The sequence below is a fragment of the Cyprinus carpio genome, chromosome A20 (assembly GCF_018340385.1).
Source record: "Cyprinus carpio isolate SPL01 chromosome A20, ASM1834038v1, whole genome shotgun sequence".
Lineage (NCBI taxonomy): Eukaryota > Metazoa > Chordata > Actinopteri > Cypriniformes > Cyprinidae > Cyprinus > Cyprinus carpio.
In genome coordinates, this window is record NC_056591.1 from 27,323,568 (window position 1) to 27,377,816 (window position 54,249).

General features: G+C 34.8%; 5 protein-coding genes across 5 annotated transcripts in view; 2 read left to right on the forward strand and 3 right to left on the reverse strand.

The window, feature by feature from the left end:
- The first annotated feature begins 1,659 nt into the window (after window positions 1-1,659).
- On the forward strand, window positions 1,660-11,839 carry LOC109113177 (estrogen-related receptor gamma-like). Its single transcript, XM_042778298.1, has 7 exons — window positions 1,660-1,917; window positions 4,187-4,566; window positions 5,628-5,744; window positions 6,337-6,441; window positions 7,516-7,698; window positions 10,536-10,805; window positions 11,317-11,839. Exons 1-7 carry the CDS (start codon window positions 1,859-1,861, stop codon window positions 11,559-11,561), a joined length of 1,359 nt encoding a protein of 452 aa, XP_042634232.1. The 5' UTR covers window positions 1,660-1,858; the 3' UTR covers window positions 11,562-11,839.
- A 5,367-nt stretch (window positions 11,840-17,206) lies between these two features.
- On the forward strand, window positions 17,207-24,962 carry si:ch211-57i17.5 (usherin). The gene is made up of 5 exons (XM_042778299.1): window positions 17,207-17,569; window positions 20,795-21,045; window positions 22,529-22,600; window positions 23,607-23,780; window positions 23,870-24,962. The coding sequence occupies exons 1-5, from the start codon at window positions 17,542-17,544 to the stop codon at window positions 23,954-23,956; spliced, it is 612 nt and encodes a 203-aa protein (XP_042634233.1). The 5' UTR covers window positions 17,207-17,541; the 3' UTR covers window positions 23,957-24,962.
- Window positions 24,963-26,194: 1,232 nt separating this feature from the next.
- LOC109112879 (fasciculation and elongation protein zeta-2-like) lies at window positions 26,195-33,223 on the reverse strand. The gene is made up of 7 exons (XM_042778300.1): window positions 32,928-33,223; window positions 31,905-32,013; window positions 31,703-31,819; window positions 31,381-31,522; window positions 29,421-29,686; window positions 28,980-29,055; window positions 26,195-27,401 (listed from the first exon to the last, which is right to left on the reverse strand). Exons 1-7 carry the CDS (start codon window positions 33,152-33,154, stop codon window positions 27,385-27,387), a joined length of 954 nt encoding a protein of 317 aa, XP_042634234.1. The 5' UTR covers window positions 33,155-33,223; the 3' UTR covers window positions 26,195-27,384.
- A 2,231-nt stretch (window positions 33,224-35,454) lies between these two features.
- Window positions 35,455-48,295, reverse strand: LOC109112878 (WD repeat-containing protein 26-like). The gene is made up of 14 exons (XM_042778301.1): window positions 47,643-48,295; window positions 46,541-46,640; window positions 42,803-42,859; window positions 41,683-41,819; window positions 41,339-41,436; window positions 40,770-40,926; window positions 40,552-40,690; window positions 40,240-40,380; window positions 39,233-39,352; window positions 39,000-39,145; window positions 38,832-38,910; window positions 38,226-38,355; window positions 37,953-38,147; window positions 35,455-36,276 (listed from the first exon to the last, which is right to left on the reverse strand). Exons 1-14 carry the CDS (start codon window positions 48,278-48,280, stop codon window positions 36,251-36,253), a joined length of 2,163 nt encoding a protein of 720 aa, XP_042634235.1. The 5' UTR covers window positions 48,281-48,295; the 3' UTR covers window positions 35,455-36,250.
- A 688-nt stretch (window positions 48,296-48,983) lies between these two features.
- Window positions 48,984-54,249, reverse strand: part of LOC109113124 (adenylate cyclase type 3-like) — a 16,984-nt gene continuing 11,718 nt past the window's right edge. Inside the window, exons 12-20 of the mRNA XM_042778303.1 lie at window positions 53,369-53,485; window positions 52,951-53,222; window positions 52,438-52,519; window positions 52,190-52,348; window positions 50,893-51,039; window positions 50,678-50,794; window positions 50,471-50,597; window positions 50,220-50,344; window positions 48,984-49,745 (exon numbers count right to left, since the gene is read on the reverse strand). Coding sequence (XP_042634237.1) covers window positions 49,569-49,745; window positions 50,220-50,344; window positions 50,471-50,597; window positions 50,678-50,794; window positions 50,893-51,039; window positions 52,190-52,348; window positions 52,438-52,519; window positions 52,951-53,222; window positions 53,369-53,485 — 1,323 coding nt within the window. The 3' untranslated portion in view covers window positions 48,984-49,568. The remainder of the gene's footprint in view (window positions 49,746-50,219; window positions 50,345-50,470; window positions 50,598-50,677; window positions 50,795-50,892; window positions 51,040-52,189; window positions 52,349-52,437; window positions 52,520-52,950; window positions 53,223-53,368; window positions 53,486-54,249) is intronic.

Consider the following 54,249-nt stretch of genomic DNA (forward strand, 5'->3'; position numbering starts at 1 on the left):
AACTAACCACATGATGACTGTCACACAAAACCGGAAAGCACTTCTTGATCTCTTGCATTGTAGTCTGATTTTATACAGAGTAAGTGAGTAAAGTCATACAGGTGATTTCAGTCAGTTCGTCTTAAACCAGGGTGATGCACTGAATGCTTTTGATTAAGAGCAAATCACAGGATTTGCCAGGTTAGTGTCATCGAAATTTTTGAAAGATACTCAGTTTTGTTTGAGGCACTTCATAGCAGTTAGTAGCGGAATTGTACTTTATTTAGAATCTCTACACATTTTCTGCTAGTTATATGCAAGTAAAGCTTTATTTACACTTCTTTGTTTCTTACAAACACGCAGCTTTTCGGTTCACAAGATATTAAGTGATGGACTGGAGTGGTGTGGGTTGCTTGTGGATTATTGTGATGTCTTTATCAGCTGTTTGGACTCTCATTCTGACGGCACCCATTCAGATCCATTGGTGAGCAAGTGATGTGATGCTAAATTTCTCCAAATCCGTTCTGATGAAGAAACAAACTCATCTACATCTTGGATGGCCTGAGGGTGAGTAAATTTTCAGCAAATATTCATTTTCGTGTGAACTGTTCCTTTAAGACAACAGAAATCGATACCAGAACTGATGTTGCTCACCTGGTAAAGTTGCCCTAAATAAACAGTTGTGATCTAATGCAGCGTCCAGGACTGCGATACGGCTTTTTAAAAGACACCAGCAGTGAATGCCACGGAGTTATTTGCTCTTTGTGAAATATTTCACCTGATGTTGTGAACTGAGATGTGTAATGCAGTGGTCAGACCTGTCTGTCTGATCTGGGTGTAGTTGAGATCAGGAGGGATGAGGAGGATGTTTAATGAGGAGCGTTTCCTGCTGTGATGTCTGCAGTGACAATGAGGATGGTGAGAGAGTTGCAGGATCGAGTAAACGCCAGACTTAGACACAGAAAGCGTTGAGATCTCCCTTTGTTTTTCAGCTCAGTGTATGTTTGCTCTCGGCACATGAGTGGACAGAGGCTTTTCCGGCTAATACCACTGAAAACACTGTCTGTTTACCTCCTGCATAATGGAGGCTTTCTCATTTCAAACACAAAGTTACACTTGATCTCACATAAACACCTTATTGTTTCTTAAAAGTTTGCTGAGCATTAATTACCTGTGCAGGAGACGATCAGAAATGCCTTGCTTTAAATGCAATTTTGAAAACAAGAATTGCAATAATGTTTATAGTGGAAATCTTTATGTACCCTTCAGAACTGTGTGTTCATACTTTTATGGAAGTCCTATCACTTACCATGGTTTTATTGGAAGTGCAATGTAAGTACAATGTATACCATGTCATATTAATATACAAGATGCGTAGTGCTTATCAAAGTACTATGCATGGTATTACCATCTAATACCGTCATTGCACTTCTAAGCCTATATAACGGGTTTGGAAGCTGGTTAGAAAATAAAACACTGTCTACACTGAGAGAGACGCGTTACAAATTTCAGTACTGCCCTTAAAATATCACATGTGCTATAGATAGTTTTTTTCTCATTTCATTCTCAAACTGGAGCGCCGTCTTCGTCTGTCACTCTCACCTGCGCGAGGTTTATCAATATTCAGTAGAGCGCGCTCCCATTGGTCGATTTTCTGCTGACCTCATCATTAAGGCGGGGACAACGTGAAACGTCTATTTAATATTCATAAGCAGCACTGCTGGGTTTTTTAGTGGTTGTGCTGCAGTAGCAGAAACGCAGTGAGGAGAAACAGACGGAGGTTATTACAATAAAACATTACCGACGAAAAGAAGTGAGAGGTTTTGTGTTTTATTTTACAAGAGTTTCCTCAGGTTATGGTTTCATTCTCAGCTGTCTAATGGATCTAATGCAGTTTTATCACCCGGAATCTTTTTCCTTTCCTTCTGAAGAGAACAAGTAAGTAACTTTGTTAATTTATATGAGCATAATTAGGCTTTTACTGTTTTATTGTACTTAATTTGGTTTGCTAGAACTTTGTTTTATATATATATATATATATATATATATATATATATATGTATATGTATATATATATATATATATAAAACAGTATATATAGTTATGTATAGGATGTACAGGATCATATAGAAAAAAATTTAACAAAAAGGCTATAATGTTCTTGCACTGATTAAAGGAGATCCCATATTCATTCGCATTATGTAGTAACAATTATTTGGTGGAAACTATGCTTATTGTTAAATTTTTTGTGGCGCACGTGACATACTGTACATGAGTAACTTATATACATGATATATATTTGATTTATTCTATTGAGATAATCAGAGGATGTGATAGAGAGTACACTTTTATGTACATGTGCTCATGAAGACAATTTTAAATTGATCTCTAGATGGATAGATGTTCAGTTCAAGATTGTTCAGTTAGAATTTGATTATAAAAGATAAAATAGTAAATGTGTTTTTCCATAAATCAGCAACTTATCAATAATAAATATTTTAGATGCGCATTCAACTTGCAAACTGTCCATCACCAGACTAAGATAACTTAAAGTTTCCAATCAGAACTACAATAATACAATAAGAGAACCTGTTTAAGTTCCACAAAGACTTTTTATGCTATAGCCTGCGATTTCTGAGTTTTTTTAAAGCAACACATAACAGTTTTTTTTTTTTTTAAACATCATGCTTTAAAGGACCCAGAAACCAATATGGTGTTCAGAAGAACATGTAATGTACCATCAACTATTGACCAACCTTCATTTTGAACATAGAAAATGATTACTGTGTACTTTAAGAAAGAATTGAAGTGATCACTTTGTAAGAATTGAGAAACTATGGAATTGAGGCAGAGTTCGCCGAACATTTCACAGCAATAGGATTTGAGATGTGTGATGGAGTCACAGGTAATTCCTCTGGATCCCAGACAAAAACCCTGATGGGCTTTAGGATCACGTTACTGGCCGCTGTGTGTGTGTGTGAGAGAGAGATGGAGTGATAAAACAGGTGTGTTCAGGTGCTGTGTGTGCTGTAAACATTTTGTCTGACTTGGTGGGAAATATAGTTGTGCTGATAAAAAAGAAAACCACTAATTTGCTGTTCTGTCAGATTGGAGATCATTTCAGGGTTTCATGCACTGTAAAACAAATCCTGGTAAATTTACAGTAAAAATAGTCTTTCTGTGAACCATGGCTAATAAAAAAATACAAACATTATAAACATAAACAACCTGTAGAACATGTGCAGCGTGACCTGCACAAGGACAAACACCATCAGGGTGACACACGTGATGTTACAATAATGCTTTTACGGCTATTAGTTTTAACATTAAACAAACCTACACTACCGTTCAGAAGCTTGGGGTCGGTAAGATATTTTTAATGATTTTCTCTTCTGCTCACCACGGCTGTATTTATTTGATCAAGAGTACAGTAAAAAAAAAGTGAAATATTAGAATTTAAAGTAACTGTTTTCTGTTGTAATTAGGCCACGAATTACTTATGTTTGATTAATGTATTTTTTAATTTATTATTTTATATTGTGTATTTTTTGATTTAATTTATCCTTCAGAAATCATTCTAATATGCTGAATTGCATTACATATTAATATCAATGATGAGAACAGTTGTGCTGCTTCTTATTCTTGTGGAAACCTTGATACATTCTTTCAGGATTCTTTGATGAATAGAAAGTTTAAAAGAACAGTATTTGAAATAAAAATCTTTTGTAACATTTTAAAATAAGTTTAATTTGAAAAAAATAAAAATAAACCCCCTTTTGTGTAGTGTAAAATGCCCCATAAAAGACTTAAAATGTGCATATAAATAAAATGACTTATGATTATATGTATATAGTTGTACTAATTATGAGATGACACATAATTTACTTAAAAAAATAACAATTTAAAAAATATTCTGTGTTTGAAATAAAATAATAATTTGCTATAAAATGTGTGTATTTTCTTTAATATGGATTTGACTATAAATTAATGCACTTGGTACGATCATTTTTTTATATAATTTATATGGATAGAAATTTTAATTCAAGTTTATATATTTTTATCATTTAATTTACTTAGTTAACATGTTTTTAATGTAGCAGCTAACATTTACAGTGTGTGTAATAGTAATCAAATTTAATGTAATAAAGATAATGCAGGCATGTATTTGTCTGTTTCTTAATTCTCATTATTCTCTTCATTTGCAAAGCTTTCTGGACATGATGTCAGTTGACGGTCACTGTCCTGCCATCATCAAGACCGAACCATCGAGCCCTTCTTCCCTGTCGGACAGTCTGACCCAGCACAGTCCCGGGGCATCGTCAGACGCCGGGAGCAGCTACAGTTCAATAACTAAAGGGCACCCAACCGGTCTGGACTCTCCAGCTTCATACCCTGCGGCTGAGACGGATCTTAGGCCTCTCGGCGCCTCCTGCAGGGTGCTGGAGGAAACACAGGTGAAGGGTGGATACGGGCTGAGCTCGGGCCCCAAACGCTTGTGTCTGGTGTGTGGAGACGTTGCGTCTGGTTTTCACTATGGAGTGGCTTCATGCGAGGCCTGCAAAGCGTTCTTCAAACGTACCATTCAAGGTCAGGATCCCATCCTGATGTCTGTTTCTGTGTCCATCCTTCAATTTTATTTAGTAGCATTGATATACTATTATAGTTTTTGCTAATATTTTGAATTAGATTCTACGTTTTCTGTTTTTATTTTTGGTTAAAGTTTCAGATTTTGTGTGTGTGTGTGTGTGTGTGTGTGTGTGTGTGTGTGTTTGTCATTTTTAATAGTGTTTATTTAGTTTGAATAATTTTAGTACCTCAACTTAAACTACTCGAAAACAATGCTGTCTTGGCATCTAGCTGAAATAAAATTAGTTTGAATTCTTTTATATTTTTTTATTTCAATTATTGATTATTTTATTTCATGTAATGAAATGTTTTATGGTTTTAGTTTTAGTGAACGATGATAACGCTGTATTATATTTAATATTAGTATTTATTTTTTAATATTAATATTATTTAATATATTTAACATAGTATGTGAAACTTTCTTTTGGTTCATTTCCATTTTGAACACGTAAACACATTGCTCCGTATCCATTGTGATGTGCTTTGCTTATATTATACACATTTTGACAAATATAGTGGGTGATTCAGGTGTTTAAAATTCGATTCGAAAGTGACAGTAAAGACTTATGTTTCAAATAAATGCTGTTCCTTTGAACTTTCTATTCATCAGAGAACCCAGAAAAATGCATCATGGTTTCCACAAAAATATGAATAAAATTAAGCAACACAACTAAAATATTCAAAAACATGCTGCAGCACAACTATTTTCAACATTGATAATAATCAGAAATGTGTCTTCAGCAGCAATTCAGCATATTAGAATGATTTCTGAAGGATCATGTGACACTGAAAACTGGAGTAATGATGCTGAAAATACAGCTTTGATCACAGGAATAAATTACATTTTAAAATACATTGTAATAATATTCCACAGTATTACTGTTTTTACTGTATTGTTGATAAAATAAGTGCAGCTCGTCTAGTTAGTTGCACAGTGGGAAGGTGTGTCTGTGCGTGTTTAGTACACAGTTGTTGCTAGATGAATATTTTGCTGATGTTGATGGTCTATTTGTCTCTGTCAGGAAATATCGAGTACAGTTGTTCGGTCAGCAGAGACTGTGAGATCACTAAAAGGAGGAGAAAGTCCTGTCAGGCCTGCCGCTTCACTAAGTGTCTGTCTGTGGGAATGCTGCGAGAAGGTTAGAATCTCATAAAAACAGTCACATTTCACTACAGAATCCAAAGAAAATGAAGCCTGTTTTACTTGATTCTTTTTATAATGTTGTTTATATGTTTAATGTGCTAATGTAATGAGCTTAATCGTCATAAAATCTTTTTGCATTTTATTTTTGCCATGTTCTTGACAGGTTTTGTGAGATTCACACATGCAGTGCAATAAATAACATGAATGGCACTCTGTGCAGCTTCTTTTGCTTTGTTTTGCTATGAAAGTGTCTTAGATAAAACACACATATATCATGTGCTTCTGGAATATGCAGCTGTACTCAAGTGCTTTCATAAACACAACCATAAAAATAATAATTATATGCAGTCAGCAAATAGGCAAAGAGTGTTATATTAGTGCAGGTGTGGAGTCGCATTATTGCTGGCCTGATTTTATTTCAGTGCACCTGCTTTTTTAAAGTACTGCCAAAAGTGTAGAAAAGACTGTCTCCTGTTTCATGCAGCTGTTTATTTCAGTCAAACTCTTTATTTCTAGGTAATGAGCAAGTTGTTTTTCTCATCCCAGAATCTATTTGATGTTTTTCATTGTGTGTGTGTGTGACTCAGGTGTGCGGTTGGACAGGGTGCGAGGAGGACGGCAGAAATATAAGAGGAGAATCGACTCTGATTCCAGCATCTACTTCAGTGTCCAGGAGCCTCACAGAAAACAAGGTAAGAAGCACACTGCAGCTCAGCCATAAACATCTGCATCTCAGTGCATGCCTTTACCATACGTCCTGTTTTTCCTGGACATGTCCTGGCCAGCATTTCTAAATTGCCTAAAATGTCTGGGTTTTGGCTTGGTTTTACTATAGAGTGCAACAGTCGGGATTCCGGAAGTTTACATGCAATTAATTTTCTCTTAACAATAACTTATAAACATTTAAAGACATACCTGCTATGAGCTCAGAGCTTGTTAATCAATGCTAAATGCTTTTGTTGAAGCCATCAAGCCATCTTTTTGCATTGTTTCAACTTGCAGTATGTTTTAAATAATTGTGTTTAACAGCAGAATCCCTGGTAAAAAAAAAAAAAAAAACTACATTACCCATGATGCTGTAAAGAAAATTGCAACTCCGCACACTCCCATGATGCACTGCAAATGACATAATCAAATGCACATTTTGCAATAAACTTAAAATATATTGTTTCCATATATACAATCAGCAACTTTAAGTATATAGTTTTAATTTCTTCATCATTTTTAATTCGATTTTGTCATTTGCAGTGGTTCATGGGATTGTAGTTCTTTCCCTTATTAAACCCGTTAAGCACACAGTCTTGTACCTTTGCCTTTTGTCCAATTTTTAAATACTTTTTTGCTTCAAATAAAGGTTTGTAACATCGTGATTCTCCTCATAGATTGTTAGTTTGGTTCAAAGCTTACAGCGCTTTAACAAAGACTTTTTTTAAGTCCCTATGGGGAAAATGAATGGGGAAAAAAATTCTGGAACCAGAGCCGCTGAAAAAGTGGCCGGGCATCAATGCACTCTATTCATTCTTGCTGAAGGTAATGATTGAAAAGGAGTTTGACCAATAGTGTGCAGGCAGTGTTCATAATCAACCAGTTAGGCGGGATCAGCATAGAATGGTCAAAGTAATACAACTAGATAATGTATGCAAGCATGTCATCAGGAAAACAAAGCCAACACCTGGATATTTTAGGCAATGTAGAAATCCCATAGGGGAAAAAGAGGATGTATGATCACCCTGTCTGTGCTAATATTCTGTGTTTCTTTCCGTTAGCATCCTGCAGCACTCAGGGGGAGAATAAGGTGGTGACCCTGCTGTTGGGGGCGGAGCCAGAGAAGGTGTGTGCCATGCCTGACCCCGCCCTCCCCGACAGTGACATCAAATCCCTGACGACCCTGTGTGACCTCGCCGACAGAGAGCTTGTGCTGAACATCAGCTGGGCCAAACACATACCAGGTACTAACAGACCAAAGAGACTTTAATTACATACACACACACATACACACATATTATCTACCATTTGTTTTGGATACACAGAGATAAAGTGCTGTTAGTTCGGATGTGCTTCTGTGTAACCTAACAACACACACATTCTGTGACACTGGAATGTCAAATGCATTAGATGCTTTCAGAGGAATTTGATTATGAAATGTCTTCCTGTACATAAGTCATCAGCCCTTTTAGCAGCTCTAAACACATTCACACACACATTTATGTATCTTTTAGGCTTTTGTTGGTATTAAAGGTATAAATATATACTCTTCAGACCAACTGTAACATTTGTTTTATTAATGAATTATTTTTGCGAGGATGTCCTCTGTCCTCATTATTGGAGGTTTTGTCAGATTTTGCTCACTCTTACAACTATATCTCAGTATCTTAGTACACACACACACACACACAGAACTGGCCAGCACCTGTTTTTGTGTTGATACTGACCTCTGTAGTAATGCTTACAAAACAAACCACAAAACCAGGTGTGTGTGTGTGTGTGTGTGAGTCTCTTTAACACGTGACTGTTTGTATGCCATAGTTTAGTGCACTGGATTACAGTATTTAGTAAATAAGTTCACATTTGAACAGAGAGACTGTGAGTGAATTAAGTATGAGGTCATACAACAGACTTCTGTTGTTTTTATAAAAGATTAATAATACTGGCTACACAAATTATGACATGAAATGCAATGTATTTTTGTTTTGTTTTCAAGTAAATATATCTAGACATTCTTAAAGATTTATTCTTTAAGATTTTAAGATTAATTAACTTGTGAAATACAATTGTACAACACATTAAAACTTGTTTTCAGAGAATACGTCTTTATACATTTATATGTACAGTATGTTGTACAAAAAACACACATTATAATATTAAAAAAATACATTTAATTTCAGAAAAGGATTATTCAGCACTTTTACATAAAAATGTTTGCAATTCAAGATATAAAACTAATTTCTATATATTTGTATATAATTATTTTATATTATTTTATATAATTAATTAAAAAACTTTATATATGTGTGTGTGTATACACATACACATTTTAGATTATATATTATTATATCTTAAAATTATAAATAACTATTATAATTGTTAGGTATTTTTTTAAATAATTTGATATTTATATTTTAAAATTGTATATTTTTATTTTATATTCATCTTGATTTTTTTTTTTTACTGAACAACACTTTATTTTAAAAACATACTTTTTTTTTAGTTTAGCTCACTTCTGCGAACAGTTTTGTCCCCAAAGTATAACTAAAGTGTGTGTGTGTCCAGATCAGCCCTGTGTTATGATGACCAAATGTCCTCACAATGAGAGAAAACCTGAAATTTTTAACCTTGTGGGGATTATTTTAATCCCTATGAGGAAAACATCTTATAAATCATACTAAATGTAGTTTTTTTTAAAAAGGTTTGGCTTTTTTTTATATCTTTGAATATACAGTTTGTACAGTATAAAAATCATTATGTCTATGGAACGTCCACTCAAAACATAAAAACCCCACATGTGTGTGTGTTTGTGTATGTGTGTTTTACATACACAGGAGCAGTTGTGTGTGTTCATGTCAACAGTGTGTGACAGCAGCATTGTCTTTTCCCCGGCGTCTGAAGCGGGACGTACAATAGAAGAGGACATTGCTGATTTAAATGGCTCTGGGGTTGTTTTATTTGTGTTGTTTGAGTGTCACGAGGGCCCTTTGATTCCGTTAACACATTTCACAGACGTCGATACGGCCGTGTCCCCGGAGCTCAGCGTGAACGGCAGCGCTGCCTCATTCAGCCCACGATCGATCAGCGCTGAGATCCAATCAGCTAATGAACGTCTCTCAGGAGGAGAGCGAGCGAGAGATACAAGTCATTACAGCCCCTGATAAACATCAGTGATGGGTGAAAAATCAAATCAAAGCTCCTCTCCTCCTTCACCACACCAAACTAATCACTGGCTTTTTAATTAAGTGTGAGAGAACGTGAATGAGAGAGATTCGTCCGTCATTGACGCTGTTCTTCAGGGACAAACCTCTGTCACACACACACACACACACACACACACACACACAGAGAAGCTTTCTTTCCTAACAGAGGTCACAGTCCAGTGTGAAATTAGCTTTAAAATTAGTTGGGTTTTTAATGTCAGATTAAAGGTCATTTCCATTCGTCTGATTGAATACCTCAGTGGCAGTTTTTTAGCTGATCAGTTGTATTTATTTAGACATTTGAAAGATTTTTTTAAATAAAGTTATTTAAGTGATTAATTAGATTATTTTTACTTAGCTGGTTAGTATTTAAATTATTTGGTTATTTAGCTATTGAGTTACTACTCTGACAGCTTGCTTTAGTTATATTATGTACTTATTTAGGTGATTAGCTAGTTATTTAGTTTGTTTATCAGATTAGTTGTTTTGGAAATTAGTTGTTTATTTTAAATATTTAGGTGGTTGTTTTTTATTTAACTATTTTTTTTTTTACTTATACGATTATTTACTTATATGATGATTTGTTTATTTAGTTGTTTGGGAAAATAGTTGTTTATTTAGTTGTTTGGGAAAATAGTTGTTTATATACTTGTTTAGTAGATTAATTCATTATTTAGGTGATTGGTTGTTTTAGTTATTTAGCTGAATATTAACTTATTTAGGTGGTGATTATTGATGATTTATTTATCAGAGTTGTTTAGATATTTAGGTGCTTTTATTATTTCGTTACCCAGTTATTTAGATAAGTTGCTTATTTAGTTATGTGTTGTTATTTTAAACATACAGTTATCTGATCAGTCGCTCCATCACTCCTGCAGGTTTCTCCAGCCTCTGTCTCTCCGATCAGATGAGTCTCCTGCAGAGCGCTTGGATGGAGATCCTCATCCTGCGTGTGGCTTTCCGCTCGCTGCTCTGCGAGGACAAGCTGGTGTTTGCAGAGGATTACATCATGGATGCTGAACAGGCCAAATCAGCAGGTCTTCTGGAGCTCCACAAAGCCATATTACAGCTGGTGCGCAGGTACAGATCCATGAGGCTGGAGAGAGAAGAGTTTGTCACTCTGAAAGCCATCGCTCTCGCCAACTCAGGTAAAGATACTGCAAGGACTATTTAAAGGAATAGCTCACTTAAAAAGGAAAATTTGCTTAAAATCCACTCACCCTCAGGGTATCCAAGATGTAGACAAGTTTCTTTCTTCATAATTTAGCATTGCATCACTTGCTCACCAGTGGATCCTTTGCAGTGAATGGGTGCCGTCAGAATGAGAGTACAAACACAACTCCCATCCATTAATTAATGTCTTATAAAGTGAAAAGCTGGCAGTTTGTAAGAAAACAAATCCACCACTGGACTCTCATTCTGACGGCACCCATTCACTGCAAAGGAGCCACTGGTGAGCAAGTGATGCAATGCTAAATTTCTCCAAATCTGTTCCAATGAAGAAACAAACTCATCTACATCTTGGAAAGTCTGAGGGTGAGGAAATTTTCAGCAAATTTTTATTTTTGGGCGGAAAAATGGCTAATAGCAACCTTAACACATTACTTACAGTCAATATTTTTGACCTGAATGACCTGATGTTTTGATTCCCTTTCTCAGATTCCATGCATATAGAGGACGTGGAGGCCGTTCAGGGTCTGCAGGACTCTCTCCACGAAGCTCTTCTGGATTATGAGTGTGTCCATCACAGGGAAGACCCTCGACGGACGGGGAAACTCATCATGACTCTTCCACTCCTCCGTCAGACCTCCGCCAAAGCCGTACGGCACTTCTGCAGCATCAAGCAGGACGGACGCGTCCCCATGCACAAACTCTTCCTGGAACTTCTGGAGGCCAATGTCTGATCCTTAACCTGATTGGACCGTCAAACAGAGGTGATGCCCCTCGTGCACACGATTGGATCAAGGATTATTCACAAATCCAGGGGAAACAACAGGCACTTGCCAGAAGATATAACAATAATACAGGATATACTCAGACAAATACAGTTCCATATAGTTAATAAGATAACTGTAAAAAAAAAAAAAATTAAGTATCAAATATACACTGCTGTTCAAAGGTTTGGGTTTTTTAATTAAATTAATTAGTTTATTCAGCAAGGATGGATTAAACTGATCAAAAGTGCCAGTAAAGATATTTATAATGCTGAGATTTTTATTTCAAATAAATGCTGTTCTTTTAAATTTTCTATTCATCAAAGAATCCACAACTCATGTATTATCCTTTCCACACAAATATTGCCTGTTTTCAGCATCGATAATAAGAAATGTTCCTTGAGCAGAAAAATTCATTATATTAGAATGATTTCTGAAGGATCATGTGGAGTAATGATACTGAAAATTCAGCTTTGCATCACAGGAATAAATTGCATTTTAAAATATATTCAAATAGAACACAGTTCTTTTAAATTGTAATAGTATTTCACAATATTACTGATTTTACTGTATTTTTGATCAAATAAATGCAGCCTCGGTGAGCATAAAAGAGTTTTTTCAAAAACAAATCATACCTAGCCCAAACGTTTAAATGGTGGTGTATCAGTGAGTGCTGGATGTGGATATCATTCAATTATTGGAGAATTGAAGGCATTCACTCTTTGCATTTTTATTTATCTAAGTTATTCAAGTTATTTTTATTCAGTTTTCAAAAGAGCTTTATCACATTAGAGAGCGTCATCCTTGCCAAATAATAGTAGTCAATTAATGCTCTCCTGACACAGATATGTTGTTAAGGTGTTAAACAACATCTACTACAGAATTGAAGGTAAAGGGCTCAAAGATGCAGTCTAGACAGAAATAGAAAGTGTGCAAACATCAAATAGAGATGTACCAAAGCACTTTTCTTGAGTGACCTGATTAGCATAATACATACTGTACTATTGCTCATAAATAGATCTGCACACACCTGCACAACCAAAGCTGATTGCAACTTTTATTTATTCAATTTTTTACCATGTTTTACTTCATGACCACATTTCAGCACATCAAATTGGAAGGTTCTTGCTCAGTCAGTGACAGAAAAAAAAAGCCATAGCAATATCTGTTTCCAGCCGTTCACAGAGATCTTCTGAAGCAATAACCCAATGTTTCTGAATTGCTGAAACACTGTTTTACCGAATTTGTCTTTGAATGAAATCCACCTCAAAGAAATAGTTCACCCAAAAAGAAAAATTCAGTCATTTACTCATTCAATACTGTGGCATTTCATACATGTTGTGATGGTCAAATATAAATATGTTTACCATAATAAAACTACAAGATATGAGTATTTAAATGAGTTAGTAGAGATACAGAGAAATGTGTTCTCTGGTGATGTTCCTTCAGTCTCTGTGAGGAATTCTGACTGTTATCTGCAGTTCAGTGTGTTTTTCTGCTTGTGAAGGTTTGTGGATGTTGTACAACACTCTCAATTTTGTCTCCTCATTTGTCTCCTCATTATATGTTTGATTATATGCAATAACTTTTTTTTTTAATAAATGTCAAAAATGCCAAAAAACGGTCAACAATAATGCATTAAAACTGGACTTCACTTACATTCTGCCATCTGTTTTTCTTCTGTGATTTGAAGAATTGAGATCTTTTGTTTTGTTTCCCAGCAGGAATTAAAACACTTCTGTTTGGAGAGCAAACACAGGTCAGGGTTATATTCACAAAAAAAACAAACTGATTATTCTGCTTATGATCTGCATGCTTCACATTCATTTGTGTTCAAACACAAAAATGTCAAATGATTTATTTCTGGATTATGGTAGTCTGATTGTTTGCATGACAAATATAAATAAGCACAGAATTGTCCATTTGACTTCAAACACTGAGATTAGTAAATATTCATGTATCATAACATGAATTAATGTAAATAATTACTTTGTGTTAGAAAGTACAGTCATTAGTGCTGATGATTTAGTGACAGTGATTTAGCTGTGGTTGCTAGGGTGTTTTGACTGGTTGCCAGGGTATTCTGGGTAGTTACTTACTGGTCTGTAGATCCCTCTCAAGTTCCTCTTTCAGTGTTTGTCTGCAGGATTTTTTTTTCTCTGAGAAAGAGAGATCCTTGTCATGGCTGTTGTAGCTTTATGTATGAATAATCAAGCTAATCGATGGAGATAAATTAGCAGGCTGTCAGACGCTCCACCTGCATCATTTCACAGGCCGCCAGGAACCATCAACACATTAGTGTCTCTGCACTGAGAGATGCCACATGAGTCATTAATGAGGCAAGGATAAAAGTTGCTTACATTGGAAGAACCCTGTACGGCTCTGCTAACAGAATGAAAATCTGAAAATCCGAGTGTGTGTGTGTGTGTGTGTGTGTGTGTGTGTGTGTGTACTGGTATATATGGACACAAATGTGTACAATGACATGGGTACTGCAACAGTAAACATGGTTCATGAGGACACTTTCTGTGTCCCCGTAAAACAAAAGGCTTAAAAACATACAAAACTGTGTTTTATGAAATTCAAAAATTGCCAGTAGTTTTCTGAAAGGGGTAGGGTTAGTTGGGCGATAGAAAATACAGTTTGTACAGTATAAAAACCATTATGTCTATTACGCCACAAATGCATGTGTGTGTGTGTGTGTGTTTTGAGCTTGCAGGACACACAGAAAAAAATGTTTCATTCATCCAATTAAAAAAATGCAGGTTAATGATTCACATCTATATTTTTTAACCTGAGCCAATGAAAAATAAATAACTTGCTTTTAGGGCAAATTTATTTTTATTTTTATTTTTTTTCATTGGCTCAAGTTAAAAAATATAGATGTGAACCATGACCCTAAAATTTTTAAATTGGATGAATGAAACATTTTTTTCAGTGCAGATCCCGCTCTGAATTTCTGTGACTATCATAATCTTATGGGAAGTACCATATTTTATACTATTTTCTGAAAAATATTTGTGCTTGTCTGTCCAAAACTCTAGGGACCCCGCTGTATTAACAAATGTTACACAGTTTTAAAGAATTTATAATATTTTGACACTTACATTGTAATAATAAATTGAGGTGGACATTGAAATATTTTGTAATTGTTATCTTAAACGTTTTCAACTTCAAAACTGACGTTTATAAGGTCTGTGTGAATAAGACCACAGTTGCCAAGTTTTTTTTTTTTTTTTTTTTTTTTTTTTTTTTTAGTTGCTCTGTTAATAGCCAATCAGTGCAATAATAAAAGTGCTGTAGAGTAATTCGTCAAACTTTCCTCCCCCTCACTGGAGAAACATCACCTTCACCATGAAGGCGTGTGATGCTGTAATCCAAGCGATGATAGTAGTAGATGTAACACAAGGGTGGGATCAATTTCTTTTACATTTTTAATTTTTTCAATTAAAAGTTTTTGTAGTGTATTAATTATCACAAACTATAATATATGTTTTTGTTTTTCAAATAAAAGAGAGATTGCAGCAGGGTTTCCGTGGGTCCTTCAAAAGTCTTACATTTAGCTGTCAAATTTAAGGCCTTGAAAAGTCTTAAATGGTTCAGGAAAATTAAGCTAATTATGATTTCAAGAGGTCTAAAATTTGGGGACGGAAAGAACAGAATTGTGATATGGCTTAATGTGACGATTAAACTTCAGAAGGCTATTGATTGCATTAAATAAAAATGAGCGCTTCACTTTTCAAAGTCAAGAGAATGAATGTGCATTTTCACTAATCCTGTCTGCTGTTTTTGTTCAGACCAAAGCTAAAATCAATGTTATTTCATTAATATATTAATTGACTTATATTAATTAAGTTAATATAATAATTGATACTTTTGACTCATACATTTTCTTATAAGTAGTTTAAAGGCTGAAATGTGACGTTTGTCATTTTATAAAACTTTTTGTTTTTGTGAAAACGTGTATCTGAACTGTTATTCACAGTCATTTTACAGTTTTATGTTATCATAGACATACTGTACCCTGCTCATATGATATTAATTTTATTTGTGCAGGTCTTAAAAAGTCTTAAATTTGAGCTTGCAGATAGTAGCCTACCCTGGTATTTTGGTAATAAATAATTGATAAATAATATTGATGATAATAAATAATGGAATAAGGCTTGTTTTTGAAGCTTTGGTTGCTTATTTGTCTCGCGAGAGTTGGCAACAGTGTAGACAAAACGTGCACGTTTTGACAGCAAGAGACCATAAAATCACAGTGAAATCAAAATGGACTATTCTTATTTTTTATGTAATATTTCAGTAAATGATTTATGCGTGCACGTCATTATTTTCACTCATAAATCGAAAACCTCTATTTAGCAAACAGCACCGCTGAGAGGATATGCACTGCTTTCTCTCAGGCTGTAAGTGAGTTAGTGTGATTAATTACATCTGCAGATGATTTTATCCCGGAGTGCATTAATTCACTAATAAAGCCTCGATGTCTCAAAGGCGACCAGGCGAAACATGAATGCTGAGCAGGGAATTAATGGATTAGCATTTCAGCGTCATGATAAATTAAATCCGCTCGGTTTGATATAGTAAGCATTTTACATCAGGACCTGACTCATCCGGAGGCCTCATATATCTGATTATATTTCAGCAGATTGATTATGTCTCATGAATATTTCAGTTTAATAGTCTACTTGTTGAAATTACTAGTAAACGTGATTTGTAAATGTTGTCAAAATTGTAAATAGTAATAATAATTAATAATATTAATACGTTAAAACGACGATTATTTCTTTATTTCTCTCATTTCGTGATCATCACATAGACTGCAGATCTGCGCGGTGGTCTGCAGTGGCCTCTAGTGGTCAATATACGCCATTACATTAAAGCGCAATATCCACACACTGCTTGAACGCGAGTAACTACATAAATAACCCTGCTGTGCATACTGTGCATCATCTAACATATTGGACTCCTAGGAACCGTGAATTTATTTGAATCTCTATACTAACATGTTCAATTTAAAAAATTATAAATACTGTCCTCAAAGTAGCCTATTGTTTTATATACTTTTTTTTATTTTAACTCTTTTGTTATTTATTTTATTTTTTTATATTAGTTTTTTTTTTATATTTTGTTATTTTAATTTGTTTTTTTTTTTTATTTTTTGCTTTTTTTAAATTTTATGTCTATATCATTTTAGCCTATTATACTTTTTACTATTATAGTTTTTGTTGATATTTTGAATTATAATTAATTTTAAAAAAAATAATAATTTTACTTTTGCTTGAAGTTTGGTAAGATCTAAAATCTAGCATTGAATTCAAGTCTGTTTACACCAGTTCAGATCAAATGTGGTAATAGATTTCTATGCTCGACTTGGTTTTATATCCTTTTTCAAAGCAATCAGTTTCATATTTTATACTTTTTAAGTTCATTTATTTGAGAAATAACTGTTACGTAACTTCAGTTAATTTAGAATTACAAAGCAAATTCTACTCATGATGAATGTGATTAAAAGATGTCAGCTCAATAAAAAAAATATATATACTCCACACATTAATCTCTGATATTCTGAAATGTCATAAGGTCAGTAACAGGGTTAAACTAGAGGTCCCGTCTGAGGATGAAAAGAGTGAGTGAGACTGGAAGTGTGTAGCAGGTAAAAAGAGTTTGTGTTCACTGGGTCATAATGACATGGAAACTGATCTCTCTGTCACCTCCTGTTACCATAGAGCCCTGGAGTACAATTACAGCTGCAGAGACACCTTACACACACACACAGAGTTTCTGTCCCTTCCACACTCACCTTGAAGCGACTACACAGACCAAATAGCTTCATTGAAGGGTTTTCTGAATGTACAGCTATAAAATGTTTGAGGTCAGTGCTCACGGTTGATGTTTGAGGGCCGCATCTGATGTCAACACACAGTCCTGGGGTCCCTGAATCCTCATGAGAGGAACCACGGACACAGACACCGGTGAGTAAAACTCCTCCTGTCTCTCTGTGACGTTCATTCTGCCATCATTTTTGTTTTATGACATGGTGTTCTTTTGTCCTCTGAGAGATGAGATGCGTGCAGCTTTATCGTACGCTTTAAAGATGTTTCTGTTTACATCAATGAATAAACCATTTATGCATGTGCATTGCGTCATTTGGACTAAAATGAAAAGAAAACGTCAGTCCATCACATTAATATTTCATTTGTTCAGTGCTTAAATATTCAACCTTATTTCTGCTAGGGGATTAAAAAATAAAAATATCTGCAACTTTATATCTCAAAATTCAGACTTTTTATAGACTGTATATAACTTACAATTCTTTTTTTTTTCTGACTTTTTCACTTGCAATTCTGAATATCATACAATACTGAGTTTGTATCTCAATTTTTTTCTTTCAATTCTGAGTTTATATCTCAGACTTTTTTTTCCTTATTCAGTTTAATTTTTTTTTCTGAGTTTATCTCACAAATCTGAAGTTTATATCTCGTAAATCCGAGTTTATATCTCACACTTCTGACTATTTTTCTAAGAATTCTGAGCTTATATCTCGCAATTCTGAGTTTAAATCTTGCAATTCTGGCTTTTCCCCCTTGCAATTCTGATTTATATCTATAACTCTTTTTTTCTTGCAATTCCAAATTTATAACTTACAATTCTGAGTTTATATCTCACATGTTTTTACAGAATTACGAGTTTACATATTTGCAATTCTGAGTGTATAGCTCTTATGATATTAAATCTCCCAATTCTGAATTTTTTTTTAATCTGAGATATAAACTTGCAATTGTTAGAAAAAAATAATAATTGTGAGATAAAAAGTTGCAATTATCTGTATTCATTTATTTTTATTCCATAGTGAAAATAGTCTTTCATATTTAAATGCTAAAAATCAGGATGATGGACAACTAACATCCTCACCTGGAAGAGAGAGATAAGAGAGCAAACGTGTCTCATTACACTGCTAAGAAAGATCAGGACGGATCCTCTGTGAAACTAGAGAGATGTGACATTCAGCCTCTTATCAGCATTGAGCACTACAGTACTGCATACTGCGTAGTATGAACACACTATACTTGTGTTAAGTGCGTTCAAGTCCTGGGAAGTTGTAATTAGGACATCAAGTCATTCTGGTCAGAGCAAGATTGTGATGTACAATTTCTACAAAACAAAAAAACAAAACAAAAAAATCAGCTATATATATTTAGCTTCTAGATAATGGTGAATAAAGAATGTGAGACATTATCTTAAGGATAGAAATAGTGCAGACACAAGGCTGAACAGCTCTAGTGCAACCGAACTCTAAGCCTTTCGACACATGCGCTAAGCCTCATAACTGAAAGGGTTAGTTCAGTGGTTCTCAACTCCAGGCCTCGGGACCCACTGCTCTGCACATTTTGAATGTTTCTGAATCTGACACACTCAGTTCAGTTCATGGATCTCTCTCCTAATGAGCTGATGATCTGAATCAGGTGCGATAAATAAGGGAGACAAACAAAATGTGCAGAGCAGTGGGTCCCGAGGCCTGGAGTTGAGAACCACTGGGTTAGTTCACCCAAAAATGAAAATTAGCCCATAAATTACTCACCCTCAAGTCATCCTAGGGAAATATATGACTTGCAGACGAATCCAGTCGGAGTTATATTAAAAATTGTCTTTGATCTTTCAAGCTGTTTAATGTCACTCAGCGGGTGTTGCAGTGCATCAGTCCAAAAGAAGTGAAATAAAAAGCACCTCACACGGCTCCGGGGGGTGAACAAAGGCCCCCTGTAGTGAATCGATGTGTTTTGTAAGAAAAATATCCATATTTAAAACGTAATAATCAATTTAATCTATCTTGTGCTAACCGCTCAGAAGTGACACACGCGGAAGCACAGGGGAGAGATCAAAACAAAACAACGGTCACTAATTAGAAGTACAAAACGAGGATTTGTAAAGAAGAATGTTGGAGGGTTTCGATATAAGCCAAGAGGAGACTGGTTTTCCTTTGCTAAAGTAAGGAAACTTTGCTTTCTTTGCTCCTCTTAAAGGGATACTCCATCCCAAAATGAAAATTTTGTCATTAATCACTTACCCCCATGTCGTTCCAAACCCGTAAAAGCTCCGTTCGTCTTCGGAACACAATTTAAGATATTTTGGATGAAAACCTGGAGGCTTGAGACTGTCCCATAGACTGCCAAATAAAAAACAGTGTCAAGTCCATAAAAAGGTATGAAAGTCGTCATCAGAATACTCCATCTGCCATCAGACGTGCAATCTGTCCATATCACCGTATGCTGTGTATGCTCTTCTGTGTCATCCGCGCCACAAGGATGCACTGTTTCTACGTGTATTTAGCTTTGATTTGAAATAAAACAGCGCATCCTTGTGGGGCGTACGCAGCATACGGTGATATGGACAGACACAGAGGAGACCGTTGACAAAGGAATTGTTGAATAAAGTCGTTATTTTTGTTTTCTTCGCTTAAGTGTCCCGACGCTTCATATAACCCAGATTGCACATCTGATGGCAGATGGAGTATTCTGACGATGACTTTCATACCTTTTCTGGACCTTGACACTGTTATTTATTTGGCAGTCCATGGAACAGTCACAGACCTCCCGGTTTTCTTCCAAAATATCTTAAACTGAGTTCCAAAGACGAACGGCGCTTTTACGGGTTTGGAACGACATGGGGGTAAGTGATGTATGACAAAATTTTCATTTTGGGATGGAGTATCCCTTTAACAAACATTGGTTTTCACGAGATGCGCAACGCTGACCCTCATAATCATCCTCCCGGAGCTGCTTCCATGTACAACTGTTGGCGCAAACTACATTAAAGTGATTATTATTATGTTTTGTATATGGATATTTTTCTTACAAAAACACATCGATTCGCTACAGGAGGAGTTTGTTCACCCCCTGGAACCATGTGAGACACTTTTTTTATTATGGATGGGTGGTTTTATTTCACTTCTTTTGGACTGATGCACTGCAACACCAGCTGAGTGGCATTAAACAGCTTGAAAGATCAAAGACAATTTTTTTATTTAACTCCGGCTTGATTCGTCTGATTCATATACACTTAGGATGCCTTGAGGGTGAGTAATTTATGGGCTAATTTTCATTTTTGGGTGAACTAACCCTTTATTTAATACTTAGGGCTTTCGAATCGAATCTAAACCAGACAGTGTTGTTTTTTGTCTCTCCTGTCTGTGATCTCAGGTGTTGAGCCTCCCACTCCTGCCGGCGGTCGGCTCGGCTCAGGTGCGGGGGGTTCGCCGTTCTACCGTGAGCTGTGGTTCATTGTGCTGATGGCTGGAGTCGCGCTATTGCTGTTGGCTCTCATTCTGGCTGTAGTTTTACACAAGGCTCTCAATAAACCGCCGTTCACCCGGGAACGGCCACCCCTCGTACCACTGCCGCTCCAGCGCCGCAGCCCGCGGGCTGTTTACCCGCCCAGCAACTCCTACCTGGTGAGGCCAAAACGTCCTTATTTTACATTTTGCAGGTTTTAATAGGCATGTGGACAGTGTGCAGATAAATGAACAGGAAATATTCAAACTGTCCCATATGGTGAAAGTCTAAGAAATGGGGAGCGTTCACACAGAACGAGATTTTGCATTCCATTTCTTTTCTATGTAAACATGTGGCAGAAGGACGTTATATCGCCTGTATAAAAACATGGACATAGTGTCCGTGACGTCACCCATAGATTCCTGAAGAGCGTTTTTGAAATGCAAAGTGGGCGGGGCGGGGCGGGGCGGAGCCATCTTGGCATCGCGCGTCTTTCCTGGATAATCGAAAATGGGCAAAAAGGCGGGAGCTGGTTGCTGAAGCCACGCCCACCTAGCACGACTGCAGTGTCAGCAGCGGCAATCCACCTGTCACTCAAGTGGCCACTCCCTTAATTATGCAGAATTTTAAGGCTTAATATAATTCAAACGGATTAGTTATAAAAAAAATTCACCCCCTCACAGTTGTCATGAAGGGCAAAATTAGCTTTATAGAACAAAATAATTTTTTGAACCAGGCTGTAAACATGTTTTTTTTCTGCTGTACAGTTGGGCATTTTAACATGGGGAGTCTATGGGATTGACTCTCTTTTGGAGCCAGCCTCAAGCGGCCAGTCGATGAATTGCAGTTTTAGTCACTTCCTTGTTGGCTTCACGAGAGAGAGCGGGAGGTTGCCGTTTGGTTATCGCTTGTGTATTTTGCAGCGTCTTGTCGCATGCAAATTTGGAAAACACCGTGTCAGCTAGGCTAACTAAACAAGAATGTTCTAAGAACGTTTTGCTAACGTTCCAATTATGAAAATTTACATTTTTGGATGTTCTTTCTGACGTTCAAAACGTTTCCGTTTTATAAATGTTGCCTTACTAAATTAAATATTTAATAAAGTTTAAACCCATTTTTATTTTAATTTATTTATTTATTTTTGTAGAGAAATATTAAGGGAATGTTTTATTATCTATCATTTTGCAGACATGAGAACATTTTGAACGTTTTCTCAACATTCTGAAACAAGTTATAACAAGTAATAACATACATTAGATTAGATGAATGCCCTTTACAATGTATAAACAACATTTTGAGAACTTGACTGGAAGAATGTTTGTTCTTAATATTGAAAGAACCTTGTCGAAGTTCTGAGAAAGTTCTCCATTGTTTTTCTATTTAAACATGCGATAAATGGAGGTTGTCGGAGTGGGGTTAGTTAGTTAGTTAGTTTGGTGAACTTGCATTGTGCATGTCTCAGGTTTATTTAAAAAAAAAAAAGTGTCCGTGTGAAAGGCCCATGATTTATCTATCCTTAGGGAATTCTGTTCAATGTCCTGGAATAATTCTTCAACATTTATCTATTTTGTCCTAAACCGATGAGGCTGTAAGTCACCTGTGATCCTCCTGAGGGTGAGGGGTTTGTCTGTGAAATGTTAATGACACGTTTACTGCTCACAGTTTGACACAGTTCCAGAAACGGTGGGCTCTCCGAACAGCGTCACACTGAAAGCCTTCACCATGCACATGGAGGTCAGACATTTATTTGATTTACATGCACATGTTACAAAAAGTCATATTTGTTAGCTTTAACAATAAAATTTTGCAAAATGTTATTTTTATATTCATAAAAAAAATTCTGCAGCACTAGCGCCACCAAGTGGAATAAAAAATAATGACCCCAAACATAAGTTGTCTCTGCATATACAGTAATACGGTAACAGGAGGTGCAATTTTGATATACAAAAAGAAAAGAAATACAAACTTGAGCTTTAAATCAGCGTTTAAATACCATAGACATGGTATTGTAGTTTTTGTTAATGTTTTATTAGATTTTATTTTAATATTTTGTTTTCATTTTAGTTTATAAAGTTTTCATAATTTTGTTGTGCTTTTTGTATTTCCTTTTCAAATATGTTTATAGTTTTTCTAAAGTTTAATTATATGCGGTAATTAATTATTATTATTATTTTTTAATGGTTGTAGTCAACAGCAGCTCTGCTTTAAACATAAATATAGATCTAAATTAATGTAAATCTAAACTTTAAGCAAATTTTTGGTTTAAAAAAATATAGTTGTAAATTTGTGTAAAATGATACATTTCAAATTCCACTTTTTTAAAAGGAAAAATGAAATGATTTAAAGTTTCTTTTATTTCAGTTAATGTTTATTTTATTTCAGGTAATGGAAAAGTATTTTTATGAATTTAATTTTAGTTAAGGATTAGTTTAGGATTATAACTATTATTATATAATCATTATTATAGATTATATAATTTCTAAAATAAATACTAGATCTAAATTAACAGAAATCTAAAACTTAAGCTAATTTCATCTTGAACTTTTTTTTTAAATTTTGAAATATAGTTGTAAATGCATTATGATACATTTGAAACTCCACTTTTTAAAGGCAAAAATGGAATAAAATGAACTAAAATGCTTTAGTCAAAAATGATTTAATTTACTAGCTTTATTTTTTAAAGCTTTATTTTAGTGCATTCAGAAGATGTTGCTCTAAAAGCCTCTTCTCACGTGTTCAGGAGGTGATTGAGAGTAAAGTGATGGAGGACCGTTCTGCTGAAGGTGAAGATGGTTTGGTGACGGTCTCAGGTCTGTACACACAAAACCCTTTACAGCGCAGCGTCAGTCAGCTCATCGTCAAGAAAGACGAGGAATCATGGGAGCCGCACTTCAGACGCCTTGACAGCGGCCTGGTGAGAACATCACTTACTGCTGCTGGACAAAATTTTTTTTTTTTTTTTTGCTGAAATATAATTTTGATGATGTGTTGTATGTTTGTCAGTTCGAAGGTGAGGAGTTTGTGGACACCATCAAAGGCTTCAGCACAGTCAGGAAGGAACACACCATGTTCACCGACACCAACCTTTGAACTTCATCATGACCTTTGACCTTCATCATCAAACATCATCTCAGAACTGAGCGGAAAATGAACTGAACTGTTTTGGTGAATTCAGAACTGCTCTGGGACTTTATGGACCCGTGACACCAACAGGAGGAAACTAGATTATACAGCAGACAAAAAAAAAAGTTCACATTAATGTGAAACCATTGAATTGAAAACAATATTTCTAGCAAATAAGCATTGTTTAAAGTTGGCTTAGAAATTTGCAAATTCTTTGCTGAAACGCACCACTTTTGCTTTTTTATTTGAAGAAAACAGTGTTGTACTGTTATGACAAATGTAATATTTAAGCATTAAGCACAAGAGGCCGATGTTCCCTCTAAGCTGTGCTTCTTACATCATAACCATGCAGAAGAAATAATATGCTGTGCACAGGACAGATGTAAAAATGAGCTGGGAAATCCATTTGATTTAATTTAGGGAACGTGAAATAATTGCAATGCTTGGGCAAACTGCTATAGAGTTGATGTGGCTATAGAACCGGTGAATGCGGTTTACAGGTTTCATAGAAAGAGAATAATGTGCACCAAATCAGTCACTGTAGAGATTGAATACTTTAATGTTTGTGGGCGAAATAACATGAGAGCCAACGTAAATGCAATAACGTGAAATAGAAATTTCATTATGTTTTAAAGAAGAGTTGCTTAATTAAGTGGTGGAAATGATGGGCACACAAAACTGTAACAAAACATTTACAGTCACACACAGGTGTAGCAGTGTGCAAACTCTGCTACATGGGGATGCTTAGTTAACTGTAAAAGAATTAAGAAAATATTTGTTTTATTATATTACATTTTATTACATTATATGCGCTGTACAGGTCTTCCCCAAAAAAAAGAAAAAAAAAAATTAAGAGGGAACATTACAAGAGGCTACGTCATAATAAAGATATTAAATATACAACTTTTCATTAAAATATTGTGTTATGTTAAAAGTCACAATTGAACTGAAGCTAATATTTGGTGTTTGCTTAGTGAAGGACTTGAGCAGTGTTTTATAGTAGTAAATAAAATAATAAATAGTTATATATATATATATATATATATATAATAGTATATATATATATAATCTATAAGCAATCCTATTGTTTTTCATGCACTAGTCAATGTTGAGATTTTGGATAATACATGTTTCAGACTAATGGTAAGACAATATCCCCAAGTGTTTATTACTTTTTTGAATTTTTCTTTTTGTAAATTATTTTATCTATTAGATTTCCATTACAATACATAGCTTTAAAGGCTGTGAGTTTTATTCTAGTGAAAATGCATATATATTATTTTTTTTATTATTATTATTGATTTTCGTATTTAAAAAGAGATCCAAAATGCCCTCTGTAAAAGCCTTTCATGCGTCAACAAAATCAACCTGGCTTTATTCAATATTCAGATTTCTCATCTAGAAAAGTGTGTAAATGAGTGCATTTTTAAATTAGATAGTGCCTCATTTGTATATTTAAAAAATGTCTATGTACTTTAATCAACTTGAGAAATATGGTGATATCCATTTGTTACAATTTTTAAAATGGTGTTGCCTTAAGAAAAAAGATGATTCTTAAGAAAATTAATGGACAAATTTATAAAGAGTTACCAGTGTAAAGCTAAATTTGTATTTGACCACATGATAAGGTTTTTATACATAAACATTTTAATATAAAATATCTCATTTTTTAAGAATATATATACATATATATATTTTGTTTTAACTTAAAGACAAATGCACAGCAGGTTTGATGAACAGATGTTTTTATTTGAAAACGGTCCTGCTACAATACATTGCTTAAATTTCTAACTCAAAAGGACCATTAATGTTAAAAATTAGGTTAGAATTAAAAAATAATGTCAGTTTCAATGTAAAAAAATTCATGCATTCAAAAAGGCAGCATTTCATTATTGCTTGTATAAATATATAATCTCTAGTTATTATAGTATGTGTACCCTGATTTACTGTGCACTGCTAATGTTTCTCAGAATCAGGCCAGGACCGGCTGACGACACCAACAGAAGCTGTAGCTCAATGCTTCACGCAAATGTCAGGCTCTACAAAACAGTTCCCTTTTAGACCAACTGAAAGTGCATGCAGCCACTTCTACTTTCTGAATGCTTCACAAACATAAAAACAATTACTACCCTTCAGCCCACAGAACAGAGACAAGCCAGATGTTTTAGTCCTCACATGCAGAAACTACTGAGTTTAAAGGAGTAGTTTAGTAGAAATTTAATTCATGGTCCATGATTTTATTTCATGGAACACAAATAAAAATAAAAAAAAGCGACTGAACACCTTCAGATGATTTTAAATATGGCACATGATCCATATGGACCTCTTTTATGCACAAAAGAAATAAAAACAGAGTGAAATAATGCTTTAAAGGGAGTTCATCCAAAAATTGTCACCCAACACACCCTGCAAATGTTCATTTTTGGGTCAACTATTTCTTTAAGGTCGTGCATCTGCAGGACTCAACACAATGTAATCTCAATCTCTCCATCAAGAAACAACAATCAGATTTTAGTCACACGTACAAAAATATCATCTCCAATCTGTTTCAACAAAAACTAATTAACCTGAGACAATCATTCAATCTTACAGGACCGTAGTGAGAACAGACAGACGTGTCTATCTCTTTATGAGTGTTTTAGCTCCTCATACCTTAAAACAGAAAACAAAGTCCTTCCTCCACTGCTGAGATCTCACAGATTCCACTGTTCACTCCTCATCAACTCAATATTAATACTGTTATAAAAAGAAGTTAGAAAGCTGATCGAATAGAACAAAAACAGAGTATGACTATCTATTAACTGGCAATAAAATAAATTTAATGCATATCAGGTTAAGTACCACTTAATCTGTTCAGCATGACTGAACTATTTCATTCCAATATGATAAATGTTTAGATTTTACAGCTACATAAATAACCTTTTCCCAAACAAATATTTGTACCTGCCTTTGCTGGAGAGATTGCTTTTAAATCACTGAAATCATTTAATTTCTTGGATTTTCAGCCATCAGCAACTCGAGACGTCCTGAAATCTCCTTTCATTTGATGAAAAGATCAAAAGAGGGAAATCTTGCATCTAGATCCACTCTAAGACAAACCGAATATGATGCAAACGTGCATGAGTTACAACAGCTGCACTGTGATATTAGAGTAAACTAGTGGAATCTGATAGTAAGTGAAATGTGAACTGCATTAGGAAATAAACTAAATACTGCACTCATGCTCAATCACACAATAACATCTACACATAACAAAACATACAATAGGACTGAGAAATAAATGCCACTGGCAGGTCAATTCTGTGCATGATTAGAGAAGAACATCATCTGGAGAGATGCAGATGATCAGACGTCCGACGAACCGATGAGATCAGCTGGGTTCAGCTCCAGAAACACTACGTGGGACACAACACTGAAACAACAGACATCAAAGAATAGATCAGTAAAAGCCTAAAGAAAAAGTCCAAAGTTTGGGGTCAGAAAGGGGTCAGGAAAAATACTTTAATTTAGCAAGTATGCATTAAACTGATCAAAAGTGATAGTGAAGACATTTCAAACAGATGCTGCTTTTTGATTTATCAAAGAAGCTGAAAAAAACGAATAATATTTCAGAATATTACTGGTTTTACTGTATTTTTGATCAAATAAATGCAGCCTTTGTGAGCATAAGAGACTTTTCAGAACAACAGTTGTTTTGATGTATATTGTATATTATTACCTCCACACCTTCTTCCTTATGTGACAAATAATGTTTACTAACATACATCACAGAGAAGACAACAATTACTACACACAACAAAAAACTGAAGGGTGTCTGAAGGGTTTACTTAGCTATGGTTTGAAGACAAAATTATCCCCAGACATGAAGTTAAAAAAAATTCCCTTTGGGGACATCTTCATTTGAAATATCTTATAAATACTACACATTTTTAAATGTTTTGTCATTTAGACTGTAGTCATTATAATTAGCAATATGTATAAAAACAACACACCTCCTTCCCCTGTTCTCTCACACCAGCGCTAGAGGTCAAATGCAGCGAGAGCAAAAATAAAACACACAGAAGATCAATGAGGCTCAGACTGACAGTGATGGAGACTGACGAGTGATGCGGGTGTCTGATACCTTTGAGGATGTTTTTGGTTGTAGTTGGTGGAACTGTGTCACTGTAATAGCGGGTGGTGTGTAGATGTACTCACGCATGGCATGAAGACATTTATACATGTCCAACATTTTTTTTTTCTGATTTATGGAGCAGTAACATTATTAAACTATTAATTTAGATTTCATCAAATTCAAAATACGCACTACCACTCAAAAGTCTGGGGTCAGAAAGATTTAGAAATAAATTATTTGATCAAAATTACAGTTGAGACAGTACTACTGCAAAATATCATTATTCATTTTAAATAACTGATTTCTATCTGAATATATATTAAAATGTAATTTATTTCTGTGATCAAAGCTGAATTTTCAGCATCATTACTCCAGTCTTCAGTGTCACATGATCCTTCAGAAATCATTCTAATATGCTGATTTGCTGCTCAATAAATATTTATCTATGTTAAAAACAGTTGTGCTGCTTAACCATGGTACATTTTTTTCAGGATCATTTGATAAATAGAACTCTTTTAGAGTTAAAAAGAACAGCATTTATTTAAAATTTTATTTTAAATTTATTTTAAAACTTTTGTAACATTATAAATGTCTTTGCTGTGACTTTTAATCAATTTAATTTATACATTTCTTCAAAAAAAAAAAAACTTTTTAACTCCAAACAGCAGTGTACATTATATAATTTAAATAACATTTAAATTACAAATTAATATTTAATGACAATCATTTATACTAATCCAAGTTACAGTTTAAAAGATCACAAAAAAAAGTTCACAAAAATGGCCTGACCAAAGTCTCATTTTTGTACATGTGTAACTGGATCACCCTGAAGAGATGTTAATGAACAGAGACACACAAGCGTTCACTTTGACTCACTCTTGGTCAGGATCTGCAGGTCTTCTACAGACAGCGCGCCGCTGCTCCTGTCGTACGGGATCACCGTCGTCAAATACTGAAAAACAGACAAAGACGCTCAAAAATATACCACTTTTATAGATTATTTATTCTTCGTTTTATTCTTCGTTTAAATTCTTATTTATTAAGAATTCTTCGAGAACAGATATCTTTAAGATCTTAGAGACAGACGTTTTCACTTTCTCTGTGCTGATTTGGAGAAAATGGATTTAAACATGGCAAAATGTGTAAAAAGTAGCTGCATTAGTATTAATATTTAAAAGCATTATGAATTCAGCCAAATTATTTGGTAAATGAACAGACGAAGGGTTTGTGCAGAGCTTTGAAAATGTTCCAGTTCTACAGAAATCTATGGAGATGTATTTGTGTGTGGGCTTGATAATGAGTGATTAGCATCCTTACGGTTCCTGGCACATGCGAGCGGTTGGATATCTGATCGCCGCCTGTGGCCTTTATCTTCCTCTTTTTCTTCAGCAGCTCTCGATGTTCTTTCTGTCTGTTCTGCACGTCGATGAGCGCCGAGATGAACGTGTTCTTCACCTCCTTCTCATAGTCCAGCTCCTCCCTCACCGCCAGCTGATCGATCAGCTCCTCAGAGAAACCACGGATCTGTCGCTCCACCTCCTCCAGACGCTCCAGCAGCTCAGACACGCACAGACCACGCAACCCTGAGACAGAGAGGCGTAAAAAAACACAAGCTTATCTTCATTTCTACAGCACCGTTATTTCATAACACACTCATTTGAACACTAATCTTTGAAAGAGATATAAAAGATCCATGTCAACTTCCAACATAACATTCCTCAAAAGTACTTTTCAGCAAAATACATTACAATAACATGCCAGTGCATGGGTTCCCAATCTTTTTTAATCAGCCAAACTCCTCAAGACATAAAATACTTGAGAATTTCAGTTACTATTTTAATAACTTTTGCATGTTCACTTTTCTCTGATGTTGGTCAATGGTCAGATGGCACGCAAGTAAATAGGAAAAACATAAGCGTTTTATTTTGATCGTTTTAGTTGATCTACATATAGGGCTGCACTGCAATTATTTTGTCATATTGTGACTGCGATTTCAACTGCAATGTGACATTTAATCTCATATGAAAACTATATATCTAGAACTATATTTATAAATTATATAACACAATTTTATATAAGATTTCAATTAATTGTGCATCCTCTTAATATAAATAACTAAACGTAATATAATATAATATAATTTAATTTGAAGCCATTTGGGAAACCCTGTGCTAATGTACAAACTCTCTTATGCAAAGTTAAAATTATACATAAAATATTAACAGGCAGTTAAGTACAACAGTCTCACATAAGTTAGTATTTCATACAATTATTTCAGAAAACTGGCAGGGATAAAGAACTAAAACATTAAGAGCAGTAAGGGGTTTTCTATTGTTTTGATGTTTGATAATTTAGAAAGACTAGTATCATTACATTATATTTTAATTTCAACTTGGCTTTGAGGTATCTGTACTTATAAAATCCATACTTTATATTTATACAGTAATCATTATTTAACACTTAATTATGTAAAGCAGGGTTTCCCATACTGGGGTACATGAGGGAACTTACAGGGTAAGTTGAGGAAAAAAAAATATATATATATATGAATTAATGAATAAATAAATAAAAAATATAAAATATAATTTAATAAAAATACAAAAATATTAAATAATAATTATAAAATTATTATTTAACATTTGTGTATGTTTATTAAAATAGGGTTCATGAGGGAACTTCTGAGGGAACATGAGGGGATTCTGAGTAGAGAAAAAATTATAAAATAAAATAAAATAAAATAAAATAAATAAAATAAATATATATATATATATATATATATATATATATATATATATATATATATATATATATAATTTTACAAATGAATAAATAATTAATAAATATAACAAAATATAATTTAAAAATACAAAAATATTAAATAATAATTATAAAATATTTATGTATTTTTTTTAAAATAGGGTTATATATAATATATATATATAAAAGGTATATATATAAAATTATAAATGAATAATGTACAAATATATAAAAATATAATTTTATAAAAATACAAAAATATGAAATAATAATTATAAAATGAAAATAAATTACTTACAAATAAAAACAAATTAAAATAAAACAACAAAAAGATTCAATATTGTACTTGTTTACCTACATGACACATGACCATTAACACAGACCATTAACATCAGAGAACCATGCAAAAATGTTGTTAAATTATTGAAATATTAACTTAAAAACTACTTCAAGTAAATATTTTAAGTCAAAGGGGTTCGGCTGACAAAAAAAGCCATGAATATACACATGCAGCACTTACGCTCCTCGTAGCTGCTGCTAGATGTGGAATGTGTGAGCACGTGTAACTCATCCGACATCAAGGAGAGGTCAAACTGAGATGGACTCTCGTATTCCTCGTCATCTGGAGACTGTTGCATGATCTCTTCAATCTCTTCTATGACCTGATTAACACACAGGTTATAAACACCCAAATCGTGTTCGGCTTTAAATCTACTGCTGTGAACAGGTTTCTATGACGGTCAAAGAAAAGGTATAGAACATATCATTATGAAAGTTATTATTGCATCTATAGCTGGCCTTCACTAATATAGTCTCAGAGGTATGAAGGGTATATACAGTACCTGTTCCGCAGTAAACAGCGGCTCCTCGTTCACACACGAGATGATGATGGTGTGCATGTCCATCTGATCTCTAAGCTCCTCGTCATCAGACAGATCAAGATCATTGATCTCCTCCCTCTGAAATACACACATGCACAGTGTGAGCTCTGTCTGTAGTGACTGAAAGGAGAGCTGGATGAATGGATGGACAGACGGATCTCACCTCCTGAGGGCCGAGGTTCAGCGTGGGCAGGTGTAGTGAACGAGCGTGAGAGGTTTTCCAGTTCACTGGCATCACATTGCCGTAGTTCTCCGTCAAAGTGTTCCATATCCTGCGAAAAATAAAATAAAAAATAATAAAAACAGAAGAATAAATTAGAAAGACAGTATCTACAAAATTTCATAAGGTTCATTTATGCAAGTTACGGCTTCATACTCTTAACCCTGAAAAAATTACATGAAATAAAAGTCAGAATATTTTTTTTTTTCAAATGGAACAGTTTATTGTACCTTTAGACAAAATCCAAAAATAAAATAAAAAAGTAAAAATTTGCATACGTTTTTTGTTTGATACTTCATGCTTCTGATATGCAAAAATATGCAATTTGATGCAGCTGCTCATATTTATATGGCCAAAAAGTAATTTGAAATTTTATTAGCTTGTAATGTAAATCAATAACATTTAGATAACAGTACAGCAGACATAAATATCAACTGATACTCTATATCTCTCAGTAATGCCTTAGTAAGATGATATTAATATTTAGTTTTATGATCCAAGCCCTATAGTTTCAAAACATAATGCAATGCAATGCAATACAATACAATAATGATTGAAAGATAAACAAATAAACGTTCATCAGAACCCCGCTTTAAGTAAATCTAATTGCTTCAGTCCAGTAAATGTTCATTTTGAAATATTAATAACACTATAAAAGTTATTCTCCCGTTTACTTTATAAAAATAATTAAATGACATTTACAAAATACTCTTACAAAAATGTAACTCCAATGTATTTCCCAGAATACCATGGTACTAGCACAATAAATCATGGTACTTTACTGTTGTGTAAATAAAGAATCACAGCAAAATATGAAACCTGACCATTAATTCTCTTCTCATTTCAGGAATTAAAACTGGAGCGAGTATATTTACACAAATGTATTGACTGTATAAAACTGACATGAAATACTACATGACATATTTCACGGTGTTATAATATTTGGAGTATGTTTTTGTTGCTCACTCGTCGTCGCGCAGCAGCTCGGACTCACTCACTGCACTCACTGAGACGCTCGCGCGCGCGCTGCTAGAGGAAGGGAAGCTCGCGCTCAGCGTCTCGTCGAAAGATGCGGAGCTTTGGATCTGCGGCGAACTCTCTGGTGCCGCGGACCAGCTGGTGTGCAAATCGGCTGCTTTGAATTCGTTAAAATCCTCCCAGTCTTCATCGAGAGGAGCGACCGGGGCCGCCATGACTCTGGCGGACGACGGGACGCAGCGTACGCACGCGCGCTCGTGCGATAGAGGACGTAGGGGGCGGGGCGACGCTGCACAAACACGCCTTATCAAAGCCGCTTTCACAAATTTACTAATTTACGTTTTTTTAAATAACAAAAATAATAATATTTATTTATTTATTTTATAATTTGAGATTATTTTGATAATGTAATTTTTTTCCCCGTTTTCCTTTTCGATTTGGTTTATGTGTATTTGGTTTTATCTTTGCTTTATAAATAAATCCATTTATTGTGGTCTGCAATCCATATTCTGTATTCAATTCTTGTTTATAAATAAATCCATTTATTGTGGTCTGCAATCCATATTCTGTATTCAATTCTTGTATTTACTTTTGATCATTACTGTAATTATAAGTTTTATCTATGCATTTTTTATTATTTTATTTTGTTTTTACTTTTTCTTTCTATATTGATTTTAATTGTAATAATATCTGATTTAGTGTTTGTATTATGTACAACTGATGTATTATGTAAATGTTATATATTTTTTTTTTACTAATTAAAATAATAGAACACCAACCTATGGCCATAATTAAACCTAACAATAATACAAAATTCAAATAGTGTCTTAACAGCAATATAAAAGTAATATTCTTTGAAGTTGTCTATGTTCTAATTTTATGTAGAAATGATTGTACATGATGGTAATTTTTCAGTACTTATACTGCCTTTTGCAGCAGGGTTATTTTTGTTACCAAGTAACCGAAAGTAACCAAATATTCTGTAAAGGTAAAGCGGCACAGTTTAACCCATGCAGGCCAGGTGAAATGCTTCATTGTGTTTCAAAACCCTGAATGCTTTATTGAAAATATGCATACATAACACATCTCCTACACAACAATACAAAACAGTACAATCACTTTTGAAATAACACATTTAATGCAAATGGATGCCCTTCATACAGGAGCAGTCATCATGAGGAAAACCTCTCACACGTCTGATTCAGCAACACACCTGCAGTTAGTTGGAGAAGAGAGACACTCTTGCGTATGGTTAGTGGAGTACACAAACCCCACAGTACAAGAGTAACAATACTACCCCGTAGTAGTAATCATATGCATTACTAATATGTCCACTGCTCTAACAAGCAGGCTTGTATTTAATTCTTTAAAACAATGATTTGGTTTTTTAAAAGAATCTGGTATGAGTTGAGCTAAATGAACAGCAGAGATGTGTCACAGTGCACAAGCATCAGCCTGGTCCGAGCAGCGACCAATTATTGTTGAGATTTTATTTGATTTTTTTTGCTTATGACACAAAATGGTCCTCAAGTAAACAGGCAAAATTCAATGAAAACCAAAACCAATTCAAAGCCATTCGATATCAAAAATCCATTTACAAATCTTTAATAACTGGAAAATCACCCATGAATTGTTCTCAAATAATTGCTTATAATCAATTCCACAAGCTGTCAGGTTGGCAAGGATAAACCGCTAAAAATGTCTCCGTATTAAAGTGACGTAACTTTAGAAAAGATTTTCTGGATAATTTGGATTTCCGATTGAACTTTCACCTGTGAGGCGAAGGCCGGGGAGTTTAGCACCATTTTATGTTATGACTGTGGAAAGCATATGTGGATGTCAGTAAAATTATGGTTAATGTAACTATTTTTTGAAATCGAAAAAAAAATAAAATGCTAATAATGCTTAAATAAAAGATAAAAAAAAAAAGAGGAGACAATTTATCTGGTTATAGTTTAATATAATGATACAGAGATAAAGTCAACCAAAAAAAAACAAAAAACAATATTGTAAACTGAAAAAAGTAACAAAACTTCCATAAAAACAGACAGAAAAGCATTTCTTTTCAAACATTTAATATCAGTCCATAGCAAATATTTCTCTCCAAAAAGGGGACTCAAAAGCTGGATATTTGGTGTAAACAGCTCAGATCAGGGAACGTGACTGTGTGGATATAACTGAACTAGCGTACAGGCAGAGCTTTCGTGTGGATGAAATCATTGTGGATTTGTAGTGCGCTTGAAGACTGTTTAATGCTGGTATGGCCGCTGCGAGAAACTTTATATGGGGGCCCTCAGCTCAAACGTTGCTGCATAGGTCATTTAAACACCACACACTCCTCATCAGGAGCGGAATATCGGATTGACATTTTGAGTGTCACAGTATCTTTCTGTTTAAAGCTGTGCGTTTCGCTCTCAAAGTCAATTTATTTTTGTACTAATATTACAGTCTCTCTCCCAAATCCCACCTCTAAGGTAAGTGGTGAAAACGAGGAACTTCGCTAATAGCTTTCTTTAAAAAAAAAAAAAAAAAAAATACAAAATGGTTCTCAAGTTTTTGTTCCACAGATGAAGGTCTCTGGGGCTTCGATCAGATTCTGTTAAAATGATTCGTATGGCTAAACAAAGGACACACACACGCTGATGTGAGAACAGTGCCACATGCGAACATACACCAACTTTAGGCACATTTGAACACACACACACACACACACACACAGACACACTCACATACAAACACACACACACACACACACACACACACAGCTGTGCTACAACAGGGAGGCCGAAGCAGAATTTACTCTCAAAGATCGAAAAGGCGACCTCTGACCCCTGCTGATGCATGACTTGGGAGTCCGGTTGAAACCAATGCATTTGTGTTCTGAACGATTTAAAAAAAAAACAGAAAAACTACAGCACTCCATCATCAACACTAAAGCCCAAGCTGATCAACTGCTAAAGGAACAAAAGAGAGAATTGCTAGGACTAGTATTTCTTTAAAAAAAAAAGTGTTTCGTCCTCTGCCGCTGGAGGATTGAGAGCGAGAGAGAAAAACACCCGCCCGGGCGCTCCAGCTCTCGTCTTCGGGCCTAATGAAAGGGTAATAATGTGGGAACCCCGTGGAGGGAAAGAGATCAGATCCGTCGTTATGGAAGCGGCTCGAATCAGCGTCAGGTCTCTGCTGCCTCCGGACACCTGAAAACGAGGCTCTGGATCTCTTTCGCTTTTGGACTCGTGCGTCGTTGTGGAGGAGGACAATGCTGTAATCGGGTTTTTCTCGGTTGCGACAAGTCATCTGTTCCAGGGCTGCCATCAACTGTCCATACTGCTGCAACTCTCTACGAAAATGAGAGAAAAATCGACTTTTATTCAGCAAGTGTGATCGTCAAGACATTTCTAATGTTACAAAAGATTTGTTTCAAATAATGCTGTTCTTTTGAACTTTTTTACTCATCCAAGAAGTTTCCACGAAAATATGAAGCAGAACAACTGTTTTCAACATTGATAATATTCAGAAATGTGTCTTGAGCAGCAATTCGGCATATTAGAATGATTTCTGAAGATCATGTGACACTGAAGACTAGAGTAATGATGCTGAAAATTCAGCTTTGATCACAGGAATAAATTACATTTTATTTTTATTTTAATATTTAGCAGTTTTAAAGTTTTTTTACTGTATTTTTTGCTCAAATAAATACATCCTTGGTGAGGATAAGAGACTTATAAAAAAACCTCTGAAAAAATCTGAACAATAAAATAAGAGTGATTTAGACTGCCAAAAAAAAAAAAAATAAATCATTCACGACTGAAACAAATTAAGAAAAGGTTTTTATTTTCTTCTGTTTTTTTAGAAGAGTGTTGTATTAAAAAGTCTACCCTTGATAAATTATGACTACAGTACTCAACATTTGAAGTGGATCAAAACCTTTCATCAAAGTTGTCCTAAAACCTAAATGCGTTCTTGTCTTAGGACAACTTTGATGAACTTTTTTGATCCACTTTAAATGTTGACTACTGTTATCAGAGCAAATATTCATTGGTGCAAAAACGTCAGTCACATCAGTACAGTAAAGAAGCTGTTTAAAAACAATTGGGCTTTTGTAAGTCTCATTCTCTAGAAATATTGCTAAGTGACAAAATAGTCTCTGTTCCTTATAAAAAAAAAAAGAAAAAAAAAAGAGAGGCTAGTTTATGTATTCATGACACAACTACACATAACGCACGACTGGCTGAGTGTCTGACGGCCTCAAAAGAGATTAAGCTGTAGCAAAGTAGTTACATAGTTTCTCAGTAATGCTTCAACAAAGGAAAAAAATTCAACAAAGAAATTTTACAAAACCCATTTTAATTCTGTAACAAAGCATTTCAATATGAAACAGGACATTCAATTAGACAGGACAAAAAATGTAAAGTGGAATTTTATTTTTATTGCAATGCTGCAATAAAATAACTAAGTAACTCAATACTTTCCAAAAACAATTTTAATAAACAATTTTGACATTTTTCTTCAATTTTTTTAATTAATTTATACTGAATTGTGAATTGTTTTATATGGCAGGCAGTTAGAAGTCAATTTAAAAATAACTATTATTTTTATTTATAAAATGTAAAAAAAAAAGACAATATTTATTTTTTCAATATAATCTGAAAAATTCTAATTAATAACATTATATATATTATATTGTATTATTATAATATTATAATTGTTTAATTATCTACATTGCAGGTAGTTGGAAGTCAGAAAAAAAATTAAAAATTAATATAATTTTAATTTTTAAAATGTTTTTTATGAATAATACACTTCACGTTGAGAACAGGAATGTGTATTAAGTCATGCTGATTTTAAGAACATTATTGAAACTCAATAATGATTGAGAAATTCAATAATGATCTCAACTTTGATTACATCTGTCTGTATTATTAAGTATAATCAATGAATCTGAAGAATGGAAGCTCTAACTCTCAGTGTATTTACACTTCCTGTATTTTCTGTGACTGGATAGTATGACGGTACCATTGAGGCCGTCCAGCTCTTGTGCGTCCAGGAAGGGTGCGGGTCCCCAGATACGGACTGTGCCGTCGTCAGAAGCGCTGGCCATAAGACTGGGAATACAGGGGTTCCAGCTGACGCAGTTCACTGTGCGTGTGTGTCCCGTCAACTCCATGATCGGCAGCTCGCTGCGCTTGTGCCAAATATAAACCTTATGATCTGAGAGACACAGCAAGATTGAGTGAGATTCACTGGAAACGCACCTGAAGAACGAAGCTGAGGAATAAACAAAAGTACCTTCACTTCCGCTAGCGATGAAATCCTCATTGTGTCCACCGAAGCAGGAATGAATGGTGTAGAAACCCTGTGTCACACCCTGATACTTCCTGACCAACACACGGTCCTGTAGGTCCCAGAGATGAACGCCCTGCATCACCAACAAACATCAGATTTGGTTAGGACAACATCACAATTTAATGGAAAGATGGTAAATAATATAAGGATAACATTGCTGCAATACAATTTCATGCAATAATCTCAAAAATAATTTGAAAATTAATTTTAGATAATAATTTTAGGAATTATTATTAATATTTAGTAATTATTATTTAATTATAAAACATCACACAATAAAAGAATCTAAAAATCTCAATAATTATTAAAAATGAATTTTTTAAAATGTTGTTTATTATTTATTTTATTATAATTATTAAATTTTTTTGAAAGGTAGTAAATATATAAAAAGATAATATAGCTACAATAAAAATCATGTGAAAATTTTTTTTGAAAATAAATGAATTTGAAAAAAAAAAAATATTAAAAGTTCTTGATTATTATGATAAAAAAAAACTCTTTTATTTTTAATTATTGTAATAAACGTATGTTTGAGACACATGCGCTTACCTGAGTTGCTACATTTAACAAAGCTAATCTTCCATTCTTGGAAACAGTGAAAGACATTATAGGATGATCCTCCTGAACTCTAGAGTATGAACAGAGAGAGAAGCAAAAGGTCAGACGCAGATTTCAAAACTCAGAAGTGTCTGAAAATCAAATCAAACAGCTGCTTACATGTTTCTGTCTGTTAGGTCCTCGAAACTGTATCCACGGATCCTCTGGTGCGTATCAGAGGCGAGAACAGTCCGGCCGTCAGCCACACACCAGAGGCACTGCACACGCACGCCTTCCCACGACTCCAGCAGGTTTCCGTCAAGATCCTGTCCAATCACAGCCAACAACTCATTACTGAAGAGAAGCCTGGCAAATCTGACAATCAAACCTCTTTAAGTGCGTTCTGAACTTACACACTGGTAAAACTGCCCTCTCTGTCCTCCTGTAACGAAGCGCTTGCCGTCAGGGTTCCAGGCCACGCTGGTCAGGCTGTCCTCATGAGACTGACTCATCTTTGTCCGCAGTTCTCCTGTCTGACCGCCAGGTGGAAGAAGAGAGTCAGAGGTCAGAGCTGAGATACAGATGAAGTCTACATCTAATAAAAAAAAAGATCTTAGACACATTAAAAAATTTAATTAAGCGTAAAAGTCTGAAATGTTAATTCATTACTTATTAATACATTTTATTAAGTATTATTTAATCATTAAAAAAATATGTAATATAGTAAATATAAGGTTAACATTGTTGCAATAAATTATTAAAAATATTTAAAAAATGTATGAATTTGAAAATATAAATTTTATAATTTTTAACAGCTTTTAATCATTGTTATTAATCATCATGTTATTTTAATACACATTTTAATCATTATTAATACATTTTCTTTAATATTCTTTCATAATTGAAAACGTGACGTATCCTACTTGAGATTTTGGATGTTGTAAAAATGATTTATGTTATATATTTTTAAGCTTCATGCAACAAACTGAAGAGCAAAGGTTGTTTTAAACACATAACAAATGCTTTATCTATGTTTTTCTTTATCCTTTTTGACGAGCCACAGAGAATGATGGAAAATATCATATAAGCCTTAAGCCTTAAATATGGCAGAATAAGTAGTTTTAAACTTCCTATCATGCTTTACACTGATTCTGCATCAGTTAGCAATACACATAGAAACTAAATTATAGCACACATCCACCATTACAATTTATAGTACAATTAAATACCAATTTTCTTCTGCCATGAGTATTTAATTGACAAAATCTTGGGTTTCCAGATAATTTTCAGCTTGGTTCATTTGCACTCATCGTCTCGGACTTGAATGCAACTTTAGATTGGGAAAATCTCATGCTAAAATCCAGAAAATGCATAGTATGGCAAAAACCTATAAAAAAAAAAAGATGTGTGCTGTGTTTACCTGAACATTCCATAACCAGAGCTCAGAGCAATCGTCTGGGCCGCAGGCGATCAGGTAAACATCATCAGGACTCCAGGCAAGATACGACACACCGTATGCGTGACCCTCCAGAGTCCGTATGAGCTTCAACTGATGCGAATCCTGTGTGTGAGAGAGCACAGTTATACCAAACCTTCGAGTCTCTTTAAATCAAGATATTGAAGATTGACTAGTGCCAAGGTTCATTTAAAAAAAAAAAGGGTCACTGCCACTTTAAAATCACCAACTTTCTTCAATCAAACAGAACAATGTTTTGTTGCATGTGTCACTCACCGGCTCCACCTGCCAGATAATCACAGTTGTGTCTTTCGAGCCGGTGGCGAGTTTAGTGCCGTCGTTGGAGAACTTGCAGAACCAGACTTCATTGCAGTGCTCTGTGAGGATCTGCTGCGTGCAACACGGAAACTGTTTCCTGCAAACACAAGCACAGACGATGCATGTGAAACCTCTGAGGACGGAGGGAGACGGGAGAAAGTGTTAACGCGGCACACCTGTTACAGACGTGATCCAGCAGTAAGGACACAGAGTCCAGACTGGAGTCCAGTTTGGTGTTGTGATAAAGGCAGCGATCTCTCTGCATCTCCACGGCCTGTCTGAGCAGCGTCTGCAGCCGGCGAGGGGGCAACATTACAGAGGGGGGCAGGTACGCTAAATAACAAACACAAACACACAATTATAAATATAGATACATGATCTGAAAATAATAGAAAACAGAGTTAATAACGAATTACTGTGTCTATATGATTGAGATTGATTGCCACAAAGTATTATGTGATTAATAAGAAATCTCCTTTCTGAGATGTGCTTAAAAGGTACAAACAATTCAAAACAAGTCAAGTAAACCATTCCAAAAATGCAAAAAGGTTTCTTTTATGTGTAATGATAAAAGTATTATAACAAATAATATTTGTTTTATAAATATTATACAAATAATGGCAGTGGAAATCTAAATAAAACAGCATATTGGCTAGTAACCAAAACTGGGGTGATATATTATACATGTTATACATGTTATACATAATATTATGATGTGTGTGTGTGTGTGTGGTTGTACACTCACTCTGGAGTTTGTCCAGTAATCTACATCGTGACCCAGCGCCCTTTCCCTCCCATTCAGCCTTTGCCTTCAGATCCTCAGGGTGACTGCACATCAGATACCTTAAAACACACCACAGCCAATCAGAGTGAGCCATCAACAGCCGTCACAGCCAATGACAACAAGCCATCGATAGCCATTACAGACAATCACAAAATGATTCTCACTTTCTTTAGAGCATAATAGAAGGAAATTGGAAATAAAAATGACATTCAAAATCTATACAAAAAAATTGAATTTTTAGCAATAACAAATAAACCTTACAAGACAGAGTATGTTAATGTGCATGTATGTGTCGTGTTCAGTACCCGCTGAGCACGTGGATTCGATCTGTGTTGTATTTGAGCGGAGTCAGCTCTCCTCTCAACACCTGAAGAGCTTCCAGAACTTTTCCGTCCTCCAAATACTCCAGATACTTCTGCTGTAATAACAGAAACTTCATCCGCTAGAAGAGAGAAAGAACTTCAGTGCCTCAATCATTTCTCAAATATACGGCTCAATAATCCACTTTACATTCACACAACAGTCACAACTAAAAACATGGATGCATCTAAAATGGCACAAAATCTGAGCCCCTTTTAAGGACACAGACAGTGTGAATGCAAACACAACTGGGTTCTTTTGAAGTAGTTTCACTTAAATCAGCCATTTTTTATTTTTTTTTGAAAAGGAAAGACTCTGGCCTTCACTCACAGAACTACACTAAAAACGACTAGTGGTCGATCCATCTGTACATAAGTTAGTTTGACATAAAGGGGCACTAAGTTAAAAAATAATATACCTAATATTTCTATTGCATCATTGAAATGACTATCCACATATTAAATATTTCTGGAAGAATATCAGTTGATATAAAACAGCAGATTGTGAATCACATCAAAAAGCTCATTTCTTTACCTAGTTTCTTTAGAAAATATATGATGTTGACATTTACACTCATTTACATTTTAAATAGACAGAAAATTATGTGAATAAACGGCTCTTGAAAATAAACCTGATCTAAACAGCATGTGCATCTTCGATGTGCATGTCAAATAAAATCAACTCATATTTTTTTGTATCAGTATTCATTTATTGACATTAACTTCAAATACAGTTTCTGAATGTTGCTTTCATATAAAATACTTAATTATGCTAATTCATGATAAAGTATCATAAATTTGATTCAGCACCCATTCACTGCAGATCATCCATTGGTAAGCAAGTGATGTAATGCTAAATTACTCCATATCTGTTTCCATGAAGAAGCATTTTCGGCAAATTTTCATTTTTGGGTGAACTATTTAAGAACATGTTTGTTTCCATGTAGAGGAATTTTTGGGTTTTAAGATCACAATGTTGTAAGCATTTCTAGAAAAGATTGTTTTAGATGATGATTAGGTAGTTTTGAGTTTTTAGTGTGCTTGTTGGTGATTACGGTGCTCTTACCACAATAGCGCTGGGTGAATGCATCAATGTTTTCAGCTCGTTGAGGTCATTTTCAGCCTGTGCCCCACAAAGAAACAAAAGCGTCAGTTCAGCATTTTCATCAGCATCAACCATATAGGGTTTACTTTAAAACAGTCAAGCTCACTGACAAAATATTTCATGTTAACTTAAAACACAAAATGGTTTGAATTAAATATAACAGCCCCAAAAAGTGTCTGGACACTTCAGTCACACTTCAATTGTCTGAATGTCTTTGTATTAGATAGCAAAGCACCAAAAGTGTGGTGTATTTTAAAGAAATATTAAATAAGCAAAACACAGATTTAAATTCTAAAACAAAACATATATTGTTCAAAACAATGATGAGACAAATGTTGTATTGTGAATTTGTTTATTTGATTGTGCTTCAAAATTCATCAGCAGTTTCTGCACAAAATTCCTTTATAGGAAAAAAGAAGCAGTATATGCCTCTATAAATAGACGGAAAACTAGGAATGAATTAGGTGGAAAATAGGATTCAGCTTTGCCACTGTTAGTTCAGGGGGCCAGAAGACAAGGAAAATTAAACCCCAAACCCCGTCAGAAACGGCTGCTTCAGCGGTCCAAACAGTTCCTCAAGCCAGAAGCACGATCAACTAAATGTGCAAACAATTTCTAGAGTTTGTCTTATCCCACCATGAGCTCTGAAAAGCGTTTCCCTAAAAGTTGAGCATGATTGTTGTTTCTGCCCGACAACTTAGAGCTTGGTTTCAATAGTCCAAACTCTCCTAAATTAGCTGAGAGACAGTCAAATAAACCTGCTTCTTCCTGTATGAAATACAACATAACTGGATTGTTTTTATTTCCACACATTTAAACTACACTGCAGTCAAAAATGAGAGTCCACTTTTCTTTCAGTTTATGAAAGAAAAAAAAAATCACATTTAGAGAATAATTACTGCAATAAAGGATCAAAATGTTGAAGATAAAGTCTTGGCCAAGCTTTACCAAAGACAAGAACAAAACTCTCTATGCATGCAAAAATGAGAAGGAATTAAGCTATTTTTATCACCTTTCACCATCACCACATACACATTTACATGACCTTTGACCTACAGTTCACCAATCAGTCTGCACGCTCATCCTTAGTAAACATGACACAGCATTCACAACTTATTAAAAACCCTATGCTCGCCACAGCTCTTTTTTTTCTTATTAAAACATTATTTAAGAAATATCACAATTTTTCATAGATGTTTTAATTTAAACAGTAAACCTCTGTTGGGCAGCACTTTGTTTGCCAAAATTGAAAGGAATTGTTCAAATTGAGTTTGATTTTATTTTAAAGGATGAATTCAATTGTTAAAGTTGTATACATTCATTTGATCACCACCATTTTTGATACAATTTGTATTTTATCATAAAAAAAATACCTGAAAAAAATTTAAACAGACAACACAGAAGTTGTGAAAAAATAAAACATGATATATGGAACTATTAGTGTTAAAAATATAAATTATTAAAATCGATAAAGTTTTAATGATCCTTTTTTATTATTCACATTTATTTAAACCATAAAAATGGAATTTATTTTAAAAATTAAAATGTAAACAGAATTTGGGAAATCAAACAAAACAAAATGAAATTTGTGGGTAAATATGGATTTCTTAGTGCCCTGTTTATAGCACTTTAATAATGTGAATATTTCCATGTGAAATACAGAGGGGAAATATTTATTTGATCCCCTGCTGATTGTGTAAGCTTGCCCACTTACAAATAAATGAAGGGTCTGTAATTTTTATAGTAGGTTTATTTTAATGGATAGAGACCAAAAAAATCACATCATGTAAAGGTAAGAAATTGATTTGCATTTCAGTGAGTGAAAGAAGTATTTGATCCCCTATCAACCAGCAACAATTCTGGCTCCCACAGACTGGTTATGTGTCCATGTGGAACACAGATTAGTCCTGCCACTTAAAGAAGTTACTCCTAGAGGCCTGTTTACACCTGGACACTTCATGAGTTTTTTCTGATCGGATATCTATCCGATTGTGAAAAGACCAGGTGTAAATGCCCTCCGAAATGCATTCGAGACAGACATAAATCTGATTGCTCAAACCACTTCAGAAGGTAGTCTGGGATGCATTCCAGAAGAAATTGGAAAGTTTAAATGCATCTGGTTGTTGAAACCACATATGCAAATATTACTTCTCCCAGCACTTATATTTTGATTTCGCTGACGTGAACGCTGTTAAAATTTAAATATAGCACCGGAATTGAAGATCGGCTTTATATCCATTTCGCGACGATACATTTATGTGGCCAAGTGTAAATGGAAACATTTTAACAAATCAGATAGATGTATTGAAGATAGGTTTTTTTTGCATTTTGCGACGATAAATTTGTGTGGCTGTGTGTGGATGTCAGAGACAAGATTATAGATCTGCACAAGGCTGGAATGGGCTCCAAGACCATCAGCAAGAAGCTTGGTGAGAAGGAGACAACTGTTGGTACGATTATTCGGGTTCGTCAAGCACAGAGGTGGAAACATTATGCTTTAGGGCTGTTTTTCTGCTAAGTGTACAGGACGACTTCACCCCATTGAGCGGCAAATGGACGGGGCCATGAACTGTAAAATCTTGGACGAGAATCTCCTTCCCTCAGCCAGAACACTGAAGATGGGTCATGGATGGGTCTTCCAGCATGACAATGACCTGAAATATACCACCAAGACAACAAAGGAGTGGCTCAAGAAGAAGCACATTAAGGTCATGGAGGGGCCTAGCCAGTCTCCAGACCTCAATCCTATAGAAAATCTGTGCAGGGAGCTGAAACTTCGAGTTGCCAAACGACAGACAAGAAACCTTAAGGATTTAGAGAGGATCTGTAAAGAGGAGTGGACCAAAATCCCTCCTGAGATGTGTGCAAACCTGGTGACCAACTACAAGAAAAGTCTTACCTCTGTGCGTGCCAACAAGGGTTTCTGCATCAAGTACTAAGTCATGTTTTGCTTGGAGATCAAATACTTCTTTCACTCATTGAAATGCAAATCAATTTCTAACCTTTATATAATGTGTTTTCTTCTGGATTTTTGGCTGGTATTCTGTCTCTATCCGTTAAAATAAACCTATCATTAAAAATTACAGACCCTTCATTTTTTGTAAGTAGGCAAACTTACAAAATCAGCAGTGGATCAAATAAATATGTTCTTCACTGTAAGAGATTTAATGAGGAAAAAGTAGCCACTTTATCCGCTAGGAAATGACTGGACTGGTGAAAAACAGTTTGTTTATTATCGTTATATTTAGCACCATTCCAGCTACCACAGCTATATTCATGGTTAGAGACAAGTGAAATATAGAAAAAGAAAATAAATAAATATCAACAACAAATAATACAAAAAGCATTAAAAAAAATGTAAGTTTATCTATGATTAAAAATATATAAAACTAAATCTGGCCTAACTTCAAACTTAAAAAAAATGAAAAGACTTTTCATAAGAATTGGAACATGGCTGAAAATTCTGCCAAAAAATGCCATACTCTAATTTTGATTAAAGATTATGAAGACAAACATTTTCTTTACTATGCACTGATGCATCACGCAAAACAAAAGCAATGCAAAAGTAATGTAATTAAGACAGCACTAGGCATGAAAACAGTGTCAACTTTGACCAATCCAGGATAAAAGTGACCATCTCTCCCAATAACTTCTGACTCAAAATCATGACATTAAATAAGACGTGTGGCATAAGCTCACCTTGTCCCATTCGCCTTCCATGATGTGGTTCCGGAACTTTGTGGCCGACGGATGCTCCAGTCTACAGCCAGATTCCTGCATTAACAAATCCACCGTCTGACTGGAAAGAGACAGAGAGACCTCACAAACATGAGCAATGCATCACAGTGCATTCAACCCTTCTCATTTATTCGAGCTTTGGCGAAAACAATCACTAAAGCTTGACTGTTTCTAATTACAGTACTCTTATGTGTGTCATATAGATTTATTACGGCATGTAGTGGTCCTATATCCAGAATTTAACATTTATGAAAATATATTTTTTTAGGTTATTAAAGACTGAAAAACGAGCTCAAACATGCTGATGAAAATGATGGCGGTGACCGGGATGCTACAGACAGGTGAAGGATTCAAGAAAGTGTTTTGAATGCAGGGTCTGACAGAATGACGTCATGCTATGATTGCAAAAGAGAGAGAGAGTGTGTGTGTGTGTTTGTGTGTTGGGGGGAGGGGATGGATGTTTTTAGGTTTCTTCTTGTTTTCGGCTCATCTTGCAGTCCAGATCTCGGACGCGAGTGTTCAAGCACGCTGATCTGGACTGTGATCGTTTTGGGGTTTGAATCTGAACGGCAGCTTATGGCTTTAGCAGATCTTCACTAAAATTATATTCGAGGCTCTTTCTAATGTAAACCAGGTGCTACACACACACACACACACATTCCACAGCCGCCATTAAAAGGCAAAAACACACAGAATGTCATAACGATTTGATAATGCATAAACACACATATGTAATAGCATTGCAGAGGGATGCTGATATGTTCTGAATTTATCTGTACTTTTGACACTATTAAAGCTGAAATATGTTTCGGGGCCCGACAAATATTTGACAGGCGTGCTGTCATCTGTGATCGCATGTCTCTTTGTGTCTAACTGTCTAAGTTATAGATATATGCATCTCATTTTGCCAGGTTATGAAGGTTTTGACTGTCATAAAACACGATTTTAAAAAGATCGACGTCGCGAGCTCGCTTCGTTGATCACATATCGGCTGCAAAATCTGCGATCTGTCAAAACAGAACCGACTCGGTCTGGTTGTGCTCTTCATTACCGCGACACTTACTTCAGCCCTAACCCGTTCAGATGCTGTCCGATGAGGCGGATAACGTCCTCCTCCGCCTGAGAAAGACGCTTCTTCTTCTTCAGGGAACCCGAACCTGTCCCGGAGGCCCCCGAAGCCGAGCCTGCGTTGCTCTGGAGGCCGTTGGCATCTCCGTTCTGCGCGCTGGCCGGGTGGTTCTGCTCCTGTCCGGTCCCGTTCGACTGCATGTTGGTGCCGGTTCGGCTGAGGTGGGTCGCTGACGTAAGGCCTGCTGAAGCCCCGGGCTCTCCTACTCCCTCCGCCGACGAGGCTCGGCGCTTCTTCCGCGGGGGCGGCGACGCTCCGCCGGTGTCCGAGTCGGAGGAGGAGGAAGCGGAGGCCAGAGTTTCCTCACCGAGAGCGGCCGTGGTTAGAAGCCGGTGAAGCCCGGGGAGGGGAAAGAGGCGTCGGGCTCCCGCGGTCCAGAGCGCGTTCCGTGCGAGGGTCGTTCGTCTTGTTGTTGTTTCTCTCCAAACAGCTGCAGATCTAATGGCGTCCAGACGGGCTGACGTCACCGGACATTCCCCTGTTGCCTCACTTCCGGACGGATCCCGGGCAAAAGGGGGCGCACGCAAAAACTTAACACAGACTATGAATTCATCAATAATTATTTTATACATAGTTTAACAGATTATCAGAGCAGTGGATCTATAAAAAAAAATAAACCTGCTTTTTATTGATAATAGCCCTTATTTCTATTTTCTATTACTGTTATCACACATAGCCACATTCACCCATCTATCTATCTATCTATCTATCTATCTATCTATCTATCTATCTATCTATCTATCTATTTTTTCCTCTAATATCTATCTGTCTGTCTGTCTGTCTATCTATCTATCTGTCCATGTTGTCGGTTTTTTTTTTTTTTTTTTTACATGTTAAACATTACTTTTCTAGTAGTGCTGCCCTACTAAGTTCTGTTATTGATGAATAAAATTCAACAAGAAGCTACCAAAGTCTGGCTGTTTAATTTACCTTTTTAAGACTCTTGAAATCATATTTCTCATTCTGTCAAACAATAAAACACTGAGAACAGCAGAAAGAGCTGCTAAATCCACAATCTACAAAAAACCCCACACATTCTGAGAGCTAATATAATCAGTAATAATCTGATCTATAACCACGAGTTACATGTCATGAGCGAAATGTGAGTTTATAAAAAAGCATTAAAACATCAGAGGAGATGTTTAACTATTAAAATGCCATTCGTTAAAAAACTACACGTCAGTAAGAATATGGTCTCAGCGTGATATTCTCTGTTAAAGCTATACGTGAAATAAAAATATAGAATAAAAACTCTGCCTTCTGTTGATGCTTTCATTATAGAATTAAAATAATGAATGATATACAACATTTGTGTTCCGTTGAAGAGATGTATGGGCCTTTAATCTGACTATTTGACTCCTTACTGGCTAGTATTTGAGTTTTTAGCTCCTGATCGTGTGTTTGTCTACAATTACAGAATTTCCATCATGTGCTATTTTTATGCTTTTTTATGTGCTTTATTTTTTATGTGTTTTATGTGCTAACATTTTCAATAACCATTCATAGTTTACTGTAACCTGATCCTTATATGGACACATAGGTTTTTTTATCAGCATTTTTTTACTGAGTGAATGTGTATAAAGCATGAAAAACTCAATAGACCAGATGGTGTCTCAATGATGGAACATTGCTTTTAAAATACAACAAACAATAGAGATTTTTCAGGTAATACAACCTTTGGCTGTTGTTTTTAATGGGTGATTTTTCAGAGTTATTGTCTATGTGCTGCAGACATGTTGAGCTTCAGTGTTCATTAGAGAGACTCTTTGTCCCCTTTCCATGGTTTCTATTAATAAAAAGTGGAAAAGGCCCAAAATAACATCAAATAAACTGTGTTAATGTCCTTCTTATCCTCTCTTCTCAGGATTTGTCTGGTATTTGATGTGGGAGAGAGACTGCGGTCGTCTTTGCGACAGGTTTGTCTTTGCCCTTCATAAAGAAAGTCAGCAGTTCTCCTTTTCCCTTTACATAGATGGGTCCTCTTCTGACGAAACGGAAACCATACTCCTTCAGGATGTTACAGCAGTCCTCCACCACCTGGGGAGCACCAGCACCAGAAGAACACAGATGTCTGTATCACTCACAAAAAGAATGGCAAGCTATGAACTCAGAACTGTGATATATAAACTTGAAATTCTGAGAAGAAAAGTCAAAATTGTGAGACATAAACTGGCAATTGCAGAAAAAGTCAGAATTGTGAGATAAAAGATCGCAATTGCTTTTTAATTTTTATTTCTGTGACAAACTAAAACGTCACAATTGCATGATGTAAACTCGGAATTCAGAGAAAAAATTAAATAAACGTGAGACTTAAACTTAGAATTCTGAGAAAACAAGTCAAAAATGTGAGATGTGTGGAAAACATGCAAATATTTGTCAAAAAGGCTGATATTAAAAATATTTAATTTTTTTTTTTTTTTGCCATATTGGCCAGTTATTTTTTTAAGAACTTTTTGTTATTAAAAATAAAATAAATAAAATCTTTTTTTTTTTTAATCGAGCTTTTATCACCTGTATGTTACCCATAACCCCAGTGGACTCCATACGACTGGCCACATTTACAGTGTTTCCCCAAATATCGAAATGAGGTTTGCGAGCGCCAATCACTCCAGCTAACACACCACCCTTATTCAGACCTGACAATAAAACACACACAAACAGCATGGTCACAATACCATAAATATACAGTAACACATCCTCAATGCTATTATTATATAAGCAGAAGTTATACGGGTCTGTAGTTCAGTCAGACGCTTGCTGACCTATACGCAGCATGAAGTTATTGAATGACTGTTTGTTTAGGTTTCCAAGTGTGACTTTCATAGCCAGTGCAAAGTCTGCCAAATCAGCAAAGTGTTGCCAGCGCTCCAAGATGGACTGATCCTCTGTCTGTATAACACACAAATCATCATCAGTAACACAGTCTATATTAGTGTATTATGAGCTCTAGTTTGTGTTGTGGAGCTGACCTTGCGGTCGGTGTATCTGTTAGTGTTGCTCTCCGGCGTCACGCCTGATGCAGCCATGTATGTGCTACCAATGGTCTTGATCTTCGTAATGTGGCGAAAGTCTGTGCGATCCAGAAGCTACTCAGAATCAAAAAACACATCATATGATATTAAAGAGAACTTCTGCTGAACAAATAATGACATATGCAAGAAATAAAGGACATAGAGACACTCACACTGTCAAAGTCAGAGATGATCTCATTCAGGATTCGGAGGCATTCTATCCCTCCATTGTTTATACTCTCCTCCGTATAAAAGTCAGAGAAGTTGGGAATAGAGGCGAACATCACACCAATCTCATCATAAGACTGACTGTAAAGTTCCTGCAATAGACAAATAAAAATCAATGTGCACATTTATTAATGACTAAACTAATATAAAGATTACTCTGACAGGAATATAGAGAAAAGGACATTATAACTTTTTATCTTATAATTCAGATTTTTTTTTTTTTTGAGGATACTGTGAATTTTTTAGTGATAATGTGATTATAATTTTTTTTATTTTTTTTTTGTTTTTCTTATATTTCTGAAAATCTTTTTTTTTTTTCTTGTTTTTTTTTTATGAATTGAAAAAAGCCAAAATTGTGCGAAAAAACTCAGAATTGGTGAGATAAAAAGTTGCAATGCGAGATGTACACGCTGTGGCCGAAGTTTGGGATAGAAAAAAGTCTAAACTGATATAAATTGCAAGAAAAAAAGCCAACAAATTTTGAGATGGATAACTTAGATATTTAAGAGATAAAAATTAAAAAAATGCAAAGAAAAGCCCAACTTGCGTATATGAAATTTTGATTTCAGAAAAAGTAAAAATGGGGATATAAGAAAAGTTATAAACTGATAAAAAATAAAATTAAAAAAAAGATATTTAGTTTAGATATTTATAGATATTTAAAAGATAATTACGATATGTAAACTTAGAATTCAGAGAAAAAAAGCCAAAATTGCGAGATGGAAAATTAGATTTAAGAGAAAAAATTTAAAAATGCGAGATGTACACAAAAGTCAGAAGTCTGGGATATAAGAAAAGTTATAAACTGATATAAACTTGCAAAAAAAAAAAAAAAAAAAAAAGATATTTATAGATATTTAAAAGATAATTACAATAAGTAAACTTAGAATTCAGATAAAAAATTGCGAGATGGAAATTTAGATTTAAGAGAAAAAATTTAAAAATGCGAGATGTACACAAAAAAGTCAGAAGTATGGGATATAAGAAAAGTTATAAACTGATATAAACTTGCAAAAAAAAAAAAGATATTTAGTTTAGGTATTTATAGATATTTAAAATATAATTACGATATGTAAACTTAGAATTCAGAGAAAAAAAGCCAAAATTGAAATTTTGAATTTTGAGAAAAAGGTTAAAATTATGAGATGTAAACTCAAAATTTTGAGAATAAAAGGCAGAAAAGTAGGATTAAGAAAATAAGGTTTAAATTGTTATTCTGTGGCAGAAACAAGCTTTTCATACCTCATCTCTCTTCTTTGAGCCCAGGAAGTGTTTGGCCACGTGTTCAGGAAGCATGTTAGTGACCAGCGCCTCGTTGTATGTTCTCATTTCATATACTTTCTCCTTCTGATCATGAACCTCAATCTTCCACAGAAACAGTTTACGCGACAGTCTTTCCACCTGAGAGAGGAACAAAATACAGAATTAACATGCTAATATTTGTGAAAATATGAAATAAACTTGAGTTTTTAAGCTATTGTTCGACATACTTGACGTGCAAAATAGTAGAAACTCATCATCATGACGATAATCATCATGGTCAGCAGATATCTGGTGGGAACCACTGAATAACTGAGGAGTCATAGAAAGTAATGAAAAACAATTTCAGGTGTCAGACAATTTTTTTGAGTGGTTTGAAGCTCAACTTAACCTTGCATTTTATTCACTAAATACAGAATCCAATTTAACTGGGTGAAAAATAATATAAATAAGTCAATGTCATGTCAAAAAAAAAAAAACATTAATCATACAGTAACTGTGATTAATCAGGGATGTTTCTTAAACAGCAAAGCAGCATATTAGAATAATTTCTGAAGGATTATGTGACACTGAAGACTGGAGTAATGATGCTGAAAATTCAGTTTTGCATCAGATAAATAAATAGCATTTTTAAATATATTCAAATAGACAACAGTTATTATAAATTGTAATAATATTTTACATTATGTATTTTGATCACTTTTCAAACATATGGTCTGGACTCAAACTCAAGCTTGTCTCACCTGTAGTCCAGGTAGCGAATTAAATCATAGATGTTGTAAATGTACATCCAGCTGTGGATGTTTACGGCACCTGTTGCTATGGTAACCAACAGCATCAGCGCCAGCTTGACCACATGGCTGAGCTGCACGAGCATGACGGTTGCCACGAGTGATAGCACTGATATGTATCCGTAGTGTTTGGGGTTCTCGGCACATCCGCCGTCACCCAGTGACTCGAGGGTCATGCCGGATGTGGAGTTCAGCAGCACAAGAGGGGGCTGAACACAGCTCAGCTGAAGAAAAAGGACAAGAAAAAGACTTCTGTTTGCGAGGTTCAATAGTCGAGCTGCATGACGTCATACAAACACGCCAGAACAAAGAATGATTTACACAGTCAGTAATAATAATTTGGAAAGAGGTAAAATGTGTCTTTTCTCACCATATCGGCCACCTCAGCCATGGTCAGAACAAATATGGCAGCCATGGCCCATGTGTTACGAGCCCAACGTGTGCGGTCGATCCACTGCGAGAATGACACCAGCCTCCGGGGGAAGACCTGATACACGGACATCACAATGTTACACAAACAGTCTCTCTCTCATAGCATTGTAATTGTTAACTAAAATTAAAATTATTAGAAATAGTTTGCATTAATTGAAGTAAAGCTTTATTTTAAATACTATGTATTTATTATAGCAATTACAATAACTGGGTAATAACAAGGTGCTAACTCTGAACCTACCCCTAAACCTAAGCGTAACCCGTGTTACCCTGGTACTTTCTTGGGTAAGTACACTGTAAGTACAAGTACTGTAAATTAAAGTGTAGCCAATAAAATACTATAAAAGTATAAAATATACTAATTCTAAATAATAAATACTATAAATGTATATAAATAAAATAGCATAAAATACTAAAAATATAAAATACTAAAATATACTAAGAAATACACTAAGTAATGAATAAAATATTTGAAAATATTTAAAATACTAAAATAACATTGCTCTCTCATGACAATAAAAATTAGGCGAATCACATGACAAACTTTCAAGGGCAAATCTGGCTAATACTTAACCCCAAAATAAAAAGGAAAATAAATATAATTTATATTTAATATAAATAATAATAAATAAATTACATGTTTAAATGAAGTCTATTTTTAGAATATTAATTATAAACCACATTACTGTAATTTCAAAAAATAATATTTAAATTATTTTAAATAATTTTGGAAATTTAAAAATGATTGAAATCTGTAAAGTTGGTATTATTTATTGTACAGCCTTTAATGTATGATTTATTCTTGCAGTAGTCCAGTAA

Bases quoted from the DNA above. Each gene is read 5' to 3' on its own strand.
- si:ch211-57i17.5 (XM_042778299.1), top strand. From the start codon at position 17,542: ATGAGAGGAACCACGGACACAGACACCG. The intron at 22,601-23,606 runs GTCAGACATTTA...TCACGTGTTCAG, and splicing joins CCTTCACCATGCACATGGAG to GAGGTGATTGAGAGTAAAGT. The intron at 23,781-23,869 runs GTGAGAACATCA...TATGTTTGTCAG, and splicing joins GACGCCTTGACAGCGGCCTG to TTCGAAGGTGAGGAGTTTGT.
- LOC109112878 (XM_042778301.1), bottom strand. From the start codon at position 48,280: ATGTATAAAATAATTATTGATGAATTCATAGTCTGTGTTAAGTTTTTG. The intron at 46,641-47,642 runs GTAAGTGTCGCG...GTCTCTTTCCAG, and splicing joins CTGAACGGGTTAGGGCTGAA to TCAGACGGTGGATTTGTTAA. The intron at 40,691-40,769 runs GTGTGCCGCGTT...TTGTGTTTGCAG, and splicing joins CTGGATCACGTCTGTAACAG to GAAACAGTTTCCGTGTTGCA.
- LOC109113177 (XM_042778298.1), top strand. From the start codon at position 1,859: ATGGATCTAATGCAGTTTTATCACCCGGAATCTTTTTCCTTTCCTTCT. The intron at 1,918-4,186 runs GTAAGTAACTTT...TCATTTGCAAAG, and splicing joins TTTCCTTCTGAAGAGAACAA to CTTTCTGGACATGATGTCAG. The intron at 5,745-6,336 runs GTTAGAATCTCA...TGTGTGACTCAG, and splicing joins TGTGGGAATGCTGCGAGAAG to GTGTGCGGTTGGACAGGGTG.
- LOC109112879 (XM_042778300.1), bottom strand. From the start codon at position 33,154: ATGGCGGCCCCGGTCGCTCCTCTCGATGAAGACTGGGAGGATTTTAAC. The intron at 32,014-32,927 runs GTGAGCAACAAA...TATTTTTCGCAG, and splicing joins GAGCTGCTGCGCGACGACGA to GATATGGAACACTTTGACGG. The intron at 29,056-29,420 runs GTAAGGATGCTA...TCTGTTTTTCAG, and splicing joins GCTCGCATGTGCCAGGAACC to TATTTGACGACGGTGATCCC.